The 72,089-nt window shown below is 37.2% G+C and overlaps 1 protein-coding gene, 1 long non-coding RNA gene and 3 pseudogenes across 2 annotated transcripts; 3 read left to right on the plus strand and 2 right to left on the minus strand.

Annotated features, from left to right (window-relative positions):
* The first annotated feature begins 6,738 nt into the window (after positions 1-6,738).
* LOC110220037 (vomeronasal type-1 receptor 4-like) lies at positions 6,739-21,928 on the plus strand (annotated as a pseudogene).
* A 7,174-nt stretch (positions 21,929-29,102) lies between these two features.
* Positions 29,103-51,954, plus strand: LOC144454275 (uncharacterized). Its single transcript, XR_013482634.1, has 6 exons — positions 29,103-29,728; positions 41,056-41,179; positions 42,529-42,687; positions 45,551-45,778; positions 50,316-50,407; positions 50,767-51,954. It is a non-coding gene; the product is annotated as an uncharacterized LOC144454275 (long non-coding RNA).
* Positions 30,703-31,387, minus strand: LOC110220157 (large ribosomal subunit protein eL15 pseudogene; annotated as a pseudogene).
* LOC144454303 (vomeronasal type-2 receptor 26-like) lies at positions 38,709-41,050 on the plus strand (the record flags this gene model as incomplete). Its single annotated transcript, XM_078146063.1, has 2 exons — positions 38,709-39,068; positions 40,376-41,050. Coding segments are annotated over 2 exons (1,035 nt in total), but the record flags the coding sequence as incomplete, so codon positions are not given.
* Positions 51,955-58,303: 6,349 nt separating the features above from the next.
* On the minus strand, positions 58,304-61,813 carry LOC110220036 (regulator of nonsense transcripts 2 pseudogene; annotated as a pseudogene).
* Between the last annotated feature and the right edge of the window lie 10,276 nt (positions 61,814-72,089).

Below are 72,089 nucleotides of genomic sequence, written 5' to 3' on the forward strand. Positions count from 1 at the left end.
AACAACAAAAACAAAAAAAAGAAAAAAGAAAAAGAATAACGAGACCAATGATGCGCAGTACAAGCCATAGTGAAAGCACTTAAAACAAAAGACTAAATTCAGAAGGGAGCCTGCTTTCTCTGAGAGTAAGCCAGAGCCAACAGACACAAACCAGACTGCTGTCAGCCCCTCAGGGAGCTTTCCAAAACCCTCCTGCTCTTCCCGGCCACCAGGACCATGAAGAAGAAAAAATGAAGGATCTTCTGGATGGACAGTGGAGGCTCAGGATTCTCATCTCTCTCATCCAGCCCCTACCTTTCACCCTTCCTGAACTGCAGAAAAAGACACAAGATCTGGTGGCCTGGCCCAAAACTTATCAGGTCTTCTGCACTGCTCCCTGCCACCATGCCCCTGCCAGGCCTGCCAAGGAGTTCAGTGAGTGTGCGTCTCCATGGCTCTGTATTCTAGGGCACGTACATGGATAGATAGATTTTTTTTCCCCCAATGCAATCTCAGCCCTTGCTGCTTTATTGCTAAAAATCAAAATCCAACCTCCAATGTTTTATACATAGTTGCAGAGTTTCCAACTTAGATTTTTAAAAACAGTTCCTCTTTACACTTTCAAAAGAATAAAATATCTTCTTCAAACTGCCAAAGACATACAGATATAACAGCAAGCTGCCTTTTGCAAAATTTCAGGTATATACAAGAAATTATTGCAATATTACTCTGAACAATATAATAACTGTGCAGTGGAATAGAGAGATGACAGGGCTGCATGTGCATACGGTAAGCATGTGCACTAAAGAAAGTCCACATAATATATGAGCATTGGAAGTGAGTTCTTCAGTATTGGATCTTTCTAACTAATGCTAAATTGTTTTATTTTACATAGAAGAGTTGAACAATTTAAAAGCCAGATCAGGATTTAAATATTCTACTAAAATTGCTTGATGCAGTCACAGTTAAACCTCTGCTGCTAACTTAAGGGAACAAAACAATATGAATTTACTTATCACCTAGCTTGTTGTCTCTTTAACCAACTTTCAGGTTGACAGTCCTTATCTGCCCATAAAAATTATCACACAATCTTTCTTTTTAGTTTTTAAAGCCTTCTCCATTCACTGATAACAACAAAGCACCAGCAACAAAGGAAAATCTTGGTAGAGAAGGAGAGAGGAGACCTACTCCTGCAGTAACAAGTGTGTGTGTGTGTGTGTGTGTGTGTGTGTGTGTGTGTGTGTGTGTGTAAAAATCTTCAAGGGAAAAATTCTTCAAGTTGGAAGTACTGTGTTAGAATTCCAGCTCTGAAACTTAACAGCTTAATGCTCCCCCACTGAGTCAACTAATCTGAGTCATGTTTTTTTTTCTTTCCTATAAAATTAACTAATGAAAATTGTTGGAGGCACTTCATAGGAAAAAAAAAAAGAAGAATAGGAAAGTGGAAAAGGCAGTATCTGGAGTGAAAGCACCTGGGTCCAAACCCTCCCTCTGGTACTTATAACCTTTGTGACCATGGGTGATTCATTTAATCTCTCTGGGACTCAGTTTCTTCATCATGAAACCTAACCCTCCAGACTTTTCCACCTCTTCTCTAGTGGTCTGGCCCAGAATGGTCACCCTGTCCTCCCTCCCACTTCCAGGCCCCTTTTATGTTTCAGTTTCCTCCATTAGAATACAGCTTCCTTCAGGGCAAAAATTGTCTCATTTTATCTGAGTAAGAATCCCAGACAAGCATCAGCTTAGCCACAAAGTCCTTGAAAGTCATATTCTCTTCTAGTTTGGGAATAAAGAAGCTAGCACCAGATCAAATGAGATCGTATTTGCAAAGCATTTAGCACAGTGCTTGGCACGTAGTAAACTGTTGTTGTTGTTAGATAAACCCTCAGGTGGGGAAGGGTGACATTTTTCATTTTCCATGTAATGCAGTAGATTTTTGAGAAACTCTCCAGAGGAAAAAAAAAGAGAAAAGAAGAGAGGGGTAGACAGAGGACAACTGTGGAAACCAGTCTGTGCAACACCTGCAGTTCCTGTCTTCAAGACTATGAGATATGACCCCTCTGTGGTGAAGTCAGGATGTGTATGACTATAGAAGAAACTCAAAGGGGAAAAAAAAGACTAAAGGAATGGGCAGTCTTTTCCCTGCCCCTGCCTTGTGTCTACTTAATAATGGATGTTTTAATTCTGTTAAAGAATATTCTTGTAATATTTAGTTTCTCTTTTCATGAACACCCTTGGATAATTATGTCCTTAAAAAGACTGGAGTGAGGAGATTGTGGATGAGGAAACGGGAGGAAACAGAAGCACACAGAGCCAAGTCAGGCAGTTTATTACTAGCAGATATGCAAGTTGGGGACTCCCAAGTCCTTAAGTACCATGGGAAAGCAAAAATAGTGGACAGGGCTTCTGGTGAGATGCAAACTGAGACTGAGGGCCCAGAGCTCAGTCTCTAACTTCACATCTATTAAAAGCAATTAAGACAAAATTATAGAAATCTGCCTGAGTGAGGGGGTGAATATAGGCAGTTATTATTTACTAAAAGAATGTCTTCCAGGTTCCTGGAAGAAAGTCTGGGGATAGGTTTCCTTTGGAACTTGTCATTTTGATCCTTTCAAGGTGGCCCTGTCATGGTGACTCCAGTCTACAATGAGGATAAACTAGATGAATGTTAAGATGAAGTTTTCGGAGACTCAGGTTTAGTGTGAGGATAAAGCAGACTATGAGTAATCAACAGAGTAATCTCAACCCTGGCAGGACCTTGAAATTTATATTGAAACATTTTATGGGCAGCCGGGATGGGTCAGTCAGGATTAGATAGATACAATGGAAAGTTGTATGGTCATCTGACTTGGATAAGTTGACCTATTTATATGATTTTTTAAATGAGGATGGCAAATCACAGAGACTGATGGTTCTATTGGAGAGATCTACTATTTAAAGCAACTATCACTGTATTCACTGTTATCTCTTTGCTCTGTTTTTACTTTGATTTGCTTTTGTCTAAATTCCTATAGTGACACTGGACATGGGAATTTAGGACCCTAATAAAAGATTTTTCAGCCATGAGCCTCTAGGGAGAGTAAAAGAGATCAATACTGTGCTTCTTTTTAATTTGTTTTATTTTGGCATTGGGTATAAGCTGTCAGCAATATTTTTTTTTTCATTTTGTATTGGTATAGGTATTGTATTTTGTATTGGTAATTTTGACAGGGTTCTTTTTACCTCTATTCTGGTCATCCAAGGTGAAGGGTAGAAATATTGAAAATTCTTCAGATGAATGATTCAAAGATTGCAAAAGATATAATTCCATCTCTTGCTAATTCTGTTAGGAGAGAGAGAGAGAGAGAGAGAGAGAGAGAGAGAGAGAGAGAGAGAGAGAGCTTGTTTCCACTTCTGTAGAAATTTATGACATTGCAAACTATAGTGACTCTATTCATGACTCAAGTACTATCTGTTAACTGTGAATTTTCAATGTGTTTTGGTTCTTCATACATTGAAATGTTCTAATGTATTTTTTTTAATTCAGTGATTCTCTTTCCTTGAAGTTAAAAAAAACCAGTGGTATCTGTATTCAAATATACATTCAGATCTTTCTCCCTGTCTTTTCCTCATTTCCTCTTTCTTCTTTCCTCTTTCTTATAATTTGATAATCAACATATCCCAATATTTACATAAGTATGAGTATATTCACATCACATAACTTTGTAAAATTAAATCTATTTTCTGTATTCACAATTATGATATCTGAAAGATAAAAATGTTTCCCTCTCTGAAATTGAGAGCTATATTATTCTAACTATTTAATTAAAAAGATGAAGACTATTTACCAAATAGAGTATGTAGTAGGTATGATAGACAAAGCAAAATCTTTTAGGTTTTAAGCTCTAAGCTATCCTGTTTTCCCCACCACATAAAATTTAATGAGAATTTTAAGAGTTATATTGATAAGACAAACTAAATTTAAAAAAATATATTCCTATCCTCAGATGCCTTTTGCCCTTCTTGGCAGGTAATAGAGAAAATGTACTGAAATCCTGTACCTGCACTCATTCCAATAAATAGAGCTTTGGGGAGCTTATTTGTACATATTGTGTAGCTGAGGGTGCTTTGCCTATTGTAAGTCTCCTGATTGATAAGCAATCAGCAGGACTAATGACTCAAAAGGTGTTGAATCAAAAGTGGGTTTTCATACAATATGGAGACATCTTTCCTAGAGCTTAGCACATGAAGCCCTGCTGTGAGTTACCGAATGGGAAGATCTGATACCTGCCCTTGTCCCACTGAGTCAACATGTGTTCTGTGAACACAGATCACTTCTATTTTTCTTGTGTTTAATCTTTACTGACCTTAGGTTAACTTAGACCCAAGAAGGCAATGGTCAGATGATGAGAAGATCCATCAGAGACTTCAGAGTTTTCACCTACAACTGGGTCATTAACAGAGTCATTAGGGGCAATAGTACCTCTAGAAAGGTACCAGAATGGTATAGATTCTTTATGTTACTTCTTCTTTTTACTTCTTCTTAGGAAATCCCTTTCCTAAATGAGCACTGGATTATCCCAATTAGTTTATTGTAGAGATCATAGCAGATAGAGACTCATGGGTATCCTAAAAATAACTCCAACCCTTTAGAATTATCTGTAGATATCTAAGGAGAGACATCCCCTATCTTCACAATCTCCCAGTGCAAATGGGAAATGGAAGAACTATTTGTCTCATTGATGGTGATAAAAAGAGAAAAGCAATGTTTGCTTTCAAGAAACTTACACTCTATTTTGAGTAGTTAACATAAAACTTTATTAGAAGATGAGGGGGGAAATCCTTTCTGCTTGTTTTCATTTTTCTTTTGTCATAGAGTTTATAGGATCATTAGATTTGGATCCAAAAGGTACCTGTGGTATAATTTACTCCAATCTCCTTATTTGGTGTATGAAGGGAAAGGGGGAAAAGCATTCATATATCACCTATTATGTGGGCTACATATGAGAAAATTCAGCCTAAAATATCATGTCAGTAGTAGTTGTTTGCACAACAGGGATGTGAACCCAGTTTGTTTTTGCTCTGAATATAGCACTCTCTCTACATGTGCTTCTTAATAAGAAAACCAACTTTCTCCATGGATTCCTCACATTTCAATGTAATTTAATGCACCTTCTTTCTTCCTCTTTGTGCTCCTTCTAAAAATCATGAAACAATGCTTCTATACAATTTTTTTCATTTCATTTTTGAATTATTTATTTTCTATTAACATTAATAATAGCATCAACAACAGAGCAACAAAAATAACACCACCACTGATAATAGCAGCAACAATAATAGTGAACAAGAAAGAAGTAGTAACAATTGTAGTGGTAGTAGTAATAATAGTAGTACAGTATGGTAGTAGTGGTAGTAGTAGTAGTAGTAGTAGTAGTAGTAGTAGTAGTAGTAGTAGTAGTAGGCAATAGAAATAGCAGTAGTAGTATTTGTCTCTGTCTGAGATTTCTTTGGATTAAGGAACTCTCAGTGAGGAAATTGCCTTACTACCACAAATGAACCATTGAGTCTAAGGTAGGTGTATAGGATGGTGTGAAGGTGAGTGACTTATCCAGTGTCACAATCCACTGTCTCAGAGGTCACACTTGAATATATCTGTTCCTAATTCCTAGACAGTCACTGTATCTATGGGACCACACTTTTCCCTTACTTTTACTGGCATATTAACACTTTTACAGGCTTGGGAAAGCAAATACTATCTCTCAATATCCAGTTTTCATATATTTTCTTGATACTCTCATATATTGTTTTTATTGGAAGTTTGATATAATTTTATTCTATCAAGTTACCTAATAATTTTTGAATGCTGTTTCTTTTGAGCTATAGTTAATCTATTAACCTCATTAACCCACATAAGCTCTATGACCAGCCTGCTCATGTGAGCTATTTCTTGTCATGGTGATTTTAGTATTTTGTATCTCTAAAATTATCAAATTTATTTAAATCATGAAATTTCATGTAATATTTATTGGATAATTTTCATTGTAACCTTGTTTTAATCTCCCCCCTTTTCCTTTCAAAATATGATCATTTGAATTTCTTTTTCTAAAAGAAAAATATTTTTGATAGTTACCTTTCATTTCATGTTGTCATTTTCTTTATCAGCACTTGCTTTTATACAAGTTGTTTTATTGCCTTATATTTGTTTAATTTCTGTTATTGTCTTGGCTATTTTCTCCTATTTTTTCTGGGTACATCATTCTTTTTGTTTAATGTTTAACAACATACTCATCATTAAATTTCTTATTATTCTGATGGGTTTTCAGTGTGATAAATTTTACCCAATTTTCCAGGTTAACAACATTTTTGAGATTTTTAATATGGTATTTGTGTTGCTGATGTCTGATGTAATTGTATATATATTTATGTATATATATATAACATATATATATATAAAATTGACTTTTTACTGAGCCATTTGTGTCGCACAATTTAAAATATTCAATATTTATTTAACTTATTCTCCTTAAAAACCATTATTTGCTTGTTGCAATATGATCTTAAGTATAGCATAGGATTCCTTCATTTCTGAGTATATCTATATGCTTTTGTCCCAGAACATGAATAATACATATTTTTCTCCCACCTTTACTAAAATAATGCATTTTAATTTCATTAAGCTTTCTTCATATAGGTATTAATAGTATCTGGTTTCTTTAATAATCTATTCAGTTCTGTCATTTCTAATTTTCATTTTTTATTAAATTTTTGCCTGTTTCGATAATGGATTGGATTAACTGTCTTTTCATTCTGCATTTTCGGATTAAAATTGGGCATGTAATTCCCAGTCTCATTGATCACTCTCAGTGACTGAAAAAAAGTCTCCTGATAGCCTAGTGAAACTGTAGTGCTTCACCTCTGTTACTTTCAAGTATTTAGGTATATGCCCTTGCCCACAACCAAAGGAAAAATCAGGAAATACAAATCAGATTAAGCATGCTCTCCAACAATATTTGAAAATTTTCTTTTTTCTCTTCCTTATTACTTTTCTCTCTGGCTCTTGGAACAACTCTATTTCAGTCAGTGAGAGAATTATTTTTCTTGACAGTTCTAGGTATTGTCTTCTTGCAAACAGGAGTTGGTCTACTGGGAAACTTCTTCCTCCTTTGCCATTGTATCTCCAGTTTCCTAAGTGGCAGCATGATGAGGACCATGGACTCCATTTTTTCCCACTTAGCCTTGGCCAACTCTTCAGTGCTTATTTCCAAGGGAGTGCCTCAAACAGTGGTTGCTTTGGGGCTGAACATTTTCCTGGATCCTGTTGGGTGTAGACTTATTGTTTTCCTCCACCAAGTGGCCCATAGTCTTTCTGTCAGCATCACTTGCCTTTTGAACGGTTTTCAAGTCATCGTCATCAGTCCCATTTCTTCTTCCATATGGTCAGAACTCAAAACCTGTACCTCAAAGCACATTTTCCCCTTCCGTCTTTTCTGCTGGATCCTACACATACTAATGAATATCTTTATGCTTGTGAACATGCAGAACTTTACAGAAAGCAGTAACAACATAAAGATATGGAATATAGGATTCTGTTCAGATTATGTGCAAGCCTCATTCAATGTCTCACTATATGTAACTGTATACTCTATTCCTGACTTGTTGTGTGTGGGTTTTATGGTTATGGCCAGTGGCTACCTGGTGCATCTCCTGCAAAGACACCATCGACAAGTCCAGCATATTCAGAGCTCTAGCCTCTTGTCAAGAAAGTCACCTGAGATTAGAGCTATCTACACCATTTTGGTGCTGGGGAGCACCTACATCTCCTTCTACTTAATCAATTCCATTTTTTCTTTTTATCTCTTCCAGTTTGATAAATATGATCAGTGGTTTATTCCCACATCAGCTCCCTTGGATGCATGTTTCCCAGCCATAAGTCCATTTGTGCTTATCATCTCTGATTCCCAAATTCTACATTTCTTTTATTCACTCTGGGTAAAAAAAAAAAATAGATCCCAAGACTCTCTTTTCCTTAGGTGTTTCACTGTCCAACATTCTATTTCACTCTTACAAGTAGATATCTTTAAGAAGCTCATGAGAGCAGGTCAGCACCCAAAAGGATCAAAGAATTGTAGGGCTTAAAACCTTAAGGGATATCAATGGCAATGTTAACCTTCATCATATCTAGAATTCATATAGAGCTTTAAAGTTTGAAAAACAATTTCATATCTGTTTCACATCAATTTCATGTAGCCTATCCTGATGCCTTTTTGTTGGGAACTTTCCAGGTTCGATTTTTAAACACCATTTTGAACTCTCATTCCTGAAATGTTTATTAAGTATTCCCATTCTATTTTACAAACTGTGTTTTTCATAGAATCAAATGAACTCTTCAGAATAGCAGTTTGTAGTAACAGTGGAGGGACCGTGGAGAAATGTCTATCAATTTCTTCTATGTATGAAAGGAAAAATATGTTTTACCTATGATCTACTAAGACAGATAAGAATGATCTGGAGGAGTCTGAGGAGAAGGTTTTGTGAAACTTGTCCCTCATCAGGACTTATATAAGGAATGAATTGTCAAAAATGAAATTTAACAAAATGTAAACTGAGGCAATTCTTCCAGCAAGATAACATTTATTAACAGGGCACATTGTATGTTAATAAATGAGTCCATTGGTTGCCTCCATTTTTGCTAAAGACCCAGAGAAAGGATCTTTCTCATTTTATAGGTTTTCCTAGGTACAGATAAATGAACAGAACAGGGTAGGTGACATCATATGGTTGAGGGAAACATAATTGGTCACAGAGCTGAGGCACAGGAAACAACATGACAATTTTAAAGTTTGGTAATAAAGGCTAGCAACAATCACCTCCCCTTCCCTTCTAAGAGTGCAGGTGCAAGATAACCAACCAGAAGTTTTTCAAAGAGCATGGTGGTGTAAAGATATTAGACTCAACTCCTTTATGTTCAAACACTTCCCCCAAGGTCAGCTAAATTCCCTGAGGCAATAATAGATCAATAATTAGCAAGAGAGCTGGATTTCTGCAATTAACATATTACGGGACAACTGAATTCTGAACGAAGTTCAGAGACAAAGAACCATGACTTGAACTGTTACAGGACAAAAGCTGTTGTAGACAACACAAGCACTTTTAAATAAGATCAATAATAAAATGATACAGAATTAATGTTGATCATTTCAATTTCCCCCTTTGATCAATAAGAGATACATATTTCTCATAGCTCACTTAGCTATAAGTTAATCCCATAAGATGTTTGACATTATCATTATCAAATGTAGGACACACTAAAGAAAGACTGTTTTCTGGTGGAAGTTCACAACAGTCTTTAACACAGTAACTAACACAAAGTTGAAAAAGAATAACAAGGTTTATTAACCAAAGCACACTTCATAATTAAAAAAATAATCTAAAACCATAGACTTAACTTAGAAGAGTTTTTCGTGTCTAAAGGCAACTGAGAAAACTCAGCAAACATAGACACTTGTGAAGTGAAAGGCCAAAATAATAATTTAAGAATGAACACTAACTAACATCCTCTTCTCATATCTAGTAACCCACTCCCAACATCCATTTAATCAGTATGTTTTATCTTGGATCCCAGATGTCCCACATAGTCTCCTGGCCTATGAGTAACAATTCTCTTCTACACTCTGGCATGAATCTCATGCTCAGGGTATCTCTGAAGGGGGATAGTCTTCTGTAGAGTTGTTTCTCTGCTACATATCTCTTTTACATTTTTAGAAATTCTTGCTATACCATCCTCTAAACTACCTGGTACTGGCTAAGAAATAGAGTGATGGATTAGTGGAATAGGTTAGGTATGCAAGGCACAGTAGTCAATGACAACAGTATTATTTGATAAACCCAAAGACCCCAGCTTTGGGGATAAAAACTCCCTATTTGACAAAAACTGCTAGGAAAACTGGAAAAGAGTATGGCAGAAACTAGGCATAGACCAAAATCTTACACCATATACCAAAATAAAAGCAGAATAGGTTTACAATTTGGATATAAAGGCTGATACTGTAAGCAAACTGGGAGAGCAAGGAATAGTTTACCTATCAGAAGGATTAGAGAACAGAAGAATTCATGACCAAACAGGAGATAGAGAACATTACAAAAAGCAAAATGGGTACATTGGATTGAAAAGTTTTTGCACAAACAAAGTCAAGGCAACCAAGATTAGAAGGATGATAGAAAACTGGGAAAGAATTTTTACAACCAGTCTCTCTGATAAGGGCCTCAATTCTAAAATATATAGAGAATTAAGTCAAATTAATAAGAATACAAGTCATTCCCCAATTGATAAATGGTCAAAGGAGATGAATAGGCAGTTCTCAGATGAAGAAATTAAAGCCATCTATAGTCATATGAAAAAATACTCTAAATCACTATTGATTAGAGAAATGCAAATCAAAACAATTCTGAGGTACCACATCACACCTATCAGATTGCCAACATGACAAAACATGAAAATGATAAATGTTGGAGAGGATGTGGGAAAATTGGAGCACTTATATTTTGTTGGTGGAGTTGTGAAATGATCCAACCATTTTGGAGAACAATTTGGAACTACGCCCAATGAGCTATAAAAATGTGCATACCCTTTGACCCAACAATAGCACTTCTAGGGCTATATGCTAAAGAGATCATACAAATGGAAAAAGGACTCATGTGTGCAAAACATTTATAGCAGCTCTTTTTGTGGTGGCAAAGAATTGGAAATTGAAGGTATGCCCCTCAACTGAGAAATGACTGAGCAAGTTGTGTTATATGAATGTAATGGAATACTATTGTGCTATAAGAAATGATGAACAGACTGGCTTCAGAAAAACCTGGAAAGACTTGTATCGTCTGAAGCTGAGTAAAGTGAGCAGAACCAGGAGAACATTGTACACAGTGACAGTCACAGTGTGTGATGACAAACTTTGATAGACTTAGACCTTCTTAGCAATGCAAGGATCTAAGACATCTCCAAAAGTCTCATAATGGAAAATGCTAATCCACATTCAGAGAAAGAACTATGGAGTTTGAATGCAGATTGAAGTATACTATTTGCTCTTTTTTTTCCTTCTGTTTTGTTTGGTTTCTTCTTTCTTGTGGTTCCTACTATTGGTTCTAATTCTTCTTTACAACATGACTAATGTGAAAATATATTTAATAGGAATGTATATGTAGAGCCTATATCAGATTGTATGCCATCTTGGGGAGAGAGGCAGGGAGGGAGAGAAAATTTAAAACTCAAAAGTTTATGGAAGTGATTGTTGAAAATTAAAAATAAATTAATTAAAAAAGAAAGAAAAGCTCTTGCCATAGTCTTTATAAGTGAAACCTCAATACAATTTAATTCATCCTCTTACATTTTACTTTGCCAATAGATGGTTAAAATTTGCTCAAATTTAATGGTTTTGATATTATCAATAATAGAGGTATAAAAAGATCATTAAGTTAAGAAGCAGTATGTTCACTGCAAACTTCAGAGTATTTGAGGTCTTAACTACCTATTGCTGTTTCTATCTTTATCTAACCTCTGTACTTGATTTAAAACTGCTAAGAACAAGCTAAAGGAAGAATCTTTAATAAATCTATGAGAATCTGACTTGCAAAATGATTCCTTCTAGTTCAGAATTTAATATTTACCAAGGTAAAGCTAATAGTGACTTCCTAAATGATCATTGACTTTATCATTAATTTTCAGTGGTGTAAGTTAGCAAATTGTTACACTGACGAAATGCTAATACTAACTGAAAAGTTAAAGCTAAATATTTTAAAATGTCACAGAAGGCACAACTCAGAAAATCTTGTAAATAACATAGAATTGTTTTTATTTTTGTCTTAAATAAATTTTCACAATCTCTTACTCTAATTATTTAGAACTCAATTTTTCATATAATTAATTATTTTTCCTTTAGAATTCTAATTAATTCCAATTCATTTTCTACTGTCCAAGTAATTTGTTTTTGGGGGGGAGCTAGGCAATGGGCTTAAGTGACTTGCCCAAGGTCACACAGCTAGTAAGTGTTATGTGTCTGAGGTCAGATTTGAACTCATGTCCTCCTGAATCCAGGGCTGGTGCTCTATCCACTGTGCCACCTAGCTGCCCCCCTCCAATTCATTTTCTTCCTTAGGAGGAGTAGAGAGCGATCCTGAGGATCTAAGCCTGACAACACACTTTTTTATAAGGAGGTGACCCCTAATATCCAAATGAATTTACTTCAGAGTTATAAAGTGTACTCTAATCTAGAAAAAAAAAGTTCTGGGATATCATGAGCAAATAAATTTATTAAATAATTCCAAATTTTATATATTTTATCAATGTACATCAAATTTCTTGTCTTATATTAAGATATATCTTCACTTCAGGCCACTTCACTTCTTCTACAAAAAATTGTTAAATTCCTAATAAATAATAAAACTAAGTAAAATTGATTTTTCCTTTGGGGTAACACAAGTTTTTCAATAACTTACTCTCCTCTGAGGAAAAAAACAAAACAAAGCAAAACTGATGCACTGAAATTCTTTTTTTTTTAAATTATAGGACAAAATGGAATGAGTTTCTGGTTTTAATTTCAACTAGTTAATAGATTTATATTTTGGTTCTACAAACTTTTACATCATTGATTTACTATTCCCCTGCCATTTTGAGAAATTTCAAGAATTGTATCTAACCCATGAACATACAACTATGAACAGTTATAGGTCAAGGCCAAGTACTCATCTGCATAGTTTTTTAGGGTATGGAAATGACTATCATCTCAGATTGAAAAGTGTAAGAGCTTATGTGTTTGTATCCTAAAGCTATGCAGAGGTACCACAATATAACAGCAACAGGATATATCATATCAGAACTCAGCTTGCATTAGAGAGATTCATTAAGAAAGGAAGAAACAGGGACATGCATAGAAATAGGACTACTGGTCCTTCAGGCCTAAGCCCAAGTGGCCACAATGATTTAGCACATCTATAACAGAGTAAAGCTTCCTCAGGTCCATTTGATTTCAGGTAAGATTAGTATAAGCAGCCAAGTGTATGAGAGGATTCCATGACCAGGCTCAGAATTAACTAAGTGAGAAGATTTCTTTTAGGTGAAGCTGTCAAGAGGGTCTTACCTTAGTCTTCCAAATGTCATCCCCCCAACTTTGTTGGTTTTTTTTTCCCCCCAAGGACAGATATTCTCTACCTTTACTCCCATTGAGCTGCTGGCATTTTTCATGAAGTGATAAAACATTGGCTCCAGGACCCAAGAAACCTGACGTCAAAACTCAGAATATCATGAGATTATTATCTCTTGAGATTTTACTTTATTTTTTTTAATTCAAATTTTTTTATTTTTTCCATACGCTTTGGAGTTGAAAATTTTTCTCCCTTTTCCTCCCCCTCCCCTTCCCCAAGACAGTACACAATCTGATATAGGCTTTACATTTACATACCCATTAAACATATTTTCACATTAGTGAAGTTGTAAGTGAAAATTAAAACCAATACGAGGAACCATCAGAAAGATGAAACAAAACTCAACGGAAGGTAAAAATAAGTGATAGTGATTCGACTTCCATAGTTCTTTCTTTGCATGAACAGCCTTATCCATCCCGAGGCCTCTGGAAATGTCTTAGATCCTCATAATGCTATGAAAGGTTCAGTTTAACAATCTTAGTCATTGCATAACATGGCTGTTACTGTGTACAAAGTCCTCTTGGCTCTGCTCACTTCACTCAGCATCAGACCATATAAGTCTTTCCAGGTTTTTCTGAAGTCAGCCTGTTCATCATTTCTTACAGCATTCCATTACATTCATATACCACAGCTTGCTCAGCCATTCCTCAATTGATGGGCATCCTCTCAATGTCCAATTCTTTGTCACCACAAAAAGAGCTGCTATGTATATTTTTGTACATATGGGTCCTTTTCCCATTTGTTTGATTTCTTTGGGATATAGCCCTAGAAGTGCTATTGCTGGATCAAAGGGTATGCACATTTTTGTAGCCCTTTGGGCATAGTTCCAAATTGTTCTCCAAAATGGTTGGATCATTTTACAACTCCACCAACAATGTATTAGCGTTCCAATTTTGCCACATCCTCTCCAACATTTATTATTTTCCTGTTTTGTCATGTTGGCCAATCTGATAGGTGTGATGTGGTACCTCAGAGTTGTTTTGATTTGCATTTCTCTAATCAATAGTGATTTAGAGCATTTTTTCATATGACTATAGATGGCTTTAATTTCTTCATCTGAGAACTTTCTGTTCATATCCTTTGACCATTTATCAATTGGGGAATGGCTTGAGATTTTACTTTACATAGCAAGTTTTACTACTCATGTTTAGGACTTGGTATAGTTATTATCAACACTCTCCATGTCATAGCAACGAATTAGGTAGCAACTCAAAATTTCAGGCCTTCTAAAATATCACACAAAAGACTTTACTTAGAATTCTTTTCTTCTATATTTCTCTTTCTTAAATACAGCTTAAAATTCATCCTGATGTAAAAGGCAGTCATCAGAATTTGACAAAGCAATCAGATTATGTACGTGCATTTAGATATTGAATAAATGATTGTTTTCTAACCCCTTTAAAACAAAAATATATTCCCATGACTGGAATCTGTTAAGGCTAATTTGGTTCAAGATGTAACTTTAGCACAGAGTATTTCTAGTAAAACTTCATAATTATCATGACCAAAAATCACATAATACATAGCAATTCTATGTCCACACAGGTAAAAATTTTTAACAAATTTTTTTCCCCTTATTCAAGGGATGTTTGTAATGGGATAAGGGGATCATGTTTCAAATAAACCAATACACATCCTTTCACATAATTGGTCATGATTCATGACCTGAAGTTGGCAGATTTACAACTAAGGAGCATTATACAAGATTTTCCTTTCATACCCCTTTTTCTTTCCAAAAAATAAGCAATTCTTATTTTCCCTAGAGATCTGCAGTTTCGTGCACAATCATTTACAAAAATTCTACTATGCTATCAAAATGCTTGTTTTATTTCTTAAGTTCAAAACAGAACAAATGAAATTAAAAAAAAAAAACTTAGCCCAATTAAAAGCTTCATAGGCTTTAACATCATGACAATAGTCTAAAATCACTTAATCAAAAATTTGATGACATCCAAATAAAAAATCAAAACCTCCAATGATATAAATTTGATTAAATAATCTCATGATGCCCTAACCTGACCAAATCTTGTGAAGAGATTCAGAGCCTTTTAAAAATTTAGTCTGGAATGTGGAGGCAGTGATGTCATCTCACCTTCCTCCAAAGGGATTAGGGAGAGTGGGTATGATGAAACAAATGCTAGAGCTACACCAGTATCTCAATGACTAGGAATGTACTCATCATGGTTTGGAGACATGATCACTGGGCCCATATTCTATAGCTTAGTAGAGTAGCTATTCTGATTTGGAATTTTCCCAAGGTAGGTACTTGGGACTCAGCATTACAATTCCATGCTTATTAGCAGATAGTTATCCTTGGAGATATATATAGATATAGATATAGATATAGATATAGATATAGATATAGATATAGATATAGATATAGATATAGATATAGATATAGATATATACACACACATGTGTGTATATATCTGTATCTATATATGTATATCTATATAGATATATATATATATATCTATACACACACATATGTATATATATCTATACACACACACACACACACACACACACACACACATATATATATATACACATATATATATATATATATATATATATATATATATATATATACACATAGAGAAATGCAACTCAACAAGCATTCATTAAGCACCTATAGTGTAGGGGCAGCCAGGTGGTACAGTGGATAGAGCACTGGCCCTGAAGTCAGGAGGACCTGAGTTCAAATCTGGCCTCAGACACATAACACTCACTAGCTGTGTGACTCTGGGCAAGTCACTTAACCCCAATTGCCCTCACAAAAACAAACAAGCAAACAAACAAACAAAAGCACCTATAGTGTACCTGGAGCTCTGCTAGATCTTGGAGTTGCAAAAACAAATTTGTCCCTGTCCTCAAGGGACTTATAGTCTACCAGCCATGAAAACATGTATGCAGAGAAATATGAGTCATATTCCATAAACAATTGAACAGAAGAAGAGATCAAGGGTAATTACATGATATCTATCTATCTATGATACAAATGTTTGAAAGTCACAAGAAGCAGGTATGAAACTTATCTTGCTTGGCCCAGAAGGCAGAACAAAGGGCTGTGAATAAAAGGTACAAAGTGGCATAATGAACTTAGGGTTAAGGACAAATTTTATATATCTATCCACAAACAAGAACCAAAACCAATGAGATGCCTTGGGATAGATCAGATTCTTAACTCAACCTCAAAGCTACAGATGTGAAAGGGTCCTCAGAGACCTTTTAGTCCCATCTAATTTTTGCAGATGGCACAATAGGTCCATTGATATTAAAGGACTTGACAAAGGCAGTGGGGAGTAAGCAATCAAGGCAAGATTTGAACTCAGGTCCTCTGATTTCAAGGTCAGTGCTTATCTCATCATACTATATTGCCTTACATTAGGTTGTAAGCTCCATGAGGGCAGGGATTGTCTTTGATTCTTTTGTGCCCTCAGCACTTAACACAGTGCCTACCATAGTCAGAACTTAATAAATATTGAATGAGCTGGATTGCCTCACTAGAGGTATTCAAGTGAAAAACTGGGTGAACACCTTTTCCCTAGTTGTTGTCTGACCATGAAAAAAGCACAAGGGAATAGTTGCCTAATGCAGATTTGGTCTGTCTGCAGCAATAGACATTTTGTGGATTGCTTAGGTGGACTCTTGTTGTAGGGCAGCCATGTTTTTGACTGGCTCTTGGGAGCTGGTGCTTGGTTGATACTCAAAAGGTAACAAAATACCTATGGCCATGTTTATATGGAAAATGTGAACTTTTAATAGCCAGAGTGTTGGTGAATGAATGAGAATCTATTCATACCTTGACTATGTAGCTCAAGATTAAGCATGGTGGGGGGTGGAGCCAAGACGGCAGAGCAAAGGCAGGGACTTGACTGAGCTCTCCTCCAAACCCCTCCAAATACCTTAAAAATGACTCTAAACAAATTCTAGAGCAGCAGAACTCACAAAAAGACAGAGTGAAACAAATTTCCAACCCAAGAAAACCCTGGAAGATTGACAGGAAAGGTCTGCTGCACAAGGCTGTGGGAGGAGCTCAGTCCAGTGCAGGCTGTACTGACACAGAATGGGCCCTGGAAAACCCAGAGCAGGCCTCAGGGGACTGAATCACTGGCAGCAGTGGTGGTTTCCAGATTTCTCATCCCACAAACACCAAAGACAACTTAGAAGGTCAGTAGGAAAGATCTGTCAGACCTGGGTGAGAGAGTAGCACAGTCCATTCTCAGCCCCAGCACAGCCCTGGCCCCAGCAAACCCAGAACAGGATTTGGGAGTGACTGAATGAGCAGCAGCAGCAGTAGGGCTACTTCTGGAGCTCTCAGCTCACATATGGTAAGGGGATTGAATAGCTGGTCAGAAGGAGATTGTGGGGGTCTCTTTGCTAGCACTGAGGCAGGACTCTGTTGCTTTGTCCATAGTTGGATCTGGGTGGCAGTCCTAGGGTAAGGAGGAGCACCAGTACAGCAGAGCTTCTGGCAGTAATGGAGAGGAGATGACACTCACAGTTCCAGGGCAGAAAAGAATGCTTGTGGTCCCTTACAGACCACAGCACAGACCAGGAGAGGATAAACATGTTGCTAACATGTTTATCAGGATGAAATTGAAATATTCAGATTGTGGGTCCACTTAAGAATTGAAAGGTGTTATCATGGAATTCCTCATGGTGGTCAGAGACAAAATGTCTTTGGACCTCATCTCTACCTTGATTTGAAGGGTCCTGATAAGCAGTATGCAAAACAAAAACATTTCTTTTATGTCACTTTGGCAATAGAGGAGAATTTTGAGTTACTTTTTGGGCATAACTGACTATCGCTATTCAAGTAGCTTGTCAACATCAGTGAATGACTTACATTTTTCCTGTTTTGTCTGAAAGCTAGGAATCATCTCCCATACATTGGGAGTAGAATTTGGCTACAATAATTACATAACAATAATCATAACTGTTGCAGTTTAGAGGTGTTGGGACCCCAAAATAGTGACCTGAGGGTTCTGCCCAAATCAATTTGACCGAAGCCTTCTTTCAGGCAAAGACAAGATTTATTTAAGATCCACCAGACTGGCCAGACTCCTAGGGGATTTAAGTATTTGTATCACTAAAGCAAGTAGGCCAGATTGAATCTGGGAGCCTTAATGGTTACAAGATGGATCTTATACACAGAAAAGCTAGGAGTGGCCAAGTAGTTTGGGGTGACTGGAGGAGGAGTCTAGGGAGGACCTTGATGGGACTGGCCAGTAAGCTGGGGTGACTAGAGGTTCAATGTTTGGACCAAGAAAATGGAGTCTAGATGAGATCAAGGGTAGGAAGTAGCCAGAGGTGACCCAGAGGTAATAGACAATGAAGGGCTGTGCTAGGTTAAAGGTAACAAAGAATTGGGCATAGGTGATAACTAAAGGCCAGTTGAGAGGTTTATAGCCTCAGGCAAATGCCAGAGAAATGATCAAGTAGGAAAATTCAAGGAGAGTTCAAGGGAGGTGAGGGGATTACAGAGCCTATAGACAAATGGGACCCAAATTATTTTAGTGTAGGAGGCAAAGGTCTCAGCTTGGGCCTTACTCCATCGATAATGAGTAATAAAAGGAGGAAAAAAACCTGACCATAGAAAGATACAATGTAGAAAGAGGGGGTTCATACTTAGAAAAAGATTGTAAAGTTAAAAAAGGTGCTCCTATGTCAAAGAAAAAAAAATATCAAAGCCCAGAAAGGTATTTTTGAAGAGCTTTAAAAGGATTTTAAAAATGAAATAAGAGAGATTGAGGAAAAATTAGAAAAATAAATAAGAGCAATCCAAGAAAATTGAGACAATTATGAAAAGAAAATCAATCAATTAGAAAAAGAGATCTAAATTTTTAAGGAACAAAATAACTTCTTAAAAATTAGAATTGGGAAAGGGGAAGGTAATGATATTATATGAGAACAAGAATTAATAAAGCATAATCAAAAGAATGAAAAAAATAGAAGAGAATGTGAAACATCTCATCAGAAAAAAACTGATCTGAAAAGAACAGATTGAAGAGAGTCAATATAATAATTTTTGTGCTACCTCAAAATTATATTAAAAGTAGTCTAGATACTATATTACAAGAAGTTATTGATGAACGTTGCTCTGATTTTCTGGAATGAAAGGGTAAAATAGAAATAGAAAAAATCCACCAATCACCACCTGAAGTAGATCCCAAAATGAAAATTCACAGGGACATCATTGCCAAGTTTCAAAGCTCCCAGGTCCAGGAGAAAATACAAGAAAAATATAATTGAAGTACTGTAGGGCTAAGGTCAGGATAATATAAGACCTAGCATCTTCTACTGTAAAAGACTGTAGGGCTTCAAACACATTTGAGAGAGCAAAGGAAGGGATAAAGAGCAGATATTTAATGAATTGGAAGACTTTCAGGTATTTGTGACAAAAAGACCAGAACTCAAAGAAAAATTTGACATATAAATCCAGGAGAAACATAAGATAAAACATTAAAGATCAATTATAAGGGACTCAGTAAGGTCAAACTGTTTATTTGTTATGGGGGGAAATGTTATGTGTACTATTAAGAGCATTATCTTTGTTTAGGTAGTTTGAATGAGTCAATTGTAATAAAAGGATGATTCTAAAAAATAAAACTGGATTGGGAGAGGTAAAATAGGGCAATTATCTCATACAAACAAGGTATGAATAGAAGAACTGTTAGAGTGGAAGTAGGTAAAAAGAGAGGGAAGGTAATGCTGGGACTTTATTCTCATCAGAACTGGTTTAAAGAGTGAATAACAGATACAAATAGATGAGTATAAAGGGGAAGGAGGGTGGGGAAGATGATAAGGGAGGGAATCTTAAGAGGGTAGGAATTGGAGGGTAAGGGAAGAGGATGAGAGGATTCTTTAAAAGAGTGGGGATTAGAGAGGTTGTAGTTAGAAGTAAATTAGACTTCTATTATTATTAGAGGATTAGGGTAAAAAAAGAGAGTGAGAAGAATAGTATAGTGAAGAAAACTAGGATGAGGGGAAACACAAACACTAATTATATCTTTGAATGTCAATGGAGTGAATTTAACCATAAAGCAGAAATGGAAAGGAGAATGGATTAAAAATTAGAATATGATAATATGTTGTTTATAAAAACACATTTTGAAATGGCAGATACACACAGAGTTAAAATATATAGGCCTGGAATAGAATGTATTATGCTTCAGCATATGTTAAAAAAAAGAAAAAAGGCAGGAGTATCAATCATGATCTCAGAAGATGTTAAATCTAAACTATATTTAATTAAAATAGATAATATAGAAACTACATTGTAATGCAGAACATTATTTTACCATTTGGGTAGTAGAACCCTTTAGGCCATGGAAAACTCCAAATTCCTTAGCAAGACCCTTATCTGGCTGCTCAGGCCACAGCCCTCAGATCATATCTCTGGAAGCCTCCATTGTGAGAAAGTTTGCAGAGCATTATCATATCTACACAGAGGGAGAAGGGTGTCCTTGACCAGCCCCCCCCAAAAAACCTCTTCCTCTTGCCAGACTTCAAAGATCCATCCCCCTCCCTGTCCTGTATACTCCCTATATAAACCCTAGCTCAACCCCTGATGGGGGCTGCTTGATTTGGATGTGAATATCCCTGGCAGCCGCGCGCTAATAGCTAATAAAGTCCACAATTTAAAATTAGCTCGGGTCGTCAACTCGCTCCGTGGAGTATGGAAACTACCCGGAGGGCCCCAAGGTTTAGGGACAGGTGCAGCCAGGCACAGTAAAAGGTCAGAGCAAGAAAAACAAGGAAGATTTGGAGTGCCAAACGGGATATCTGTGGTCATGCACCTGAGTCCCCACCCCGGACTTATGCAAACAATTCCCAGAAATAGCTGAGCTCATAACAGTTTCTAGGGTGCCCCTCAGCAGTTTCTAGAACCCTCTCGTGACCGGAGTTTTTATTCAAACTAACCAATGATCTTGCTCCTCGCTTCTGTACCCGCGCTTTTTTGCTATAAAATGAGACCAAAGAATCCACCCGGCGCGCCAGTCCCTCTAGGTGACTGAGTCGCCCGAGTACTCGTAAGTTCAATAAACCTCTTGCTATTTGCATCCGGAGTTGTGTTCGCGTTGATCCTGGGAGGGTTTCTCAAGGTCGGAGGACTACCCGAACATTGGGGTCTTTCATTTGGGGGCTCGTCCGGGATCTGAGATTCCCACCCAAGGACCGCCGAACCACCGACGGGAGGTAAGCTGGCCAGCGATCGCTCTATGTTCTCTCTGTGTCTGACTCCGAAAACTCTGACTGTCTATTCGGTGTGCGCGCATTTTTGGTTTCAGTTTATTCCGGGTTAATCGATCTAAGATCGAGGCGTGAGTAGCGGACAGACGTGTTCGGGGGCTCACCGCCCGGCAATCCTGGGAGACGTCCCAGGATCAGGGGAGGACCAGGGACGCCTGGTGGATCCCACGGCAAGGGATAATTCTCTTCTGATCTCACAGTTGCACTGTCTTGAGAGACATACCCTACCTTCTGACTCTTTTTCCTGTCTTTTTAATATACGTCTACGCCGCCATATAATTTTTTTCCTTTTTATTTCAATAATAATCATTATCTGGGTCGTAATTCCACTCTTCGGGACCCCCAGAATGGGACAGGGTGAGTCGACCCCTCTCTCTCTTACACTAGATCACTGGAAAGACGTGAAGACAAGGGCTCACAATCTTTCCGTGGAGATAAGAAAGGGAAAGTGGCAAACCTTCTGTTCCTCCGAGTGGCCCACGTTCGAAGTGGGATGGCCACCGGAGGGGACTTTTAATCCTTCTATTATTTCTGCAGTCAAAAGGATTGTCTTCCAGGAGACTGTTGGACCTGGTGAAAGGGTCTAGAAAGAAGAAAGATTTTTTTATTGGGTCAATTGTATTAGTTATGTTGCTGGAAGGGCAATTTCTTTTATAATCTGGAATGTTAAATTAATTGTGTCTTCAAAAAAAAAAAAAAAGGGAGTCAATTTGGCTGTTGGGGCATTTTATATGATCCTGTTTTGTAACATTTCCTTTTAAATATTGTAATTCAAGGAAGTATAAGATTTTCAAATTTTGTCTCTATTGAAAGGGAATTTTCAGTTGAAATTGTTTTGTTATAATTTATAAAATTTGTGAGATTGTTAACTAAGTTTTGGGGTTATTGTTTTAATATCAAAACCTAAGATTGTTAATTGATTACTTGTGTGTGAAAAGGAGGGGCACATGGCAATTCCCCTTATTTTGTAAACTTGCCAGGATCCCTGAAAACTTCTCCTTACTCTCCTGTCTGTAATAGTACTGTGGTTGTTCCCCAATCCTCCTCCTCTTTTTATTCAGGGCCATCCGGCACTTGGTGGGCCTGTCTGGATGGGATCACACAGTGTGTCTCCGCTGCAGTGTTCCTAAAAGAATCTGAGCCTCTATGTATATTAGTCTCCATTATCCCCAGGGTCTCCCTTCTTCAGGGCCCGGAGGGTTGGGAGTACTTCAGTCATGAGGGCAGTGTGTCCTACTGAAGCAAGCGAGCTGTTCCCCTCCTCATCCCTATCCTCAGTGGGGTTGGGGTTAGTGGGATCACCTGCTGTGGGTACCGCTGCCCTAGTCCGAGGAGAGGCCAGTTACCAGGAACTTAGTGCTCAGGTCGACGTAGACCTCAGTCATCTGGAGCACTCTATATCCCAACTGGAGAGACAGGTCAACTCCTTGGCGGAGATGGTTCTGCAGAACCGGAGGGGTTTGGACTTATTGTTTCTCAGGCAAGGCGGCCTTTGTGCTGCCCTAGGGGAGGCCTGCTGTTTCTATGCCAATAATTCAGGTGTGGTTCAGGAGAGCCTTTCCCTAGTACGGAAAAATATTGCAGACAGGCAGAGGGAACGGGAAGGGAACGAAAATTGGTACCACAGCCTGTTTTGGACTTCCCCATGGTTAACCATTCTTATTTCTGCCTTAGCCGGGTCTTTGCTCCTCCTTACTATAGCCCTAATTCTTGGTCCTTGTCTAGTTAATCGGCTCCTTGACTTTGTTAGATCCTGTATTAATTTAGTTAAGTTACTGTTGGTTAAAGGTCCCCGTTATCAGACCCTGGTGTCTGCCTTCTTTGCACCCTATAATGAGGCAGCCCCAACCACGTCAAGGGTTTGACGTGGTACACAAAAGAAGTGGGGAATGTAATGCAGAACATTATTTTACCATTTGGGTAGTAGAACCCTTTAGGCCATGGAAAACTCCAAATTCCTTAGCAAGACCCTTATCTGGCTGCTCAGGCCACAGCCCTCAGATCATATCTCTGGAAGCCTCCATTGTGAGAAAGTTTGCAGAGCATTATCATATCTACACAGAGGGAGAAGGGTGTCCTTGACCAGCCCCCCCCAAAAAACCTCTTCCTCTTGCCAGACTTCAAAGATCCATCCCCCTCCCTGTCCTGTATACTCCCTATATAAACCCTAGCTCAACCCCTGATGGGGGCTGCTTGATTTGGATGTGAATATCCCTGGCAGCCGCGCGCTAATAGCTAATAAAGTCCACAATTTAAAATTAGCTCGGGTCGTCAACTCGCTCCGTGGAGTATGGAAACTACCCGGAGGGCCCAAGGTTTAGGGACAGGTGCAGCCAGGCACAGTAAAAGGTCAGAGCAAGAAAAACAAGGAAGATTTGGAGTGCCAAACGGGATATCTGTGGTCATGCACCTGAGTCCCCACCCCGGACTTATGCAAACAATTCCCAGAAATAGCTGAGCTCATAACAGTTTCTAGGGTGCCCCTCAGCAGTTTCTAGAACCCTCTCGTGACCGGAGTTTTTATTCAAACTAACCAATGATCTTGCTCCTCGCTTCTGTACCCGCGCTTTTTTGCTATAAAATGAGACCAAAGAATCCACCCGGCGCGCCAGTCCCTCTAGGTGACTGAGTCGCCCGAGTACTCGTAAGTTCAATAAACCTCTTGCTATTTGCATCCGGAGTTGTGTTCGCGTTGATCCTGGGAGGGTTTCTCAAGGTCGGTGGACTACCCGAACACTGGGGTCTTTCACATCATGATAAAAGTTGCCATAGACAATGAAGTAAAATCAATACTAAACCTATATGCGCCAAATGCTATAGCATTTAATCCTTAAAGGAAAAGTTAAAGAATTACAGATGGAAATAGATAATATTATAACACTTGAGGACTTTAAACTTTCCCTCTCAGATAAATCTAACCAAAAATAAATAAGAAAGAAATCAGGGAGTTGAATGGAATGTTAGATAAACTAGATATAATAGATATCTGGAGAGAACTGAATGTGAACAGAAAGTAATACACTTTTTTTCAGCCAAAAACAAGGTTTATTAAAGATCCACCATATTAGGCAGACTCCTAAGGAATCTGAGAGTCTGTGAGGTATTGGCCAGATTTTAAGAATCTCAGCATTGGCTAGATCACAAGAATCCGAGCCAGCAAGACACTTTTTTCTCAGTGGTATATAGTACCATTGCAAAAACTGATCATACAATTAGGACATAAAACTTTTGCAGACAATGCAGAAAATCAGAAAAGTGAAATGCATCCTTCTTACATTACAATGCAATAAAATTATTCAGTAAAGGATCACAGAAATAGAGACTAAAAACTATTTGGAAACTAAACAATAATCTTAAAGAATAAGTGAATGAAAGAACAAATAGAAACATTCAAGACTTTCATTAAAGAGAATGACAATAATGAGACTGTTGTGGTTTCATGATTTGTTATGGTGGAACCATCTCAAAGAATTCAGAGTTAGACCACCTCCAATCGAAGTATAGGTATTTATTGAGATTGATGCCTCGCGTGAAGTGGGCTAAGTTCCAAGAGGAACCAGCCACTTCAGAGAAAGCAAGATGGATTTTTAGAGGGTAAAGATGCCATTACAGTAATTATGGATAATTCCATAACAGAAATTATGATAAATCAAAAAGCAGGAGGGGGTTTGCTAAGGGATTAGGTGTTAGGAAAAGGGTCCCAGCTTCAGGGAATTGTGCATGTGACTACCCACAATGCACGCAGAAAAACCCATTTAGAGGTGGGATATGTATATATGTAATGATATTATAATAAACCTCTTTATGTCATAAATCACCAAAAGGACAACTTTTGATATCACTGAACAAGTGCCTACTGAAGGAAAGTCCCTTCTATTATTTAGGGGTCTACATCCTGCTAGAGCTGCTTTCTGATTGGCTGACTATTGTGGTCCCATCTGAGGTTAGGGGTTGCTGTTGTGATTGAGTGCATGGACATACCTGCTGTTTCTGTGGGAAATATGAGTACTGGGTCTGGAGGCAGTGGCTAGCTAGAGGCAATGGCTGGCATCCCATCACATGGACATATCTGTGGTTCTGTGAGAAATATGAGTTCATGGACACAACTGTTGCTCTGGTTAGCAGTGAGCTATATATAAGGAAGTTAGGATATTGATTCAAGAGGAAGGAAGGGCTAGGTAGGGGCAGTTGGCTAGCTGTTCAACAGGGCCTATAACAAAGTTAGAATATTGGGACTTGGGTCAGCTTTATTAGTCTTCCTTCAAGACAACATACCAAAACCTCCTGGGATTCAGCAAAAGGAATAATGAGAGGAAAATTTATATCTCAAAATACTTATAGCCATAAAATAGAGAAAGAATAGACAAGTGAATTGGGTACACAATAAAAGGAAAGTAGAGAAAGATCAAATTAAAAATCTATAATTAAACACTAAGTTGCAAATCTTAAAAATTGAAAGTGAGATTAATAAAATTTGGCATAATAAAAGCATTGAATTAATAAACAGAAATGATACAGACTGGGGTTGCTAGGAACCCGGAAATGTCAGGGTACAGCTTCTGCCTGGAATGAATTCATGCACTCAAACCTTCTTCCAGTCAAGTGACAAGGTTTAATATCATGCCAATAGAAACCAGCAGAGTTCCTAGTGCATCTACAACTTCATGGGCTGAGACTGATGCTTATATACCCAAAGGACAGTGAAAGGAATCTGGATGGGATTATGGAAAGGGAAGTACTCTGGGGTATGCCATGTACAATGGTGAAAGGAGCATTAAGTAGTCTGGGGTAGGCCAAGAGCAACAGTGAAAGGACCATCAAGAAAGCTAATTAAGTGATCTAGGTGGGCTGGGGTAGGCCAGATGCCTTGGGCAAAGTCACCAATGATCTGGGCTGCTGAAATGCATGTGAAAATTGAGGGACTGGCCTGCTTTCAAAGACATGGTTTTATCCTTTTAGGGGTCCAGGTCCCATCACCCTACCAGAAGTAGAATTGGTTATATGAAAAAGAAACAACAACAAAAAAAATAATAAACTATTGGTCAATATGATATTTTCTTAAAAGTGGGAAGAAAACCAAATCACTAATATCAAAAATGTTTTATTATTGTACCATGTTATTGAAATGCTTATTTTATTCCATAAATTAAAATAAAAGAAATAAAATAAAACAAAGTCATTGAGAATGAGATAATAAAAATCTGTCATTAAGGAGCTGTATGCTGGACTCTTAAAAATGAGCTGATGAGTTGTTTATCTCTAAGGTGTTGAAAAATATGAAAGTATACAGCTGTGTTCCAGGCAGAAGTACACCATATTTTCACTATACTTTATACCTTTATGTTTCTGGGGAATAGTCTTGAGGCAGCAGGAATCAGTGCAAAATAAAACAGGCTAAATAAGAATAAAGTTCCCTACTTTGTTCCGTACCCTTCCTCTTATTCATGATCAACATAAAATATATTCAAAACCCTGAAAAATAAAACTTCTGGTTGAGGATGACCTTGTCTGCAATAAAGCCGTGGGACTATACTATAAAATGGTATAAGACTGAGGATAATGGCTCCCTCTGGGTATCTAGTTTTCAAAAGGAATGCTTTAAAAAATGCTTTTCTGAAAGGTCTAAGTAGATTCTTTTTACCAATAACTAACTTGACTGGGCCTGGAGTTAGGAAGATGCATTTTCCTGAGTTGAAATCTGATCTCAGATACTTACTAGCTGTGTGACCCTGGATAAGAAGCACCTTGCCTGATTCAGTGGAATTACAATAAACTTTGCCACTTGACTGGAAGAAATTCTGAGTGTCTGAATTCATTCCAGGCCTCTGCCCTGTGCCCTAACATTTTAGGGTTCCCAGCACCCATAAACTGCATCAAAACCACCCCAGTCTCTTTCTCAAGAAAACCCTAAATGTGATCATGAAAAGGTGACCTGATTGAAATGACCGAATAATTGACATGTTATAGAGGGCAACCTGAATTTTTTTGTGTGTGTTGCACACTCCTGGGTAATACTGGTAAGGGCTATGGACTCATTCTCAGAAAAATATTTTCCAGTGTAGAACATAAAATACATAGAGTTTCAAAAGAAATTGATCATATCAAAATAAAATTACACAAGTATATATCAAAATAAAGGTAATTTTATATATGCATATATATGTTAATATGTGTGTGTATGTTTATATATGGATCTAACATTGGTAAGCCTAATGCAAAGATAATCAGATTACAGGAAGCAGATAGTGGAGTATAAAGAAGACTGAAAGTTTGCATAGAGTTTGAAAAAACTTACATAAAATAGAAGTTCACAGTTTTGTATATCATCATATTTTTAAATGTTTTATGTTTAAGACTTAAGTTCATAATAAAAGAGAAAAATATTTAAAGAAAAATAAAGACAGTGTGTAAAGAAATGAAAGGTTGAATATACTACTAATGAAGATGAAATCAAAGCAATCATCAGAACTTATTTTGCCCAAATATATGCCAATAAATTCAACAATTTAAGTGAAATGAAAGAATATTTACAAAACACACAAACTGGCTAGATAAAAAAAAAAAAGAAATAGAATATCTAAACAAACCTATTTTAGAAGTAGAAATTGAACAACTTATAAATGAGTTTCCTAAGGAAAAACTTATCCGGACCAGATCAATTTACTGGCCCTCACCCACCCCGGCTTCTCTTCTTATCAATTCTTCCTTTCCTGCCTCATTGGTATGAGATGATTACTCCTTTTTTATCTCTCTCCCCTCACTTTAATTTTTTATAATGTCCCCATCATACGCAGCTTAGCCCAAGCCTTTCTTTCAAACTACCCAAATTAATATGACCGTCACAAGAGTACTGATAACATTTTCACATATAAAAAGGAAATAAACTGACCATATTGGGACATTTGGATGTAGCATGTGGAGTCATATACCTGTAAACTCACTGACAAACTGTTCTAAGGGATAATATTTAAAAGCAAAGATTCAGCAAGATTTCCCTTTCCCCAGCAAAAACCTGGGAATATCTCTAAATGTCAGCAAGATTGCTATTATTGTGATGTCCTAAGGCTACTTGATTTCAGCAAAAGAACTGAAAAAGGACATACTGTGATGAGTGTGGCTAGCTCAGGGCATCTGGCAAAGAGCTTGGTAAATGGAAGGAGATAAAACTCTGATTCAATTCATTCAGAGAAGAATCTCTGAGACATTGCTTCTGATCAATCAGGTAGTATGAGAAATGCCCATGCAAAGTGTCTGTCAATTTGTACTTATTCTAAGACAGCAGAATTTTTGAACAGTCTGTATGCAATACTGGGGTAACTAGGAAAATGACCCCTGTATAACAACTAGATTAAAAGACAGGACTTGGGAAGTGAACAGCTTGGACCCCAGGAGCATGAGAGCTTCCATGCTTCCTGCTGGAATAATGTGGGAGAAAATCCTCCACTTTTCCCCAGTCTCTGACACTGACTTTGTCATCTCGGACAGACTTCTGTCTGATGCAACATCTGGCAGTTCTAGAGTCATTATAGGAATCCTGAGTGTTGACACAGGGTCACACAGGCTGGGACACAACAACAGCTCAATGGAAATCCCTGGGAATCCTTTCCGTCTTCCCAGTGTACTCTGCTGGGAATACCTGGACAGGGAAAGAGAAAAGAAAAAAAAATATGTTTACCCCTCAGACAGGAGAACTCAGGTGCAGAGTCCCAAAGAGGTTTGGTCCCAGACCTCCATTAGTTTGGCTCATTCTGACTGCATCTGTGGTAGGAGGAGTATTCTCTTAAAATAAATACACCTAGGGCAAAAATCAAGCCATATCAAATCCTTATAAATACTCCCTGCTTCTTCGCTCATTACCCTTGTTTGGGCAAGGGTCTGAATCATTTTCCATTTGTCTTCACAGCTGTCGGGAAGAAAAGTGGAATTCAGATTTTGCAAAGGAAACAAACATTTGCCTGCAGAAGAGGTTCACCTTTAGAAAGTATCTCACAGTGCTTGTTCTGCTGTGACCTGATCTGATCTACAGCACAGCCCCACCCTGGTCTGACTGCTATTTGTCCCTGTGCTAGAGCTGAAGAGAGGTGTTCCTAATGCTCTCCCTTCTTTTCCTGTTTCTGGTGCTGGAGCTTCCCCAGTCTGTGGGTCGTAAAGAAGCTGGTCTCTGCTCCCTGAAAAGAGATTCACCTCCCAGCTACTACAAGGAGGGGGATCATATTGTGGGGGGATTTTTCCCTTTGTTTTCATCATACTATATGTGGAAGAACCATCCATGGAAATATTTTACCACTTATCCTAAGAACTTCTGGAAATTTTATTGGTAAGGTTCTGCTTTTATTTTCATTTTAAGAAGCACTTTTTAGAGGAAGGGTGATTGAAAAGTAACTTTTAAAACATGTGTATGGACAGAGTATGATTTCCTTTCCTATTTTCTGTGTTTCATGCCTTTCGTGTCTCATTATGTTTCCTTTTAAAATTACATAAGAGAGATAACCCTTCTCTCCTCTCCCCACTCCCACAGATATATACACACACTCTGACCTACAGAGAAATCAGCCAGGGTCTTTCTTCATTTTTGTTCTTGTTCTGGAAAGGTTCTGGCAGAGGAAGACTCAGCTGCTCCTTCCATTAGGAAGTCCAAGCTCCAACTTTCTTGCCTGTCCTTACACTGCTAACAGTTGTCATTTTCGGAGAATCTGAAGGCCAGATAAATGTTCTGAATATATCATTCGTTTTCATTTCAGCCCCATATAGACCTTAGGAGAAAGGCATTACAAATGTCATTTGCTATAGCTGCTTCATTATGCCATGAGGTTTATAATAGACACACAGAGAGCCTCATACATGTGTATATGTGTATGATTTTATGTGTATATACATATATGATTTTGACATGTTATACATAATTATTATATAATTATAAATATATAATAGTTATACCTATATTTATATATAACTACATATGAACTCAGCTATTAATAACAAAAACTATAAATGATATAATTTTATGTATCTTAAAATTTACACATTTATGAGTAAATATGATGCTGGCCGGCATCATAACACTAACTTCCTCTCTTAGAGCGTTGCCTCGTGCACTGAGTGGCTAAGTGAATTGCCGAGAATTATACAGCTAGTGCTTTTCAGACAACGCCTTTTTTTCCCGGGAAATTACTTCATTTTTATTACCTGGCAACCCCTTTACAATACCTACATTTTGGGCACACTGCAGACAACAAAACATCATAAATGTTGTTTATTAGACATCGAAGCTTACAAATTAATGTACACCAATTAGCGGTATCGATGTAGTTGGAGAGTATCGCGCCTTCTCCAAGCAGCACGGCGACACCCTCCAGTAGTATTGTGGAATTTGTGACCCTTTCCAAGACCCCTGCTCTTCCGGCCCCCTGAGGTAAGCCCGCGCATCGCTCTGTGTTTGTGCACTGGCTTGGTGATCCATCGAGTGTCAGGGTTTCGTCTGACAGCTTTATGGAGTGGGTCAATAAGAGTAACCTCAAAGAATTTGTAGGTTGAATCTTCACCCACTCAGTAGGAGTTCAAGACTCTTAGGGCCCCACAGTGGCGGCCAGCACGTTCTTCTGCTACAGCCTGAAGGCTCTTGGCAAACTTCAGCTGATTGACACCATGATGCATGGGTTTACCATAGGTTGCACCCTTGGGAACTGGACGCTTTTGTCCACCACGTCGAACACGAATACGGTAGATGACATAGTCTTGCTTGACCTTGTACCCCAGCCTGCGAGCTTTGTCGGGTCTGGTGGGCCGCGGGGCTCCGTGCAGGGCGGACAGCAGAAGGTACCGCCCGCAGCGCAAGCGCAGGAGGAACCGCATGCCATCAGACTGCTTCTTCCTCCATAGCTCCTGGATGTATTTGCAGGCCCCCATCCTGGCTCACGCCTAGCCTGCCTGATGGCTGCCACCGACCAGAAAAGCCAGAAAACACTTTCAGCACAGGTTTTCCTGATTCTCAGCCCAGCCTGCTACCTCTATGTGTCTCTGACTCTCTCTCTCTCTCTCTCTCTCTCTCCCTCTCTCTCTCTCTCTCTCTCTCTCTCCCTCTCTCCCTCTCTCCCTCTCTCTCTCTCTCTCTCTCTCTCTCTCTCTCTCTCCCTCTCTCTCTCTCTCTCTCTCTCTCTCTCTCTCTCTCTCTCTCTTTCTCTCTCTCTCTCTCTCTTTCTTCCATTTATAAGGTTCAGAACTATAACTGTTTTATATATAAGCAGTTTGGCAGAGTGCATTTGTTCTCGATATTTTATGCTTTTAAGATTTAAAAAAAATAAGCGAGACTTCTATTATAAGCTACTAGGATCAGGTTTCTGAATCACTTTATAGATAGATTTTTATTCAGTTGACCCACATACTTTTCATTTACATAGGTGCTAGTATCACCCAAATTATACAGATGAGGAAACTGAGGCAGAAAGCAGTTGAAAAGCTTGCCTAATTTCATGAAACTAATGTCTGACATGATATTTTAGCTCCATTTCTCCTGAGTATAACTTAAGAACTTTATCCACCGTGCTACTTAGCTGCTCTGAATATTTGGTTCTGATCATTCTTGTTTATTTACTCTCATTATGTTATAACTGTACATAGTCCTTTTTAATATTTGATTTGATTTTTATCTATTTTTTAATTCAGTTAAATGAAAGTTTATAAACTTGGTCTATGTCCCTGCCCCTGTAGATCCTACTCCCAGTTGCTAAAATAATCTTCCTAAATCATATAAATATCACACACCTATTCTGTAAATACTTGTGCCTCTTTCTTAACTCCAGGAACAAATAAAAAATACTTCCTATGGATTTCAAAGCCCTTTACCACCCATCAGGTTCCCACCTTTCCGGTCTTCTTATGCTTTATGTCTTTTTGCATATGCTAGGATCCCAGGTTCACCAGCCCCCTTACTATTCCTCACACAAGACACTCCATTTCCCTACTGCTGTATTTTCACTGGCTGCTTCTCATGTCAGGAAAGCTCTCATTTTTCACCCCTGTATTTGGGATTCACTGGATTTCTTTCTCTCATGCTTCAGCTAAAATCTAACCTTATGCAAGAAGTCTTTCTCTAAACTGGTTAGTTTACTGCTGTGTTATTCCTAAGGGATTATCACCAAGTGACAGTGTGCATATTTTTTTTTTTGTATGCAGTATTTTTGCAGTCTTTGGGCTTGGCCCACAGGAAATAATTAAAAGCTTTTCTTTGATTAAAAGATTGGCTGAGATTCTTTTTCAAAACATTGGGATTTTGTAGATTTTTCCGTTCTTTACATTATTTTCTAATTTTTTTCTCTGTTATTTGAAAGAGTTACTCTTTTGTGTTTATTTCTTTTTAAACTTTTCCAAATTTGCCCTTGGGAAGTCAAGTCCCTTTAAAAGATATCAGTTGCCCTTTAGGTTAAATATGTAGATTGGAGTAAATGGACTCTTAGGTATATTCTTTTTGGAAATTCACAATCCTATATTTAAGTATACTAAATTACTGTGTTTTGCTAATTTTATTTAGAATAACAACACATTATTATATTTCACATATTAATTACCTATATAAAAGATATCTATCTTGATATCAGTCTTATCTATATCTGTATGAAGTAGCTAGACAGTGCAGTGGATAGCTCGCTGAGTCTAAAATAAGAATGACTCATCTTTCTGACTTCATATTTGTCCCCAGACACTTTCTGGCTATGTGAGTCTGACTACATCACACAACTCTATTTGCCTCAGTTTCTTATCTATAAAATGAGCTTGAGAAAACAATATCAAACCACTCCAGTACCTATACCAAGAAATGCTCGCATGGGGTCACAAGGAATTGGACACACCTAAAATAAGTAAACAAGAACATATTTATGGTTATAGAGAAAGTGAGAAGCAGAGACAAAAGGATGAAAGAAAGAAAAAAAGTTAAGATTCAGAAAAGGAAGAGGGAAAAGAGAGTGAGAGAGAGAGAGAGAGAGAGAGAGAGAGAGAGAGAGGGAAAGGGAGGGAGAGAGAAGTTAGGACTTAATTCTAGTTCTACCACTTATATTTGCTAGCTTTAAAGCAATGGGCAAAAGGAACTTGTCTTCTCAGTGCCATGGAAACTCTCTAGGTCTGTAAGTTCTGTATTTGAATAGGTTGAAGTGATTCCTAAAATGAGTGAGAATTACCAATCCCAAAGAAATCACAGATCTAAACATCTACACTAATATCGCTGTCTAGTCAGTTTTAGAGATTTCAAAGTATAGGAATAACTCAACCTGATTGTATTTTCTTTCATTTGTCCTGGCTATGGCCTCATTTACTGAACAACATCTTCTCTATGTTTCGGGGCAAAGACGTAACATTGCCTTGTTACATCTCTTAAATGTCTTTATAGTAAGACAGATGAATTGGATTTAATGATGACTGCTTTAGATGAAGGGCACAATGTTTCCATTTTCATATGGTTTATTTATCTCTGTCATTTAGGAGTTTATAGAGTTAATGGGTAAAAAAGAAAATACTGCAGTCCTCTTATAGTCAGTTCCACCCCTATCTAGCCAACTGCCACAATATATAATCCCCTGACCTATTTTTTGTTCTGTATATGTCAATCTAGGCACCAACATTCTCCTTAGAAATTCCAACTTGGCACAGTATCAGGTATTAATTAATAAATGCTTGTTGGTGTACTGCACTCCATACAACTTACTCAACAAAATGAATCCCAGAACAGTTATGATCAATAGTACTTTTTTTAACATTCAAAAATCAGTCGATGAAAACAATTTAAAGAAAGAAAAAAAATCATATAAGAATAGTCATAGTGATAAGCATCAAAAATCATGTTTCCCTTTTTGGGTTCAAGCAATTACCACTATCATGCCTATCATTTCAAACCAACCACCCAAGAACAGGGTTGTTGGCTTACGTAAGGAAAGCAAGTCATTGAAGTCAAGTCTACCAGGCATAGGAATTAATCTTTCTCCATAGTCATGATTTATGATGGCTTCTCTTCAGAGCCCAAGTCTTATGCTCTTTTGCTGGTAGCTGCTGTTGTAGAAATTGATTCCATCACAATGACACTTCCCACCAATCCTTAAAGTCAAAACTAGCCCCAAACTGATGAGGGCCAGGTTGTAACATGGTGGGATGTCTCTAAGTATTTCAAAGACTCAGTCTAACTCAAAGCCAGTTAGAGAAATTTATTGTGGGTTTGAGGTTTCACACTCAGGTGAGTGACTAAGTTGCTGAGAGGAACTTGTAAGTTCATTAAGGTAAGACAGAAAATTTTATAGAGTATATGATGCTGATTACACAATCAAAATTTACATGGAATATAAGACTATGATTGATATGAAAAAGGCAGGAGGGGTTTGCTAAGGGAATAGGTGGATAGGGCCTAAAGGGGACCTGTAAGGAGTAAGGGATTCTATGGATGTAACAAGTTGGGGCAGAACAGTCAGTAGAAACAGCATGAGTAAGGTTAGGGTTACTCATTAGAGTCAAGTGTGTGACACAGAGAAAAACACTACTAGATGTTTTCCCTGCATTGTTGACTATGAGGTCCCATCTATAGTCTTAGCAATCTCACTAGAGAACTCTTGATCTGACGAGAAACAGTAAGATGTGGGAATTGACAAAGCTTTAAGTGAGGTCACCAAAGCAGAAGGAGTAATCTTCTTGGGTGTATGTGGTAACAGAGGTCATGAAGTTACCACAGCTGGCACTATTTTAGGTCTCCTATGATGGTGTGTGTGGCAGAGCCAGCAACCTCTAATGCCACCACATCCCAAAGCTTCACCTCTCTGGACCAGGGAGTTCCTTGCCCATGGTTCACTTTCTTCAAAGGAGCTGGTGTCAAAACAAGCCTAGTCAGAAGGCCAGCAGGACAGGCAGAGAAGAACAAACACGAGAGAGAGCAGTATTCAAGACAGTGAATGAGAGTAAGTAGTGGGAGTTGAAACTGTACCAGTTTTTTGTCCTCCCCTTCAGTACTATGGAGCTAAGTAGCAGAAATATTTTCCCTGATGTACAATGGGAGAAGGGGGTGAGGGTAAGCCAAGATAGTGGGGTAAAAGCAGGAACTTGCCTGATCTCTCCCCCAAACCCTTCCAATACCTTCAAATATGACTCTAAAGAAATTCTGGAGTAGCAAAATCCACAAAAAGGTGGACTGAAACAAATTTCTTGCCCAAGATAGCTTGGAAGGTAGGCGGGGAAGGTCTGTTACAACAGGATGAGAGAGAAGCACAGTCCAGCACAAGCTGCACCAGTAGAGATTGCACCCTAGAAAACCTGGTTCAAGCCTAAGACCACTGAATCACTGGCAGCAATGGTGATTTTCAGACCTCTCAGCCCACAGATGCTGAAGACAACAGAGAAGGTCAGCAGGAAAAATCTGCCGTACCTGAGTGAGAACGGAGCACAGTCCAGCTCAGGTTGAAGGGATGACATCTAAATAAAATTAAGTGGTGAAAGAAGATTGTACAGGGAGAAGGAGAAAGGGAGAGGTAGAATGTGGTAAGTTATCTCCCATAAAAGTGAGAAGAAAGAGCTTTTACTGTGAAGGGGAAGAGGGAGTAGATGAGAGGGAATGAATGAATCTTACTCTTTTTGGATTTGGCTTAAGGAGGGAATGACATAAACACTCAATTGGGTATGGAAATCTATCTTACCCTACATGAAAATAGAGGGGAAGGGTATAAGAGAGGAGGAATGATAGAAGGGAGGGCAGATTGGGGGAGGAGGTGGTCAGAAGCAAGGATTTTTTTTTTTGGCTAGGCAATGGTGTTAAGTGACTTGCCCAGAGTAACACAGTACATAAGTGTTATGTGTCTGAAACTGGATTTGAACTCAGGTCCTCCTGACTCCAGGGCCAGTGCTCTAACCACTGTGCCACCTGGCTGCCCTGGAAGCAAACACTTTTGAGGAGAGACAGAGTCAAAAAAGAGAATAGAATAAGAGGGGGATGAGATAGGATGAAGAGAAATATAGTTAGTTTTTCACAACATGGCTATTATGGAAGTGTTTTGCATTACTACACATGTATAACCTGTATTGAGTTGCTTGTCTTCTCAATCAGGGTGGGTGGGTAGAGAAGAAAGGAGAGAATTTGGAGCCCAAAGTTTTAAAAACAACTGTTAAAAATTGTTTTTACATGCAACTGAGAAATAAGATAAACAGACAATGGAGTATAGGAATCTATTTTGTCCTACAGAAAAATAGAAAGGAGAGGGGATAAGGGAAGGGTGGTAATAGAAGGGAGAGCAGATCAGGGAAAGGGGTATTCAGAATGCACACCATCTTGGGGTGGGGGAGAGGAGAGATGGAGAGAAAATTTGGAACTGAAGATCTTATGTTAGCGCATGTTGAAAACTAAAAATAAATAAATTAATTAATTAAATAAATGAATAAATAAGTAAAATTATTCCTTAAAACTGAGAAAGGAACAAATGGAAATGGATGACTTTATCAGAAATCCAGGAACAATAAAACAAAAGCAAAAGATTTCAAGAATCAAAGACAATTTGAAATATCTTATTGGAAAAAGATTGACCTGGAATATAAATTCAGGAGAGATAATTTAAAAATTATTGGACTGCCTGAAAGCCATTATAAAAAAGAGCCAAAAATTGGAGAGGGGAAGAGAGCTTAGACATCATCCTCCAAGGAATTATCAAGGAAAACTGTCTTGAAATTCAAGAACCAGAGGGTAAAATAGAAATGGAAAGAATCTACCAATCACCACCTGAAAGCGATCCCAAAATGAAAACTGCCAGGAATATTTTGACCAAATTTTGGAGTTCCCTGATCAAGGAGAAAGAATTGCAATCAGCCAGAAAGAAACAAGTCAAGTATGGTGGACCTACAGTGAGGATAACATTAAAAGACCAGAGGGCTTGGAATGCAATGTTCTGAAATGAAAAGGAGCTAGGATTACAACCAAGAATTATTTAGGCCAGAAAACTTAATATAATCCATGAAGAGGAAAATGGATATTTAATGTAATAGAGAGAATCCCAGAATTTTTGAGGAAAAACTAGAGCTGAAAAGAAAATTTGACTTTGAAATAAAGACTCAAGGGAAGCATAAAAAGATAAAGAGGAAACAGAAATCATGAGGGGCTTATTAAAGTTTTACTGTTTGCATTCCTACATGGAAAGATAATGTTTGTAACTCCCAAAACCTTTTTCATTGTTAGGGTTATTAAAAGAAGTAGATAGGGAGAGAGAGAGAGAGAGAGAGAAGAGAGAGAGAGAGAGAGAGAGATGGCACAGGTGTGAGTTGAATATCAAAGGATGATATCTAAAAATCAAATTAAGGATTGAGAGAGAGGGGAATGCACTGGAAGAAAGAGAAAGGGAGAAATAGAATGGGTAAATTATGTGACATAAAAGAGGCAAGAAAGAGCTTTTATAGTAGATCAGTTGAGGTGAGAGGTGAGGTACAGTGAGTGAACCTTACTCTAAACAGAATTGGCTCAAAGAGGGAATAACATATGTACTCAATTGGGCATAGAAATCTGTCTTACTATATAGAAAAATGGGGGGAAGGGATAAGAGAAAGATGGTATGATAGAAGGGAGGGCAGATTCTTTATTTTTCTTAAGGCTTTTTTGTCTGTTTTTTTTCACAACATGACTAATATGGAAGTGGTTTTTTTTTTATAATTACACACGTTTAACAAATGTATATCCTCAGTGGGGGGATGGGTTGAGGAAGATGGAAAAGAGAGACCTTGAAACTCAAAGTTTTAAAAACAAATGTTTAAAAATGAAATTTCTCTTTCTTATTGAGAAAAAATGTGACCTGGCACGTCCCTTTAAGAGATAATCATTCTATACTTCATGGAAGAAAAAGCAGCATGACAAGTTTCACAGCATTCATCCATGTCATGTATTTCTCTTGGCAGAGACTAGTAGATTTGGTAATATTTAAGGACAGATGATTGAGTTTGATAGATAGATAGATAGATAGATAGATAGATAGATAACAGAAATAGAATATTATTCAAATATATGTATGTGCATAGATATATGTGTGGGTGTGTATATATGTGTATACATACACACACATATATAATACACAGAAACACACAGATACATACATGAATATGTAAATTACTAAGACAATGAGATTACTAGAATAGGGTAAAATAGCATTTAAATGAGGACTTGAGGTAGTGAGGAGGATAACACTAGGTTCCTTGAACTATACATTCTAAAATTAGAACAAATAATAGTTATTCACTTCATGAAAGAAGTAACCTCTTCGAGAATGGAAGAATTTCCTGACTCCTGACACTATTGGTCTCGACTGAGGTTTCAGGAAAAACACTACTATCAAGTCCTGGCCTTGGTGTTTGCTGTAGAGGAGATCAACAAGGACCCCAATCTGTTACCCAATACTACTCTTGGATTCAACATCTTTGACACCCACAACAGTGATGTCAAAACCTTGGAGAGCTCCTTAATGTCACTGTCAGGACAAAGACTGATTATTCCAAATTACCAATGTGAGAAGCAAGGTAATTTCTTGGCTGTCATTGGAGGACCCTATTCTGAACTGATAGTCCAAATGGCTTCAGTGTTTGAGCTCTACAAGTTTCCACAGGTAAGAATCATGAGGAAAACTGCCCAGATTGTCAGGAGAGCATTGATGTCCGGAAGGGTGTAACACCAGGGACTTGATGCTGGATATGTGACATGGCAAATAATGGGAAATCCTGTGTTCTGGTATTATTGTTCAACTGTAGCTCAAAGATGGAAGATACATAGGTAAGATATTGAAATGAGTGATCACCATTGTCCATGCTACAAGGATTTATCTCTGCCAGCATATACTGATGTATATAACTATCTGTCTATCAATTTATCTACCTATCTATCTCTTATTCTATTCCATTAAATAAAAATTACAGTACAATTACATTGCAATGATTACATTCTTGTTACCATGTTTATACTATATGTAAATATACATGTGTAACTGTATCTTCTTACATATATATGTATATATACATTTGTGATATATACATACATGTGTGTGTGTATACGTATATAATGTGAAAATCTTAATGGCATAATAGATACAGAACTGGAGTAGCAATCAAGAAGACTCAATTTCCCAAGTTCAAATATGGTCTCACATACTTACTAGCTCTGTGACTTTGGACAAGTCACTTGACCCTGTTTTCCTCAGTTCCTCATAAGTAAAATGAGCTGGAGACAGAAATGGTAAACCACACTAATATCTTTGCCAAGAAAATCCCAAATGAGGTTATGAAGATTTGGACATAACTGAAATAAATGAAAAATAAGAAAATGAATATATACACCAAAGTATTTCATTGTAATATAGCATAACTGTAATGTATATACATATATGTTTGAATACATATGTGTCTTTGCATATGTATGTGAATGTGTGTACCAATATAATTCAGACAAAATCAATGAGTGCTTATAAAATTCTGCACCCATGGAATGTATTGTGCTTAGCTGTGCTCAATAATTTAGCTGGCAGGCAAAATAGCTGGGAAATATCTTCTAATTATCTTCATCCTTGACTAACTCATATCATGTGAGATACATTAAGGTATCATAGAATTTGAAGGGAAACTGAGGCAAATGTGAGCCACAGAGAAAAAAGTTATCTCCAAAAATCTGTGGATCAAGGAAAGAAAATGCTTTGGGAGTTGCATCAAGGAAAGTTTCTCAGGATGAGTACATCCTAAGATGAGTAGATCACAGGAGCCAGTAACTTATTTAGAGATGAGATGAGCCTTTCAAAATGGAGAGGGAGATAATAACAGGCTGAGAAGATGGAGGGTCAGATTCCAGGAATGCTGCTTGGTCTTTGAAACAGATGGCCAAGAAAGATGGAATATTATCAAAATGGAAAGATTCACAGTCTGTTATATGGTTTTGTCTAGGCCAATTTTAATCTCAATAAGAATTACTTTTTTTCTTGTGCAGATAGCCTGTGGCCCATTTGACCCCATTCTGAATGACAAGGTCCATTTTCCAAGTGTTTATCAACTGGCACCCAAGGATTCCAAACTTGCCCTGGGAATGGTCAGATTAATGTTGCATTTCAACTGGACATGGGTTGGGCTACTTGTAACAGATAATACCATGGGTGAAACATTTCTCTGGGATATAAGAGAAGAGATGACCAGGAAGAGTATCTGTGTGACCTTTATCCATAAGATTCCTCCCAGTGACAAATACAATTCTCTTATCCATATTGACACCCATAAAATGCTTCATGGAACTTCTGCTAATGTAATCATCCTTTATGGGACTAATCATGTAGCTTTGGAATGGAAAAAGGCAAAAAGATATTACTTGAATTATAATAAAGTATGCATTACCACATCTCAATGGGATTTTAGCATGACACCCAAAGGCCTGGTTATTGAAAGTTTCAGTAAAAGTCTGATATTTTCAAGTCAGAGAAAAGAGATTCCAAGTTTTAAACCTTTCCTGATGGCAATTAAACCTGTCAAATACCCAGAAGATTTTTTCCTTAATATGTTTTGGAACTCAGTTTTTCAATGTCCACGTAATGGAAAAACATTACAGAGAGAAGATTGTTCACACAACTCTTCTTTAAAGATGCTGCCTTCACGGTATTTTGATGTGTCTATGTCTAGCTGCAGTTACAACATCTACAATGCTGTGTATGCTGTGGCTTGGGCTCTCCATCAAATGCTCTTAACTAGATCAGAAATGGAATACCTGAAAGACGAAGGCAGCCTACCTCTATATCCCTGGAAGGTACGTGTGCATTTATAGCAACAAGGTGGACACATGTCCAAACTTCTATCTGATTCATAGGATTGGATAAAGAGCTGTTATCTCCAGAAAATAGGGAGTTAATTACTTAGCTAACTGGCTGGTCAACTACATTTTCACAGGAACCAGGACTACATTTTTCTGATTCAATGATGCAGGTAGTAGCTCTTTTAGCAATCTCTCTCAGTCATATTTACAACTTTCTCTCCAAATCAACAGGAGCTTAGAAGTAACTTCAACAGCAGGTAACATATTTTTGGTTTGTGGTTCTAGACTGATCAGAGAGACTGTAGAGTGAGCTATGAGTGTCTGAAAAGTGGTACTAAATCCTGTACATAAGCATTCTCTTCTACCTTATCCAAAAGTGAAGAATGACAGAAGTCAGAGGACTCACAACCTAGCTATTTCCCATCCACAATATGTAGTATATCCTCTCTGAATAGGGACCACTAGGCTTCACCAGATCATCAAAGGTATGTTTGGCTCAAAATGATCTTTGACACAATAATTGCCTGACAGTGATAAATGCAGGAATTGGCTGATGGGATTAAGATAAATAAATAGTTTGGGAAGATCTAGGTTAAGCAGGGTCAGCCCATTAAATTTCTAGGGGCTTATGTGTCCTTGAACTTGCTTTTTGTGCAGTCAGGAGGCCAAGGAAAAGTACATTGTGTTCAGTTCTGGTAATCATAAGTCAAGATGGACATTGACAGGTTGGATGTAGTCAAGAGGAGTGTACCCAGAGAAAAGAAGGGTCTTGAAATCATGACTTAGGAAGTTCAGATGAATGAATTGGGCATTTTAGCTCCCCTTGACAGGAGTGGACTCAGGAAAAGATGCATGAAGTTCAAATGTCTGGATATCTGCCAGGTTATGAAATGTTAGAATTGTCCAATTTGATGATAGGGGGCAGAACTAGAGCCATGGTTAGAGGCTGAGAAGTGAAAAAAAAAAGTTTAGATATCAAGAGAAAAACAAGGATAAATAGATGAATGAATAAATAAATGAATAACAGCAGCAGCAACTTTGTGAAAATTTGATTTGGACAAAATTATAATGAGCAGCTTCATCAGATGATGGGAATTCTTTCCATAGGGGTCTTCAAGCAGAAGCTGCACAATGATTCGTTGAGTGTGGTAATGAGAATTAAATTCATATGTGGTATTGCTTCATAGCCTATGTGGTTCTTTCTTAGTTCCAACTTTTATAATTCTCTGGGGGTAAAAGGATTCCCATGATTGAAAAGTAATAGTTATTATCATTATTATCATTATCATCATCATTGTGATTACTACTGAACCATTTTGAGCCTAAGTTATTTCGTTTGCAAGGCTTGGAATACAGTCCTGTGACACACATCTCAAAATTTGGTTATGAAGACAATGTACTGGGAAAATGAATGTGAAAAAGATAATGGATTTAGTGTCTTTGCTGCTCTCTGTGATCTCTGAAAAAACTGAGAATAAGAGAAGAATCAGCATTGGAGAAAGGTAAATAATGTTTTTATTGACATAAAGTAGAAGAATAAATTAGAAAAATAATGGATCATTAAACTTGACCCAGTTGCCTGGATGGGAATTTTAAATGGTACTGGTAAAGTGAAGAGTGGGAACCATGTCTAAACTGAAAAGATCTCTAGCCAAGATGGATTCCTGGAGAAGAAGCAAACCATAGTTTCTACATACTGATACCAGCAAAACTCTGAGGTTCACACCAGAGTGAAGAAATATGGAAATCAAATGAAAATCTACAATGATTTTCTTCTGCCTCAGGACTTCAGGGGAAAAAACCAAAACAAAACATGCAGGTTATAGAAAAATGGGCTTCCAATGAAAGGAAGCTTACTAAAGGCTTACAAAAAGAATGACTTAATCATGAAAAACCTGAATATAACACATAGAAGCATATATGTGTGTGAATCAGTTTTTCTCGTATATGAATGTTTGTATTACCCATAAAGACAAAATTACAAACACATAGAGAAATAAAATGGGAAAAGGAGGAGGAAGAAAATGGGAAAGAGAGAAACAGCGGTGGTGGTGGAGGGGGGTAGTCATGCAGCCATGCAGTTAGTTACTCAATGTCTCAGAAGGGTTTGAAGTTCCTTCCTGACTTCCAGAGAGTCTTACCCTGAACAAATCATCTGATTTCTCTTGTCCTCACAGACCACAATCAAATCAGATGAGTTTTATAGAGAACTTTGCCAAATTTGAAGAGCTATATAAAATCTAATGAATATATGTATACACCTGAGAAATGTAATCATGTATGAAGAAATATAAAATAGCTAAATACCACATAATTTTGGATGGATCTCACTAGCAGCTCAGAGTATCAGGAAAGACTTTATGTAGAAAATAGTTTAAACTATACTTTGAGACAATGGAGGGACTCTATGGTGCAGAGGAGAAGAGGGAATATACCCTAGGTGTGATGGGGTGGGGCATGACAAGGAAATAGAGATGAGAGGTAGAATATCATGCAAAGAAGTGAAAGACCTATTTGTCAGGAATATAGAGTGTGAAAATGGGAATAATGTACAGTTAGTTGGAAATTGTATTTTGAGGCTGAATTGTGAAAATAAACCTAATAGTTAATATTTTGGCCTAGAAGTGATAGAGACCTACTGCATTTGGCTTTTTAGAGGTTTGACATGGTGAAATGTGCACTTAAGTCAAATCCATTTGAGAGCAGTGTGCAGGAGAGACTGGAGTTTCAAAAAACTGAGGTCAGGAAATCAACAAACAAGTTGCATAAAAAATCTGTTACATTAACATTTCAGTCTCCTATGTTAAATGTGACATCTTTTTTGGTGTTATTTATGTAAGACATCACAGGTTTGCATGGTATTATGTAACTTTGGCCTCTTTGGCCTCAGTGGTTGGACCTTTGACTTGTAGTACTATGAGACTGAATAGCCGGCTTTGAATTTGAACCTTTACCATTTTGTCATTTTTGAGATTACACCCCAGTAATCCTTTTCTCACCCTTTTATTGACTTTGAGGGTACTCTCCTACTTCTATTGGATTCTTGTCCGCAGTAATAGTTACAATGATCAGCTGAATTCAATTCATCCTTCACTTCCATTTAAATTCCCTGACACCCAAACTTTCCACCTCCTGTTTGGCCACATCCAACTTATTTTGGTTCCTGGCCTAAGTGACTTCCAGGGGATCCCACTGCTAGTAAGTGTCTGAGGCCAGATTGGAACTCAGGGAGATCAATCTTCCTGACTTCAGGTGTCACATTCTATACACTGCACCAGTTAGGTAGCTGGTTGGGGAAAGTCAGGGAAACATATGGAATCAAGGGTACATTAAGTGAGATGTTGGCAAGGGAAAGGGTCACTTTGCTTTACAAGACTGGAGAAAATGAGGAGAGAACAGGGTGTGATGTCAAGGGTTTTAAGGTAAAGGTAGATGTTATAGGAAATAGAGCACCAGACTTGAAGACAGGAACACTTAGGTTAAAATCTTTCCTCAAAAATTGTTAGCTGTGCAGACATGGCTAAGTGACTTTAGTTTTGGACCCTTACCCTTGAAATCAGTAAAATGTTGGTGTTAAGAAGGGTGGTCTGCAAGTCTTTTCTACCTATATTCCTATGATATTCTGATTCTATGAGAAGAAAGATGTCATATTTTGTGTTCTCATCATTCTTAGTAAAGAGTTGAAGTTTTGAGCTTAGGAAAATTGGATAAGGAGATACAAAAGGGTTAAGGAGAGCACAAAAATAATGTGGGCAATGAGAAAGAAAATTAATTATAGATGAATTAAAGGATTTCCTGGATTCTTTGAGTGTTCAGACACAGTTCATTACTATCAACCTATAATGTACTTAGTTCAGTGGTTTTTGTGACTGCCTCAAGCTCTGATCACCAAAAGGTGAGTTGGACTGAAGAAAGTATGTGGGGTATTTATAGATGAGGCTTGCAGAGATGAATAGCAATCATAGAAGAGATCAAAGGATTTGAGGGCACAAAATGAGGAAAATTTGAAAAGACTAACATTGGAGGCAAGATTTGAAAGTCCAGAAAGGAAAATAATCACCACAGCTCTACTAACTTGAAAAAGGTAATGAGTGATGAAGCAATTAGAAGACCCTCTACAGCTGATGAAAAAAGGTTTAATAAAGTGAGGCATGGTGAGAAAGAAACCTATAGAAAATGTTGGTTAAATAAATGAAATGAAAGGGTTTAAATAAGAAAGTGGAGTCCTTGGGGGTTTCATAAGGATGAGATAAAGATTATGATTATCCCTATGTCTGGCTGAGGGGAAGGAAAATACCTTGACAATTAAAAATCTTTTGGGTGTCCCTGCATGGAAGAATTACTTCTGGTTCTCTTCCCATTCAGCTTCACTCCTTTCTTAGAAACACACAGTTTAACAACAGTGTTGGTGACCAGGTGTCCATGGACCAGAAAAGGATTCCTGTGGCAAACTATGATATTATAAATTTTGTAGACTTTCATAATGGTACAGAAGTGCTGCTGAAAGTGGGAGAGTTCATATCTCATGTTCCATTTGGTGAAGATTTTTCCAATCATAAGAATATCACAATGTGGAATGAATTTTATATAAAGGTTAGTAGAAACTTGCATGGTGGTCTTTTAGTGCATGTAGATATGACAGTCTATCAACCGGAATTTTGTTTTCTCTTCTTCTTTCCTGGTTTTATATATGTATATGTACATATATAATATATATGTATATATACATATATATTACATATTTATATATTATATTATATATTTATATATTTGTATTTATTTGTACACACATGCACACACTCTTACACATCCACATGCATATACATATGTGCTTTATTTTTTCTCAATTAGATATACCATATGTAACATTCATTTAAAAAATTTTGTTCTATACTCTTTCCCACACTTTTTATCCTCTCCCCTTCATTGAGAATCCAATCAATTTGTTGTAAGTTATACATGCACAGTTATGCAAAACATATTTTCATGTTAGTCATGTTGTAAAAGAAAATGGAAGCCAAAAAAAAATACACAGAAGAAATAAAGAGAAAAAATATTGTTGGATCTGCATTTAGATTCCATCAGTTCTTTCTCTGGAGATAGATATCATTTTTCATCTTGAGTCCTTCAGAATTGTCTTGAGTCATCATATAGCTGAGCATGGCTAAATCATTCACAGTGCATAATCATACACAATTTCTGATAAATTATCCAATGTTCTCTTGGTCCTGCTCATTTCATTTTGCATTAGTTTATGTAAGTTTGTCCAGGTTTTTCTGAGAGCATCCTACTCATCATTTCTGGTAGCATAATAGTATTCCATTGTAATCCTATGCAATAATTTGTTCAGTCATTCCCCAATGGATGGGCATCCTTTAAATTTGCAGTTCTTTGACACCACAAAAAGGACTACCATAAATATTTTAGTCCATAGAGGTCATTTTCTTTTATGTTTTTAATCTCTTTGAGATACAGACCTATTAGTGGTATTGCTTGGTCAAAGCATAAGCATGACTTTATAGCTCTTTGGAAATAGTTGCAGATTGCTCTCCAGAAAAGTGTAATTAGTATACAACTTCACCCACAGTACATTAGTGCTTCAGTTTTCTCACATCCCCTCCAATTTTCATCATTTTCCTTTTCTGTCATATTAGCTAATCTCATTATTTGGTATGGTACCTTAGAGGGTTTTTTTAAAAATTTGCTTTTCTCTAATCAACAGTGTTTCAAAGCATATTTTTATATAACTATAGATAGTTTTGATTACTTTGACTGAAAACTGCTGGTTCTTATCTTTTGACCATGCAGCAGTTAAAGAATGCCTCTGATTTCTGTAAATTTTACTCAGTTCTCCATATATTTCAGAATGAGTTCTTTATCAAAAAATACTTGTTTTAAATTTTATTCACAGTTATGGTTACTGTGTGTTTCTCTCCATTTTATCCACCCATTTATCCTATCTTCTCTGCTTTTACCCAGTCTATTCTCAAAAGTATTTTGTTTCGGAATTTTACGCCTCCCAGGTGCCTTCCATTTTACCAGCCTCTCTTTCTCTTATCTATCTCTTTCCCCTCCCACTTTCCTTTCTGTAAAATAGATTTCTATACTCCACTGAGTGTAAATATTATTCCTTCTTTGAGCCAATCCTAATGAGATTAAGGTTCACTCAGTTCCTCCCACCACCTTGCCCAGCTTCCCCTTCATTGTAAATGTTTTTTTCCCTCTTTTTTATCTTAGATAATTTACCCCATTCTTCATATTTTCCCATTTCCTCAATACATTTCTCTTTCTTACCCCTTAATTTGGTTTTATTTTTAGACAATCATTCCATTACATTCAACTCATACTCTGCCCTCTCTCTATGTATACTTGTATACTCCTTCCAACTGCACTAAGAGTGAAAAAGTTGTTAGTACTTACTAGCATCTTCTTCTCATGTAGGAATGAAAAGAGTTAATCCTTGTTGAATTCCTTCTGATTTCTCTTTCTTATTTCCCTTTTTGTACTTCTCTTCAATCTCATATTTGAAAGTCAAATTTTCTATTCAGCTCTGGTCTTTTCATCAGAGATGTTTCAAAGTCTGTTTCAGTGAATGTCCACATTTTCCTTAAAGATTATACAGTTGTTCTGGGTAGGTCATTCTTCATGGTAATCCTAGCTCTTTTGCTCTCAGGAATATCAAATTCCAAGCCCTCCAACTTTTTAAATGTAGAAACTGCTAGATCTTCTGTTATCTTGGCTGTTGCTCCACCACATTTCATCTCCTTCCTGGCTGCTAGCAATATTTTCTCCTTGACTTGGGAGTCCTGGAATTTTGCTATAATATTCCTAGGAATTTACCTTTCAAGATCTTTTTGGGAGATGATTGGTTAATTTTTTCAATTTCTAGTTTACCCTCTGATTGTAGAATATTAAGGCAGTTTTCCATGATAATTACTTGAAAAATGATGTCAAGGTACTTTTTTTTTGACATGTCCTTTCAAGTAGTGCAATAGTTCTCAAATTGTCTCCCCTAGGTCTACTTTTCCACATCAGTCTTTCCTATGATATTTCATATTTCCTTGTATTTTTTTTTCATTTTTTGTGATTTTTTGATGTCTTATGAAGTCCTTAGCTTCTACTTGCCTAATCTAATTTTTGAGGAATTCCTTTTTTCAGTAAGAATTTCTACCTCCTTTTCCATTTTGGTGATACTTCTCTTAAAGAAGTTCTTCACTTCAGTCCATTTTTGTACAGCTTTTTTTTTTCATTTGGCCAATTGTGCTTTTTTTGTTTTTGTTAATTTTTGTTTTTAATTTATGGAATGAAACAAGTATTTCTACAACATAGTACAATAAGAAAGATAATTTTATATGAAGCTGCATAACTATTATGCAAAACATTATTCCTTTCAAATATAAAACAAAATTATCATGTAAAGTATTTTGATTTTTTTCCTTCCTTCCCCAGTCCGCTTCCATAGATATGGTGACCATTAGATATAAATAGGTAAATATGTATGTGTGTGTGTGTGTATACACATATACACATACATACATATACACAGAGCTCATGTATGTTAGATTATTCTGCATATACTTCAATTAATTCATTCTTTGTCTGGATGCAGGTAGCATCTTCCTTTATATATAATTTAGAGTTAATATTGGTATATGTAATAAAACTTAACATATTCAGTTAAAGTCATTCTTAACAATATTGCCTTTACTCTGTGCAATATTCTCTTTACTCTGCTCATTTAACTCTTCATTATTATTTACAACTCTTTTCATGTTTTTTTTCCCTAAAAGCATTTAGCTTATCATTTCTTACAGCACAGTGGTATTCCATCACATATATCACAACTTGTTCAGTCCTTACCAAATTGATGAGCATACCTGCATTTTCTACTACAAAGAATGCTACTATGAACATTTTAGAATACGTAGGTTCTTTCCCCCCCCCCCCAATCATCTTTGGAAATGGACCAAGTAGCTGTATTGCTGGGTCAAAGGATATAGGTAGTTTAGTAACTCTTTGGGCATAATTTCAGATTTCTATCCAAAATAGTTGGGTCATTTTATACTTCCAAAAAAAAATGGTTGCCCAATTTTTTAATGTCCTCTCCAAGATTTGTCATACTATATTTTTATCATTTTATACAATTAATTAGGTGTAAAATGCTATCTCAACATTGCTTTAATCTTTATATCTCTAATAAATAATGACAGGACATTTTAGATGAATATAATTTATTTTAATTGGTTCATTGGAAAACTGGTTGTTCATATCCTTTGACCATCAATCACGTGGGGAATGACTCATTCTTATAGATTTGAAAAACTTCTAATTACTATTTGTGAATTTCCCTTCATTTTATTTTTATTCATTATTTTCCTTCCATCTCTCTTTTTACCCTATTCCTGTTATATTTTTCCCTTACCTTCTTGTTCCTTATTTTACCATCCCCTCTAAAACTCTTTCCCTTATTTTGTCCCCCACCTCCTAATCTTATTCAATATACCCTATTAAAAGTACTTCCATCAACTTATCCCCCAGTTTTCTCACCTCTTTATAAGTTTGGATGACGTCTAAATCCCTTCAGATTTATATTTTTTTCCTTTTCAACCCAGATAAGAGTAAGATTCCAACATTACCAGTCCTCCACATCCAGCTGTTTTTTTATGTATTAGTTCTTCCTTTCACATCCCATTTTCATTAGATAGTTGCTACTTTTTACCTTTTCCTAAACAATTTTGTTTTTTTTAGAATCACCCCATCATATACAACTCAGTTTCTCCCAAACTACATTAGTAATGATAACGGTTTGAAGAATACTGATAACATTCTCATATATTGTGAATAAACGGTTTCGTAGTTCATATATCATGAGCAAACAGTTTATCAGTGCCTTCCAATTAGTGTTTAATCATTTCTTAATGTTTCTTCTAGATCTTTTGTATCAAATTTTCCATTGAGTTCTGGCCTTTTTGTTTCAAATACCTGAAAGTCTTTCATTTCATACAATATCCATTTCTTTTTTCATTCAATATTATACTCAATCTTGCTGGATATGTCATTCTGGGATGCAACCCTAGCTCCTTTTCTCTTTCAAATGTAGTGTTCCAAGATTTATTTTCTTTTATTGTAGAAGCTGTTGGGTCTTGTGAAATCTGGATTCTTTTACACTGCCAATATTTTGGATTTAACCTGGATATTTTGAAGCTTGGCTATGACATTCCTGTAAGTTTTCTTCCTACTATCATTTTCAGGTGGTGATTGGTGAATTCTTTCAATTTCTAATTAACCTTCTGGTTCTGGAACTTCAAGATGATTTTCCTAAATATATTCTTTTACTATTCTATCCAGATTATTTTTTGATCATAGCTTTCAGGTAACCTGACAATACTTATGTGGTCTCCTATTGCTATTTTCCATATCACTTGTTTTTTCTAAAGAGATGTTTCAGATGGTCTTCTATCTTTCTAGTTTTATTACATTTTTTATTTAGAGTTAATTTATGTATTTTTAGTTTTCACTATTCACTTTCACAAGATTTTGAGTTCTAAAATTTCTTCCCCCCTCTCTCCTCCCTTCTCCAGGACAGCATGCAGTCTTATATAGGCTCTACCTACATATTCACATGAAGCATATTTTCACATTACTCATGATGTAAATGAGAATTAGAATTTATTGGAAGAACCATGAGAAAGAAGAAACAAAACAAAACAACAGAAGAAAAGGAGAGCAAATAGTATCTTTCCATCTTTCAGTGGATGTGGATAACTTTTCCATCATGAGTCTTTTAGAGTTGTCTAAGATCCTTGCATTGCTGAGAAGAGCTAAGTCTATCAAAGTCAGTCATCACCCAATGTGATTGTTACTGCATACAATGGTCTCCTGATTCTGCTCATTTCCCTCAGCATCAGTTTGTTTTAAGTCTTTCCAGGTTTTTAAGCAACATTTTGAGAATTATGTTTTTACTATATTATATTCTACAGATTATTTTTTACTTATTATATCATTATATAATATACAATATATTATTTATTATATTACATCATGTGAATTTTTGTGTGATTATGGTCCTTAATTTGTTCTGCTGTCTGCTTCCATTTAGTGGGAGAGCTCATCCCATTCACATTCATGATTACTATTTGCATCTTTCTCTCCATCCTATTTCCCTCCATTTCTGTTTTTCTCTTTCCTTTATCCCTTTACCTCCTCACCACAGCTTTACTTGTGACCTTGGTCTTCCTCAGTCTGCCCTACCTGCTATCATCTTCCTCTGTTTTCTTGCACTTTACCCTTACTACTTTTTCCCTTCCTTCTATTCACTTCCTCCCTTTTTTCCCTTTCCACTTTCTACTTTTAGGGTAATTTAGATATGTATACCTAAGTGAAAATGTTATTGCCTCTTTGAACCAAATCTGATGACAGTAAGGTTCAAACCATGCTCATCTCCCTCCCTTTTTTTCTCGCAACTAAAATAGGTCTTTGTGCCTCTTCAAGTGAAGTGATTTGGAATTTTCTGTGTCTTCCTTTCCACTTCTCCCAGAACAATCCATTTTCATCACTTAATTTGGGCCTTTCCACAAACACACTTTAAGAGAAAAATGTCTACCACAACAAGCCATGATAAAAAAAATTAAAGTATAAATATAGGTCTAAGAGTAAACATGTATCGAATGAGGTTTGCATATGTGAAGACCATTTTTTAAATGATTCTTCTGTTTTAATTACAAGAACTTCGTGATGGCAACGTTAATACAGATCGCTTCTGATGTTGATTTTGTGGTTGTTGTTGTTATTGGCTTTCAGCCACTCAAAAAGCAGGTAGTATTTTTTAAACTTAATTAATTTATCTTGATTTATCAACAATCACTTCCATAAGCTTTTGACTTTTAAGTGTTTCTCCCCTCCCACTCTCACTTCCCTCCTCAAAACGGTGTGCAATCTGATATAGGCTATATACATACATACATACATACATATATATACATATATATATGTATATATATGTGTGTATATAGATATAGATATAGATATATACTTACATATCTATTAGACATATTTTGACATTAATGATGTTGTAAGGAAGAATTAGAACCAATAGCAGGAACCAGCAGAAAGAGAAAACAAAACAAAACAGAAAAGAAAAATAGCAAATAGCGTGCTTTGATTTTCATTTAAACTCCATAATTCTTTCTTTGCATGTGGATAGCATTTTCTATCATGAGACCTTGAGAGATGTCTTAGATTCTTAGATCCTTGCCTTGCTAAGAAGGGCTAAGTCTGTCAACGTTAGTCATCGCACAATGTGGCTGTTACTGTGCACAGTGTTCTCCTGGCTCTGCTCACTTCACTCAGCATCGACCATACAAGTCTTTCCAGGTTTTTCTGAAGTCTGCCTGCTCACCATTTCTTATAGCACAACAGTATTCCATTACATGTATATACCACAACTTGTTCAGCCATTCCCCAATTGATGGGTATCCTCTCAGTTTCAAATTCTTGACCACCACAAAAAGAGCTGCTATGAATATTTTTGCACATGTGGGTCCTTTTCCCATTTGTATGATCTGAATGGAATGCAGCCCTAGAAGTGCTACGGCTGGGTCAAAAGGTATGCACATTTTTTCTAGCCCTTTGGGCATAGTTCTAAATTACTCTCCAGAACGGTGGGATGATTTCACAAGTATATGAACAATGCATTAGTATTCTAATTTTCTAACATCTTTTCCAACATTTATCATTTTCCTCTTTTGTTATGATGGTCAATTTGATAGGTGTCATGAGGTACCTCAGAGCTGTTTTGATTTACATTCCTCTAATCAGTAGTGATTTACAGCATTTTTTCATATGACTATAGATGGCTTTAATTTCTTCATCTGAGAACTGCCTGTTCATATCATTTGACCTTAATCAGTTGGGGAATTTGGCTTAATTCTCTATATATTTTACAAACGAGGCCCTTGTCAGAGAGACTGGTTATAAAATTTCATTCCCAATTTTCTACTTTCCTTCTAATCTTGGTTGCATTGGCTTTGTTTGTTCAAAAACTTAAGAAATTTTCTTAAATATGAGTGGTAGTAGCTTGAGAGTGAAAAAAAAAACTTTTATAGGTTGCCAAGGAGAGAGGAATGTGAGAGTTCAACAAGTTTACTGAGGGATGGAGATAAAGCGAACAGTGAAGACCAGGAAGGCGCTTTCAGGATTTTTCTTGTTCTGGCCTGGAAATCCCAGCCTTTCTTGAATTTTTGCTGCTGAGAATCTCTCCTCCCATTGATTTCACTCACTGTCCTGCTTCACTGGGAAGCAGTGCTTCACTCATACTCTGTCTAACTTACTGTGACTAATTGGGCAACAGAGGCTACTTCCAACAGTAGGGGGGTAAGATGGGATGACATCATGGGATTGGGAATCTAGACAACCATTGTAGAATGAAATGGGCACCCGAATGAATTTAGCTGCTGCATTATCTGGACAGTGGTCTCTTCTCTTCTGTCTATAGAGGACCGAGAATTCAACATTTTGGAAAGGCTGAATGAACTCCTGATTAACATAAAAAAATCTGAGTAAAAATGGAAGTAAAAATGTAAGTGTACATAAATAAAATGCCCTATGTAAGTTTGTACAAAAATAGGGATTTTAAGTACCATTTTGTTAGCAATTCTCTGTGGGCTAAGAGAGGTTAGAGCTCCCATGAACAATAGTCCATCAGGTTTGGGGTTGGAGTCCCCAAATCCCTGGGGTTAGAGTCCCCAGAATGGGAAGTAAAGAAAAGATACCTTAGAAAGGAAGTTCCAGTCCTCTGGAAATTCCTCCACATAACCCATCAGGGAGGATGATAAAATGATGGAAAGATAGGGAGTTTACCTGGGCACAATGGCTTTCTTTAGACTGGTCAAGGTTAAAATTAGAATTGTGCCCCAGTTGTCTTCTTAAAGCTGTCTGTGTATATGTAAATGTTTCTTCTTTGCCAGAAAAAATATTCTAAGGAACTTCTAAGGTCTGTAATTAGAGAAAGAACATTGGGAAATTACTCATATTTTAGGCTTTCAGCATGCAGGGAGGGATTGGACTCTGCCAGAGGCTAGTTCTGGAATCAGAGCAGCAAGAAGCCTCTACTGATGCCGATATAGAGTTTACTGCCCAAGATAACTAGGGCTGAGAGAAGGAAGGGGCTGAGGATTTGAATTCAGGCTTAATCACATCCAAAAGCTGACAGTTTAAATTCCTGTTTTTGTACCCCTTCCTCCAGTATAGCTGATATCAAGAAAATGTGTTTAAAACTGCAAAAATCAGGGATTTTTTCTGTCTTTGAATGTGATCACTTTAGGATTTCAGTGACTTGTTTAATATGCATAGTAACATTACAAAAGCTGTTTGTGAAGAGAATGAGAGGGAATGTAGTTCTCTGCATCTGCAATTCTTATCTGCCTTTACATTTCAGAACAGGGCTAAGGAAAGCAGCCTAGGTAAGTGTAATTTTTTAAAAATTTGAAATATAAAGGTAATTGGAGGTAGTCGGGGTAACTTGTTTGAAACAGTAGGAGAGAGAAGTCAAAGTTTTGAGCAAAAATGTGATGGATAGGGAGAAAGAAAAAGAAAAAGAAAAATTACATATGTATTTTGAGAGTTGGGTGGGGGTAGGGTGTTCTAAGGTGATTCTACATACTTTAAATTCATTACCCTTAGATGTTTCTCCTGGGTGACTTTGCCAGCTTGAAGGGGTTTTTAAAATGTGAAGAAGTTTGATTCTATTTTGGGTAAAAAAATTGAAAATGAAAATTTTGTAACTTGATTAAAAAAAAACAATGAAGTTATTAACTGCCACCCACCCCTCAGGTAAACCTGGTGAACCAGGTCTTTATTAAATGTGGCCTTGCATAAATTTAGGCTATGGGAAAGACAGTGATTGCTGTGAGTGGAGATCCTTACATGAAATCTTAAAATGTTTTCCTGAACAGTTCAATTAATTATGGAAACTCTAGAGGATTTTGGCCTGAGGGGAAACTGACTAAACCCTGTTAAAATTGCTTCAAATTACATAAGCCTGAGATTCTCAAGAGATTGGGTCCTATATGACAAGCCTGTAAAAACAATAGAGGATGTTTGTGCTCTCTTAAGGCAGTAGGAAGAAGATGGGAGTGAGAATTATTCAGAGCAGGGTCTATGAGGAAGTTAGAATATTGGGACTTGGGGGCAGCTTTATTAGTCCTCTTTCAAAACAACGTATCAAAACTCCTGAGATTCGGTAATAGCAGTAATGAGAGGAAAATGTGTATCTCGAAATGCTGAGAGCGGTAAAATAGAGAAGGAACAGACTAGTGAATTGGGTACATAATAAAAGGAAAGTAGAAAAAGAACAAATTAAGAATCTCCAATTAAACACTAAGTTGGAAATCTTAAAAATTAAAAGAGATTAATAAAATTTAGCACAATAAAAACATTGAATTAAAAAACACAAATGACATGGTTTGGGATTGTTGGGAACCCAGAAATGCCAGGGTACAGCTTCTTCCTGGAATAAATTCATACATTTCATCCTTCTTCCAATCAAGTGACAAGTTTTAATGTCATGCCAATAGGAGCCAGCAGAGTTCTTAGTGCATTTGCTACTTAAAAGGCTGAGACTGATGCTTAGAACCCAAAGGATACTGACAGGAATCTGGATGGGATTAAGGAACGGGAAGTACTCTAGGGTATGCCAGGTGCAACAGTGAAAGGGCCATCAAATGAGCTAATTAAGCGATCTAGGTGGACTGGGGTAGGCCAGATGCCTTGGCAGAGTCGCTAGTGATCTGGGCTGCTGAAATATATGGAAAAATGCAGGGCCTGGGCTGCTTTCAAAGTCATGGTGGGTCCAGGTCCCATCACTCCAGCAGAAGTAGATTTGGTTTTATGAAAAAGAAACAAAAAAAAATAGATAAACCTCAGGTTAATATGATATTTTTTAAAAGTGAGAAGATAACCAAATCACCAATATCAAAAATGTTTAATTTATTATTGTACCATGTTATTGAAATGTTTGTTTCATTCTATAAATTAAAACAAAACAAAGAAAACAAAACAGTCATTGAGAATTAGAGAATAAAAATCTGTCAATGGACAGTTGTATGCTGGACTCTTAAAAATGAGATGATGAGTTTCTCTCCAAAATGTTGAAAACTATGAAAGTGTACAGCTGTGTTCCAGGCCAAAGTAAACCATATTTTCACTAAACTTTATTCCTTTATGTTTCTGGGGAATACTCATAAGGCAGCAGGAATCAGTGGAATATAAAGCAGGCTAAATAAAAAACAGTTTCCTACTTCATTCCACACCCTTCCCCTTATTTATGGTCAACATAAAATATATTCAAAACCCTGAAAAATAAAGCTTAGTGGGTAATGATGACCTTGCTTGCAATAAAGCCAGAACCATACTATAAAATGCTGTAAGACTGAGGATAACATCTTCCTCTAGGTATCTAGTTTTCAAAAGGAATGTTTAAAAAAATGCTTTTCTGAAAGAAAAGTAGATTCTTTTTAGCAATTAAAAGATGCACTGACTTGGCTGGGCCTGGAATTAGGAAGATTCATTTTCCTCAGTTGAAATCTGGCCTCAGATACTTACTAGCTGTGTGAACCTGGATAAGTCACTTAACCCTGTTTGCCTCAGTTTCCTTATGTGTTAAAAAAAAAAAGCTGCAGAAGTGATGAAATCCTGAGAAAGCTGCCCCCATCCTCAATATTCTAACTTCCTTCTGGGCACTGCTGAATAGCAAATATGTCTTGATGTAGCCATGCAATCTGGCTTTAACCACACGACAGGCCACAGACTCAACATCATCACTTCCTGTACCTAGCCACTGCCCTCTCAAACATGCTAGGTCTGAATTCTTTTTTTTTTTTTAATTACAGCACTTTATTGCAGCATAGGCAAAGGTCAGATTTTTGAAAGTGGTGAAGATCCGGCAGCATTTCCATGTGAAATGTTACAACTTTACAAGTTTTGTTTCTCATTCAATTCTACACACAGAAACTGAAACAGTGCTACAAGAAAAAAAATGCCTAGGAAAAAACAAAGATTTAATCAAGTAGTAGCATACAGATGTACTCTTTAACTAAATGTACTATGCCTACTAGAAAACAAACAAAATCACGACTATTCTAATAAACAACAGTTTGTCAGAAATGCTCCAAGAAATCTCCTTTCTACTTAGGGAGGGAGGGAAAGCAAAATAAAAGCCCCACTTGTTTCCATATTTTGTTTGGAGACAGAGGATGTAAACCCATGAAGGCCAACACAATTTCCTGATCCATTTCTTGTTACCCTTTGGTCATTTTCTATGACATGTGCGGACCAGCACATTTAGGTTTCCAATGATACGTACAGTGGGCTTGACTTTATCCCTGTTCTTCAGCTGGCATCAGGCTTTCTCTAAGTGATCTGGATCAACATTCTCTGCATAGTAATAGTCTTTATTTTTTTTTTCCTTTTATCTTAACAGAGAATTTTGTCTCACTAGCTCTGACAGGTAAAATTGATTTCTCTCTCCCATCCTTTGCTCCTTTAAACAAATTCTAAAATGAAAGCCTTCCTGCTGGAGTATCTGGTGTTTGGATATCTTTCATCATTTTGTTGTTCTACATGTGACTAGAAGATTTTTACTGCTTGCTCTGTACTTTTCTCCTGTAGTCTTGGAGTACCCAGATGTATCTTCTTTCAACACAAGATGTTCAATTCAGAGACAATATAACTCACATCAAGTTTAAAACTTAAGTTCTTTATCCCCCATACTGTTTCCATCAAAGCCTTTTGTGCTCCACCACAATCCATCTCATTGATAATTGTTCTTTAGGTAAAGTTAACCATCTCATTTCTTTACCTCCATTCTCATAAGAAGATTAGCCCTCTGTGGTTCCCACAACAAAAGGCCTTTTATTCCATAACTGGAAGCTTCAGCTTGTTGCAGTGTGAGTGTAGGGTGGCGTTTCTGCCTCACGGCCCCAGCCTGACCCAGGTTTAGATTCACAACTCTCGAGCCTGATGTGCTGAGATGTGTCCACTGCTCTCGTTGAGCTGCCGGAGGACTCTGCTATCCACAACATCAGAGATACAGGACCTAATGAAATGACACTTGCTGCTGGGTCAAAATGTTCTCCCACCAGCCTTAAAGATTACATCTGCATTAGATCTGGATGCTGGTAACAGGTCTGCCACTCACGACTGGTGTTTGCTGGAGCCGGACGCTGTGCAAGAGACTGCAACATCTCTTGATAATCTTCTTGTTCCTGACATTCGTTGATATCCAATGTGAGTTTTTTCATTCTCATTCTCTCCTCTTCCTCTGCCTGTTGTTGGTTCCAATGATTTGCAGCAAGTTGAGAAGACGTTGGTACATTAAGGATCTTAAACTGCTGCTTGTTGCCTTTCCTGGTTGACTTGACAAATGGCATTGTGTCACCAGCCTCAGTCTCTCCTTACCTACTGCCCAGCGGTGGGCCCCTCCTCATCTGGCTTTTGATGGGCAGTGGAACAGCAATATCCAGTTGGTATACTTTGACATACTCACCACTTCACTGCTGAAGATGTTCCAGCATCATTTTATCCAGAGCCTGAATGCAGTCCTCATCCTCTGCCCATGGGACATGCTTAAGTCCACCTCCTTTAATCATTACCTCAGTGTTCTCTTCATCAGTTTCATTTTCCTTATTAGAATCTTTAAGGTAATCTGTATCCTCCTCCTCTTCTTCCTCTCCATGATCATCATCATTGTCAGAACCCTCCTCTTCCTCAGGTTCATTTCCTTCACTTTCATTTCCATATTGTTCTTCTGTCTCAGCTTCTCCTTCTTCTTCCTCTTCATTTTCTTCAAGGTTCTCTTCTTCTGTCATGGAATCTTTCGAATCTTAGTCATTCATAAGGCCTAGTCTTATTAAGAATTCTTGTTCCAAGTCTTGAACATGCCTGATGGACTCTTCCAGAGAATTACAAAGTTTGATCTTTGGTCTTAACAGTTCTAATGTGTCACTGATCATATAATCTATGTCAATAGGAAAAGGATGGAGCTTTGTCCAAACCTCCAAATTTTTCTTCCAGCAAACATATCACTGAAAATAAACAAGGAAACAATCAAGCTTTTGTTTACTGGAGCCTCTGTCAAAGTACTGCCCACAGGTATCCAGAATAGTGCATACTAGCCTAATTCTGAAGAGATGTTCAGGAGGCTCCAGTGGACTTGGAGTACCATCAGGATTAACACCAAATGATGTAATAGAATAAAGAGTCCTAAAAACAATGGCTGATTCCACCATTTGGCACTTATACAGTTCCCCCAACACCTTGGCACTGCTGATCCTTCTCTAGTTAAACTTAGGCTGGTTAACCTCCATTCCTTGTCAAATATCTTCTAATACTCCATCCACAACATTAATTCCAACATCCTCCTGGTAAAGCACTAATCCTGCTAAAAGGTTGTGGATGTATTCCTGGAGAGAAGGGTGCTTCTTCTTCACAGTTTTTCCTGCTGGAGGGGGACTGCAGTAATAACATGCATTCTCAACCACTGCGACGTACTTCACATCAAGATGCATTGCTTGTTTCTTTGTCATCATTTGTTCCTAAAGAACACTGGTACTCAGGTGACACTCAGGGGATCTGAAAGTAAACCTTCCACAAGTTTCCAACAGGGTACGTGCCATTTCAATATGGTCATGGGAAAAGTCTGACAGAAGCATCTTCAGACAATGTAGTGTATCATTTTTAGTGAACATGTTAAACTTTGTTAGCTCTCCGATAAATCAAACTGTTTTGTTCTTTGTTTCAATGTTGATCTGGTCTGTTTTTCATACATGAAATCTGAAATCTCCCTTCAGCATCCAACAAAGATCTTCTACAGTATCTGACATGCAACGATGTAATGTGGCAACCAAACTTGCATAAAAGGGTAATAAATCCAATCTTTCTTAGGAACTATGAAGAATGCTCCTACCAACTTCATTCTATTTGCTTTGGTGTTCATATTCATGTAAAAATACATTGCTGCCTTGTCCATGAGATCTCGATTGACACAGTTCGGCAACTGCTGCAGGAAAGCATCTACTATAAGCTTTAGATGAGCCCCAGTACTGGCTTCCTCATCTTCTTGTTCTCTGGAATCTTCTTTATTAGAGTCTTTGCTCTGATACGTTCTTTCATTGTCTTTATATAAAATGACTGGAACAAAAGCCTTCACGTCAGTAAGGTTCTCACAAAAATTTTGAGCATCTTCTTCCTCCCATATACCACCTTCTAAGTCATATTCTCCAGGTTTACCAGGTGTAAAGATATCAATTCCTGGGCCATGCTCCTCTGATGTTGGTTTGTGCTGAGGAAGATCAGGCATATTTTTATCCAAATTGTCTGCTAAGGACTGAGAATTTCCCAGTAATTTCTGATAAATCATAGCAAATTCTTCATACTGCTTATGTTGATCTTCACTCAGTTCCCCTTTAGAATGTAGAATTTGTCTGTTTTGTCTCTCAATATTCTGTAGCTCCTGTGGTCCCTTTTTATGTGTTTGGTGAAAGAGGTAAAGTATTCTTTTAACAGGTTCTGGAAAGTCTGTGGCTTCTCTGGCCTGATTATTTCACTAGGAGGAAAACTCAAGTTAAACTTCTCTGAAGCACCTTTCACTTTCCTTAGTACCAATCCAACAGTATCATCCCCACAATGCCAGCAAAAGCTAATCACCACAGACACATGAGTGTGGGATTCACGGGCAGCATTAATAATGTTTTTCAGCTGATCATCGATTAAGGCCAGACCTTCTTTGTCAGTGAAAATCCCTACTCTGGTCAATTGTGCAATGAAACGCAAGTCAGTTTTTAGTTTGGTAATGTTACTTTTCTCCTCTTTTCTTGCTTCAAAGTGTTTTTTTTTCAAACATGAAGCAGAGATGGGGTGAAATCAGCATAGCTCTGGTGAAAGAGGGAGCCCAAGTGCATAGCACGGTTCACATTAGACGTTTTTAGCTTAGTTTCCACGATAGAAGCTTTAGCTTCTGCAATGTATTTGCTTAAATTGAGGCCATTAAAATCATGAGACAAGAAGTCTGTCTGTTGCTCTGTGATAGTTTTCAGTTTCTTGACACAAGCTGCGCTTTTCTTCACACTTGAGTACAGTGTGCTAACAAAATTGTCCTCTGGTTGCCTGTCTGCTGCATTTTGTTTGTTCGCTTCCAAGTTCCTTGCTTGTTTGATGCCATTCCCAGGCTTCCTCATGAAGCTGATGGGCTTCTTCTTTCTCTTTCAGTTGGGCAGCTGCTTCTTCTTGCTGACATTTCTCCTCTTCTTCTTGCTTCTTTCTCTCTTCCTCTTCAAGACTTTTTCTTTTCTTCCTCTTCTTGCCTCTTTAATTCTTCCTCAGCTTTCACCTTCTCTTCCTCTTTTTTCTTCCATTCCTTGTCCTCTTTTTTTGTTGTTTGTCTTCCTTCAATTTCTTCTTCTCATCTTTGGGCACTTTAACTATATCTCTTTTGGTTGTAGATTGGGCATCATCTTTTGTTTTTTTTTTTTTCCCTGCTACTTACTGGTCTCCTTTCACTGCCCTCCTTTTCTTTTTATTTTATAAAGATTCTTTTTCTTCCATACTTGTTGGTGTTTTACACTCAGCTGGCATTATGTCATCCAGGACAATCTCTCGCCTGTTGTCAACATCAGCCCCAGGTTTCCCAGCACCAGCTCTACGCTTCTGCTCTCCTCTCCCCTCCCCCCCTCACCTATCTCCTCAAAGAGGACCCGCCTTCCTCTCGGCTCCCCTTCCCTCCACCCCACCCCCCCAGCCTGCTGGCACTCCAGGTCTGAATTCTTCTAGATGGTTCTACCAAGCACAAGAGAAGGAAATGTCAAATTGATGTGGTGATGGACCTGGACCCTTAAAGGAAAGGGCCATGTTTCTGAAAGCAACACAGTCACATACAGGCCTGACCCTGTAATTCCTCTGATAAAAGGTATCAGTGTAGGCACAGGGTACCTTTCCCAAGGCACATACTGACAACTTTTTAATTCCACCCAGGTCAGCTAATTAACCCTTTCACTGGCCCACCTGACCCACTCCAGGTTATTTACCACTCCTTAATCCCACCCAGATTATTTCACTATCACTTTTGCAACAGCATAAACCTCATTAGTCTGTGGATTCCCAAAGCACCTTGCATCACTTACTAGAATTACAATAAACTTTACCACTTGACTGGAAGAAGTTTTGAGTGTGTGAATTCATTCCAGTCCTCTGCCCTGTACCGTAACATTTTAGCGTTCCCAGCACCCATAAATTGCAGCAAAACTGCCCTGGTCTCTTTCTCGAGAAAACCCTAAATGAGATCACGAAAAGTTGGACCTGACTGAAATGGTTGAATAACTTAAATGTTATAGAGAGCAACCCGAATTTTTATTGTGTGTTGCTGACTCCTGGGCAATACTGACTCCTGACAGTTCTCAGAAATATATTTTCAAATAAAGTTTCAAAAGAAATTGATTATATCAAAATACAATTTTATGAGTATACATCAAAATAAAGTTAATTTTATATATGCATATATGTGTAAATATGTCTGTATGACATGTGGATCTAATGTTGATAAGCCTAATGCAAAGATAATCAGATTAGAGGAAGCAGATAGTGGAGTAGAAAGAAGACTGAAAGTTAATATAGAGTTCAAAAAAACTTATATGAAATAGAAGTTCACAGTTTTGTATATCATCATATTTTTAAACGGTTTATGTTTGAAACTTAAGTTCATAATAAAAGAGAAAAATATTTAAAGAAAAATAAAGACAATATGTAAAGAAATGAAAGGTTGAATATACTACTAAAGAAGATGAAATTAAAGTAATCACCAGGACTTATTTTGTCCAAATATATGCCAATAAATTTAAAAATTTAAGTGAAATGAAAGAATATTTACAAAAGAATATTAACTGCCTAGATTAAAAGAAGAAATAGAATATTTAAACAAAGCTATTTTAGAAATAGGAGTTGAACAACTTATAAATGAGTTTCCTAAGGAAAAACTCATCAGGACCAGATCAATTTACTGGCCCTCCCCCATCCTGGCTTCTCCTCTTATCAGTTTTTTCCTTTCCTGCCTCATTGGTATGAGATGATTACTCCTTTTTATTTTTCCCTTCTCAGTTTATTTTTTTTCGAATGAACCCATTATACACAGCTTAGCCCAAGCCTTTCTTTCAAACTACCCAAATTAATATGACCATCATAAGAGTACTGATAACATTTTCACACATAAGAAGGAAGCAAATTGACCATGTTGGGACATTTAGATGTAGTAGGTGGAGTCACGTACCTGTGAATTCACTGACACACTCTTCTAAGGGATCATATTTAAAAGCAAATATTCAGCAAGATTTCCCCTTCCCCAGCAAAAATCTGGGAATATCTCTACATGTCAGCAAGATTGCTATCATTCTGATGTCCTAATTCATCCATGACTACTTGATTTCAGTAAAAGCACTGTCAAGGAACACACTATGATGAGTGTGGCTAGCTCCGGGCACCTGGCTGAGAGCTTGGAAAATGGAAGGAGATAAAACTCTGACTCATTTCATTCAGAGATGAATCTCTGAGAGGTTGCTTGTAATCAACCAGGTATTATGAGACAGGCCCATGCAAAGTCTCTGTCAATTTGTACTTATTCTAAGACAGCAGAGTTTTGGAGCAGTCTGTATGCAATACTGGGGTAACTAGGAAAAGGACCCCTGTATAACAACTAGATTAAAAGTCAGGATTTGGGGAGTGAATAACTTAGACCCCAGGAGCATGATAGCTTCCATGCTTCCTGCTGAAACGATGTGGGATGAAATCCTCCACTTTTCCCCAATCCCTGACACTGAGCTTGTCACCTCACACAGAATTCTACCCGATGCAACATCTGGCAACTCCACTATCATTGCAGGAATGCTGATTGTTGGCATAAGATCACACAGGCTGGGATACAACAACAGCTCAATGGAAATCCCTGGGAATCCTTCCCTTCTTCACAGTGTAGTATGCTGAGAATACCTGGACAGGGAAAAAGAAAAGAAAAAAAAACATAGAAGTTTACCACTCAAAGGGGAACTCAGGTGCAGAGCCCCAGAGAGGTTTGGTCCCAGAGCACCCATTAGTCTGGCTCATTCTGACTGCATCTGGTGTGGCAGGAGAAGGGTGGTAAACATCCTATCCATTTCTTGGAATAAGTATGCCTAGAGCAATGATTATGCAATATCAAATCTTTATAAATATTCCCTGCTTCTTGTCTTCTTTCTCTTGTTTTGGGCAAGAGTCTGAATCATTTTCCATTTGCGTTCACAGGTGTCAGGAAGAAAGGTGAAATTCAGATTTTGGAAAGGAAACAAACATTTGAAGGCAGAAGAAGTTCACCATTCAAAAGTGTTTCATAGTTCTTCTGCTGTGACCTGATCTGATCTACAGCATGGCCCCGACTTGGTCTGACTGCTATTTGTCCAGATGTTAGATGTTGAAAAGAGGTGTTCTTGATGCTTTCTCTTCTTTTCCTGTTTCTGGTGCTGGAGCTTCCCCAGTCTGTGGGTCATAAAGAAGCTGATGTCTGCTCCCTAAAAAGAGATTTAAGGCACACCTATTACAGGGATGGAGATCATATTATGGGGGGATTTTTCCCTTTATTCACACACTATATTTTTGAGGAACAGAGATGGAAATATTTTGTCGCTCATTCTAATAACTTTTTGAAATTTTATCTGTAAGGTTGTGTTTATATTTTCATTTTAAGAAGCACTTTTTAGGGGGAAGGTGATTAAAAAGTAACTTTTAAAAAATGTGTATGGACAGAGTATAATTTCTTGTCCTATTTTCTGCTTTTCCTGCCTTTCATATCTCATTATGTTTCCTTTTAAAATTAAATAAGAGAAATAATCCCTCTCTCTTCTCCCCCCCTCCACAGACATATACATACACTCTGCCCCACAGAGTAATCAACCAGAATCTTTATTTTTGTTCTGTTTCTGGGAAGGTTCTGGCAGAGGGAGACTTGGCAGCTTCCTCCCTTAGGAAGTCCAAGCTCAATCTTCTTTGCCTGCCCTTACACTACCAGCAGTTGTCATTCTTGGAGAATCAGAAGGCCAGATAAATGATCTGAATATAACGTTTATTTCTATTTCAGCCCCATCTGGACCCTGTCAGAACGGCATTAAAAATGACATTCACCATAGCTGCTTCATTATACCATGGGGTCGATAACAGACACACAGAGAGCCACATGTTTCTGTATATGTTTATGCTTTTTTATGTTTATGTTTATGATTTTATGTGTATATACATTTGTAAAATATACAACTGTGACATCTTGTACATAATTATTATATAATTACAAGTATATGATAGTTATACCTATATTTGTATATAACTCTATATTAACAATGCTGTTAATGAATATAACTACAGATGATATATAATTTTATGAAACTCAAAATTTACAAATCTCTGAGTAAGTATGATGTTGACTGGCATCATTACAATAACATAACTGTCTTAAAGTGCTACCTGTTGCACTGAGTGGTTAAGTGAATTGCTGATGGTTGTATAGGTAGTGTTTTTCAGACAAGTCTTGTAGCTCAGGTTTTCCTGATTGTCAGTCCAGCCTGATACCTCTGTCGGTGCCTGTGTCTGTCTCTCAGTGTTTCTCTGCCTCTCTCTCTCTCTGTCTCTGTCTCTCTTCCAATATTAAGATTCAGAACTATAATTATTTTATATATAAGCAGTTTGGTAGAGTGCATTCATTCTCAATATTTGTGCTTTAAATATATTGCTTTTAACTTCTAAAAAAATAAGACTGCTCTCATAATCTCCTAGGATCAGGTCTTGAATTATTTTGTATATATGCATATATTTCAGTTGATCTTCATAACTTTTTATTACATAAGTACTAGTATCATGCATATTGTACAGATGAGGAAACTGAGGTAGAAAATAGTTGAGAAACTTGCCTAATTTCATGAAACTAGTGTCTGACATGATATTTTAATTCCAGTTCTCCTGAGTATTAGTTCAGAACTTTATCCCCTGTGCTACTTAGCTGCTCTGAATATTTGGTTCTGATCATTCTTGTTTATTTACTCTCATTATGTTATAGCTGTGCATAGTTCTTTTTAATTTTTTTTTGATCTTTAACCATCTCTTTAATTCAGTTAAATAAAAGTTTATAAAAGTGGTCTCTTTCCCTGCTCCAGTAAATGCTTCTCTCAGTTGCTAGAATGATCTTCCTTAATCATGTCTGTATCACACACCTCTTCTATGAATTGCCGTTCCTCCTTAACTCCAGGAACAAACAAAAAACACCTCATCTGGATTTCAAAGTCCTTCACTACCTGTCAGGGTGCCACCTTTCTGGTTGTCTTATACTTTACTCCCTTCTCCATATGCTGGGATCTCAGGTTCATTAGCCCACTTACTCTTGCTCACACTAGACACTCCATTTCCCTACTGCTCTATTTTCACTGGCATCTTCTCATAACAGGAAAGCCCTCATTTTTCATCCCTGTATTTGGGATTCACTGGATTCTTTTCTGTCATGCTTCATCTAAAATCTAACTTTATGTAAAGAGTCTTTCCCTGACTACCTTACTACCATGCTATTTCTAAGGGATTGATTATCACCAAGTGATACTGTACAGATTGTTTACGTGCAATATTTTTGCATTCTTTGGCCTTGGCCTATGAGAAGTAATTAAAAGCTTTTATTTGATTAAGAGATTGGCTATTATTCTTTTTCAAAACACAGGGATTTTGTGAATTTTTAAGTTCTTTACACTATTTTCCAACTCCTATGTTTTCTCTATTGTTTGAAAGAGTTATTTTTCTGTACTTGTTTGTTTTAAACTTTTCTAAATTTGACCTTAGCAAGTCTAGTGCCTTTAACAGATATCAGTTTCCCTTAAGGTTAAATATGTAGATTGGAGTAAACGGACTCTTAGGTATATTCTTTTTGCAAATTCACAGTCCTATATTTAAATATACTAAATTACTGTATTTTGTTAATTTTATTTATAATAATAGATATATTTATATTTCATATGCTGATTACTTACATAGAAAGATTATCAGTAATGATATCAATCTTATCTCTATCTGTGTGAAGTAGGTAGATGTTACAATGCTGATCCTAAAATAAGAATGCCTTGGATTTACAGCAGAAAGAAAAAAGCACATATGATATTTTTCATATTGTGCTGACACTGGTCATTTTGTGCTTCCAATCAATTGATCAAACAATAAACATACATTAAAAATGTTCTACCTGCCACAAACTGTCTTAAATGCTAGGGATGAAAAATGAGGCAAAAAAACCCCCCTGCTTTCAAGGAGCTCACAGTGTAATGAGGAAGACAAAATATATACACAATCTATTATGGGTGTGTCTGTGCGTGTTTAAAGTACCAACTTATTTATCTGAGCAAATAGTAAATAGAAATTGAAGAGGTGATACAGATTAGAATACACAAGAAAACATGCAAGGATAAGTCAACTCATATTGGACTGAGATAAAACCTCAGTTCAACTAAGAGAGAGGCACCACACTCCAGGGGAAATTCTCCCTAGGAAGTCCCTAAGAAGGCAAGCTCAAAATCAAGGGCATATTGTAAGCTAGCTCCCCCAACGTGTCTACAATTTCCAAAGTCTTTTGTTTTTCCTCTCTGAAGAATGTATTGAACCATGAGCATCTCTCCTGGAAGAAGTTCTAGTACCAACTTTACCCCTCATATAGTTCTAAAGCATCATATCAGTATTTTATCCACCGATCTAAAATCACATCTTCTGCTTGTGCAACATGTGACATACATGCATCATGCAACACACTCCAGATGTAGTGGAGACTAGCCCAGCTACATCAAAAGAAAGTTAAATGCTTTTAGTAAGCAAAATACAACTTTTTTTTTGAAAACCATGTCTGTGACATCACAATCATTTGTTATTAACACGTAAGTGTACGGCTCTTCTTTACTGCTCCCAAAATTTGGACTCACAGTTTGGGTTTTTCAGAGGACATGTGCATTCTGGGGTCATGATACTCTGAGTGATACTCCTAAAACTATGTGGAAGGTACACTCTCTTTAAACAAATCCAAACTTCAGGTCCTTTTCATGAGGAACAGTTAATTATGAAAAAAGTAGTAAAAGTTTTGTGTAAAGGAAGAGACTTTTCTTTGTCAGAGGATTCCAAATGTTGCTATTGTTGATACCTACTAAAAGTGGGAAATAATTTTGTTTTACTGTTAAAAAATATGAAGAAATCATTTTCATACAGGATTTTGGACAATTTTAGAGAAAAGGTTATCTGAAGTACTGATTTTAGAACTTGCTTATGACTAAATAAAGTAAAAGTGAGAAAATGACATATCACGTAAATACTTGCAAAATATAATTTTCAACCAAGTTATATGCAGGAAAAATAGCAAATTAAAAGAAAACAGATGAAGATGGGCTGGGAAAGCGCTCTTGCAGAATGTTGGATTTTAGTTGATACTTCAAGGAAACTACAGAAGGCAGAAACAGAGAGAAGAAGGGAGATTATCCAAGACATGGGGTTGGGAAGCAGAAAAATGCCAAGAGATGGAATATCTTCTTTGTGGAGCCAGTTTCACTGGATCGAAGAGTGTATGGTGGGGATTAAGGAGTGAGAAGACTGGAAAGGCTGGAGAACGTTAGAGGATTTTTATTTTGATCTTTAGGGGAGTATAGGAGTTTATTGAGTAGGAGAGCTGATATGGTCAGAACTGTGCTTTAGTAAAATCACTTTAATGGCTGATTAGAAAATGGATGCAAGAGACACTTGAGGCATTCAGACCCATTAGTAGCCTATTTAAATAGTCCAGGTGTGAGATAAAGGGGGCTGCACAGAATGGTGGCAGTGTCAAAGCAGTGAAGGGGAAGTAGTTGAGAGACTTTGTGAAGGTGAAATCAGTACCTCTGAGCAGAGACATGAGCAGCATTGTCTTGTGCCCTTACACATTCTCAATCAATGTCTTTAATCCTACCTCTCCCCAAAAGAACTATGCATCTGGAAGTTCACTTGTTGGCAGCATGTGGTCAGAGAATGCTGCATGTTCTGCAAGGTAGCCCCAAATCCTCTTGTTCTCTGGACACTACATCATTTCTAAGAAATACATTACTCTTGATCTCATTTTTTTCTGGTCTGCAAAAATGATGAGGTTAGACTAGATGGTCCCTGAGTTCTCTCCAAGTATAAATATAAGCTCTTAAGATCATGGTGAAATGGAAGTAATCTCACATTCAGTAGCCTTTTGTTTAATTCTAATCTATAACATTTATTAGCCATGTATGACCCTGAGAAAAGTATTTGACATCCCCTAGACTTTGTTTCTTCTTCTGAAAAACAGAACCTGTCCTTGGGCATGATTCAGGTAAACCTGCATCAGCTTGATTTAACCTCCCAAATTTTGCTACCAACCAGGGCTATCATGATCAAAGAATTAAGGGACTAAACTTTGGCCACTGTAAGTTAACTTCCTCCCAGGGTAGATAAGATTTTGACCCCTAGCCAAAATTGTTAAAGTTATTTCCTCTATCATATAATTTTTATATATTTTATATTGGGAGGTTATTTTGTTATGTGATAGACACTCTGGGTTTAAACCAATTTTCTGCCAAATCACTTTACCTGCCTCTCTATAGTTACTAGCAAATAGGTTGTTTTCTGTTCTTGTACTTGATAATCTCAGTGTTTTGGTATATCAAAGATGAAGTAACTATATTCAGCTATTTCTGGGTCATAAGATAATCTGTTTCATGAATCTACATTTTATTCTAACCAATACAATATATATATATATATTATTTTTTATTTTTCATCTATACTTTATTTTATTTTATTTATGTAATTGGGGTTAAGTGACTTGCCCAGGGTCACACAGCTAGTGAGTGTCAAGTGTTTGGTCTAAGGCCAAATTTGAGCTCAGATCCTCCTGACTTCAGGGCTGGTACTCTATCTACTGCGCCAGCTAGCTGCCCCTCCCTCATCTACACTTTGAAAAATGGAAAACAGGCCTATTGTTCTATTTTATTTATGAGTTTGGGTTTTTTTTAAACATGTGTTTTCAAAACTTTGGATTCCAAAATTTCTCCCCTCCTCTTCCCCACACACCCTTGTTGAAAAGGCAAGCAACTCAATATGGGTTATACATGTGCAGTTATGCAAAACATAGCAGTCATGTTGTGAAAAACTAACTCTATTTCCCTTAATCCTAAAAAACTAACATTCCACAAAAACATGGGCCATAAATATTTTGTTACCCTCTGTGCTTCAGTATAGGTACAAGCTCCCAAGAACAAGTCAACAGCATGGCTACTTCACAGTAAGGAACCTATTAACCAATTCAATGGGGATTCTGTTGTGACAGACAGGCTTAATACGACTTAGGCAACTATTCACAACCTGGTGTGTTGCCAATAGATACTACCTGGAGCTCTTGATCTGAGTAAATAGGATAAGGCCTTTGATTCCCACTCTTCCTCCATTGTGTTTTTCCCATGCTCATAAAACTACTAGGAGAAAGACATTCATCCAATTTTTCACTTGAACAGCTTTAGTGAGGCAATTCTATTTAATCTAGATCGTTGTTGTTGAATTCTATGTGCCAGATACTGTGCTAAGTGTGGGGGTTACGAAAAGAGTTAAAAGATAGTCTCTGTCCTCATGGAGCTTCCAATCCAATGTAAGGCAATTTAGTAAAGTGAGATGAACCTTGAAATCAGACGATGTAGGTTCAGATCTTGATTTTTTTTTCCCCTTAGTCTCTGTTTCCTTGGTCAAGTCCATTAATATCCTGGACATATTTCATCATCTGTAAAAAAAAAAATGATAGGACTATAACATCTCTAAACGACCCTTCCAGCTTTGCTGCTGTGATGTTGATTTAAGAACCCAATCTATCCCAAAGCATCTCATTTTTTTTTCAGTTGTTCATGGATAGATCTACAAAGTTTGTCCTTAACCTCAAGCCTAATTTGGCCACTTTGTACCTTCTACCAATAGCCTTTTGTTATGCCCTAAGCAGAATAAGTTTCATTCCTCTTCCTTGTGACCATTCAAACATTTTTGGACAGATATTGTGCTTTCACCCTTGATATCTTCTTCTGATCAAACACCTATTAAATATGGTTTTATATGTGCATGTGTATAAGTTGTTTCCTGCAGGTAGAATGTAAGTTCCTTGAGGACAGGGACTTTTTTTGTGTTTGTATCTCCAATAGCATTGGTTCCAGGTATACTGTAGGTGATTAATGAATACTGCTGAGTTGCAATTGTCTAAGACTACATCTATTCATTTCTATGTATGTGTGTCCAAGGATAAAAATCTGGTTAGTAAACATGGAATTGTAATGAGTTATGATGAGTCTCAAGCACATTCCAACTCCTTGATGAGAAATTTCCAAATCAGTATAGCTAGTGTACTAAGCTGTAGAATATGTGCCCAGTAACTATATTTCCAAACCACGATGCATACATTCGTAGACCTTGAGAAGCTGTAGGGGCTCTAGGTTTGGGTTCTTGATGCCCACTCCCCCAAATCTCTTTACTGGAAGGGGAGATGCCATCACTGCCTCCGCATTCCAGAAGAAAATTTAAAAAAAAACTTCCAAGTATGTTCAGAAAATTTGGAGTGAACAAGGAATCGTTAGTTTATCTAGTCAACCTTCATTTTGTAGATGAGGAGTGGAATCTTAAACAATTTGCTCAAGATAACAAAGCTACAGTATAAAGCTAGAATTCCATTTCAAGCCTCTTGATTCTAAATTCTGGATTTTCAACTACAGCCCACTGTTCCTTTCCCCTTAATGTCAACTGTTAATCTGATAATTTATCATCTATAAGTCTAGTCCAAAGAATATTAAGAATAATA

Source organism: Phascolarctos cinereus, unplaced genomic scaffold (assembly GCF_003287225.1).
Source record: "Phascolarctos cinereus isolate Bilbo 61053 unplaced genomic scaffold, phaCin_HiC Scaffold_726;HRSCAF=1367, whole genome shotgun sequence".
NCBI classification, from domain to species: Eukaryota; Metazoa; Chordata; class Mammalia; order Diprotodontia; family Phascolarctidae; genus Phascolarctos; species Phascolarctos cinereus.